We start from the raw sequence: 72,089 nt of genomic DNA, 5'->3' as shown, positions 1-72,089 counted from the left end.
CCTTGATTGAAAAAGAACATCAAAAGAGCATTCATGCAAAAGCATTGGAAATGAAAAATAGGGAAATGAAAGAAATTAAGGAGAGGGTAGCGAGGGAGCGTCATTTACAGGTAAAGGGCCAATACGCTGTTCGTAGACCTATTTATCCTATTCTTAATAAACCCCAAAATGACTCTCTCTTATTAGATCGTTGTCCACCTCCGTATACTCTTCCTACTGCTCCTTACGAGTCAGATGAGGAGTCTCCTACAGACCAGGACAAAGCTCAAGAAACTCGTTCAATGTTATCTGCTGGGCGTGGATCTGACATTAGATCTGCTGCGTGTAAAGCCGTTTGTAGTACTGCCACTGCTTCTGAACTTTTAAATAGTATAAAAGGTTGGCAGGAAAGGGAGCAAATATATTTTACCGATACATTTGCCGCAGAGGTTATTGAACGATTTAGGAAACATTCGGTAGAAATGGAGCCTGATGATGTAGCAGCTGATTGTAAACAATTACATGACGGTCTTTTTGTCTTCTCCCAGGTGGCTGACACGATCAGACGCTTGGTTAAACTGCGTGTTGAAGCAGCCCGTTTGTGAGAGGAGAAAAAGGCAGCAGACGCAGCTGCACCAACATCTCAGATCAGCATGGCACAAACTTCTACTCTTGAAACAGATAAGAATGTTGTAATTAATGTGAAACCCATGCGGGAAGCCGCGCCTTTATATGTTCCTCCTAAGGGAACAGGTACAAATGATGATAAGACTTCTGTAGATGCTAAAGGGTATTTTATTTATAATTGGGTTTACACTCCTTGGAATAGTGCAGATGTTATGGCCCTTAAAAATGCATTGCCTGATCCTCGAAAGAATCCAGCAGCCTTTTATTAGGAAGTTGAGGTGCAATTAGTTCTTGTACTATGATTTTGCCTGATATTGATTTGTTTTTTGGATTAATTTTACCGCCTGATATGTGGAGAACTGTGCATAAAGTTGATGACCGTGCGACATTTGATTCAGAAAAGGGGGGGGGGGGAGCATTATGGAAAGATTTAGAGCAGTTAGATGAAGATAGAGAACCTGCACAGAAACCGTGTCAGTAAATTTTAAATCTTCCGGCAGCTATATTAGTTAAGCTAAAGACGATTATTCCCCCTAAAAAGATAGATTGGACTGTATTAGCGTTGTGTAAGCAAAAGGCAGATGAATCAGTTTCAGATTTCTTTACACGCTTTCAAGAGGCATTCCACGATTTTAGTGGCCAGTCATTGACCGATGACACGGGTAGGCATCTGTTTATCGATAAATATGTCGCAAACCTTTTGCCAGGAATAGCTAGTCGCCTAAAGGTCAGGGAGAGTTCATTTACTACCTCTTCTCCGGTTTCTTTCCTAACCATGGCTCAGTATTATGAGTGACAAGAATTAGAAGCTAAAGGTAATGAGGATAAAAAGTCTAAAGAGTTGAAAACAAAGGTTATGTTAGCTCAAGCTTATGGACCACCTTCTAGAGGTAATGATAGAGGTGGACACGGATCTTATGGTTCGTCTTTTCCTCCCTATACTCGTTCGAATTTGTCTGTTGATCAGTGTGCGTACTGCAAGAAATTTGGATATTGGCTTTCTGACTGTCCAGTACTGCATGCTCAGCAGGGTTCACGTGGTCGGGGACAAATGAGAAATCGTTCAGGATATTCAGGGCTTAGAGGAAGCACAAATGATCATGAATTAGCTGTCAGCCCCTCCCACTTGTTGCCAGCACACTCTCTGTATGACCTTATATGTATTTTAGTACCAGCATTCTGTACTTTGTACTGCCTTCATTTCAGCCCCTGAGTGGGTATAAAAGGACCAAGCTAATTCCAGTCAGTGTGTTACCTCATACACTACCGAAGGGTGTTGTATGAATGTAGTTCCACCTCATTAGGTTTAATAAACTTTGGCTTTTCTATTCTATTGTGGGAGAGGTGTGGCGCCGCGGCCAGGGCGACTGACGCAGGAATCTGGGGACCACGGTTCGATCCCCGGCTCTGGCGGCAGGTTAGCCCAGCACCATGTGACTTTGGGCAATAGCTCGCTTAATCTTCCCGACGGCCCCCAGCGCCTAGAGACCCTTACGGGTGATTGTGCGCTTTACAAATGTGGACTTTTATTCCAGTTTCTGTGTCAACTTCTTCCTATTGGTCTGAGGACTCTGTGCCGTGAAGGGAGAAACCTTTAGCACTGGTAGGCCTTGCTGAGGCTCACCACCACAGTGTATCCTGCTGGGTGTGCGGCCTTAAGAACTTGCTGTGATAGACTCACCGCTTTCAAGTCAGCAAGTAGTGTGTTGGTGTCCTTGTCTTCATGGTTTTCTAGGTGAAAATTAAAATCACCTAGAATGGAGAAGATGTCTTCGGCTGCTATAGATTCCACCAGGTTACTTAAAGAGGAGAGAAACTCTGTCCTAGATCCTGGAGGGCGATATTGTAAGATTCCTTTAAAGGTTTGAGAGGGAGTGATCAGAATAGAGAAGTACATTGCTTCACAGGTTGGAGATGGAATAAGGTCTATTTTGGTTGTTAAGGTACTGCGGAAGATTATCGCCAGCCCACCCCCTTTTTTATTTGGTCTATCTTGTCTTAAGGCGGTGTAGCCGCTGCGAGATCAGGTCCAGATGCAGGTCCACGTCTCCGTAATATAAAGGACATCAAGATTATGGTCAGATGACAAAACCGTACTTAGCAAGTGTATCTAATGCCCCATATTTCAAGATATATTGTAGTGCAAAGTTGCAAATACACGCATATTACTGGCTGAAAAGCCCTCATGTGATCCCACACTTGTACATAGAGACAGACAAAGTGAGCCCTTTCCTTCTACTGAAATACCTGCTGAGCAAGCCACAATGACCATAGCACGTCATAGACCCTGTAGAGAATACAAGCTACCAATTACAAAAAGCGTCAGACATGCAAAAGATCACACTTCTTTACTCCCCAAAACTACACGTAGAGTGGTGCAGCTGGTTTCCTCTGCAAAAGGAGAATGCATCCACTAAATACAAGGAATATGGGAGACTATTTCATAGAATATGGAGTAGTCAAAACACAAATACCAGAGACATCATTTCTCATCACTGTGAAAGACAACCACTGTGTGCGCTGCTGAGGGATGAAATTATAGGACCGGAAACATTCACCTCACTCACATATTTATTGCAGGCCCACAACCCGCAGCACGTGATCTCAATATTATACACACTCACAAGTACAGGAAACAACTCTACATTGATGAAGTCATATCAGGAGTGACGTGATGAATTACGTATAGACATAACCGATCATCAATGGACATATTGCTGCTTGGGTATGAAAAGCTAACACACTTCAAATACCTACACAGAGTGTATTATACTCTGGCCAGACTAAATAATTACAGCCTGTGTGAAGATGACAAATGCACAAGATGCGGGGCTGTAGGGTTGTCTGGGGCTCCACAGGTAATGGGCTGCGGTGCTCACTACACTACAGGACATGGCTGATACACCTGTGCTCAAAACACCATTAGTAGCCCTACTGGGATACGTTAAATATTTTCCCAATGGAACCCATAAATTGATTGCGCTTGGAATATTATTGGAAAAAAGGAGAATTGCCATGCGCTGGTTGAAAAGCCCTTTACCCACTTTGTCAGAATGGTGCGCTGACTTGTCCAAGTGCAATAAACAATCGGATAATTACAATGACATTGTGTCGACACGCTGCAGCCCTAGGAATATTTGGGGACCATTACAGGCATATCTTACCCATAAAGCTGCTGAGAAAGAAAGGACAGAAAAGCAAAATGAAACGGAGGCCAGGACAGAAGACATAGACTCTACATGTTATATGACACCACATGCGGAATAGGTGCACCCCAAAGAACAGAGCCTAAAGGTGCCACATTGCTGATATTAACTCATTGTCCATCAAATTGCCTTACCCTGCATAGCACATTGTAAGATTGAATGTACCTTACCGTGCCTTACCAATCTGTTCAATAGAATATGTCTCTTTACAACGGGTGGTGTTACCACGCGGTAGGTAACAATGCAGTTGTTACAATGACCGCGTTGTCACCACGCATGGCTTTACATCGCAAGTCGTTTCTACGACTTGCAATAGATGGCGTGCTGGATTTAGGAATAGTATAAACAACTATTCCTACTCAAGTTAGCGCAACAGCAGGGAATGTGTTGGATTTAAAATCCAACACATTCCTTGGTGTTGCACGCCACCTAGAGCCACCTAGCGCAAGTCGTAGAAACGACTTGCGATGTAAAGCTACGCGTGGTAACAACGTGGTCATTGCAATAACGGTGTTGTTACCTACTTGTGTGGTAACATCCGCGTTGAAACTGCTGTTTCCCGTTCAATGTAGTTGGCATTTTTTCATTCTACGATGCTCACTCCTACTCTTGTAAAAATGGCTATTGTAATGTTTATATGCATATTAAAGGAATAATAAAGTTTAATCCTATTACAAATGTAGTTTGTCACTTTGACTTTTACTGAAAAAAGTCAAACATGTTGAGGAGCACATGTAAGGTTTTACTCCCCACAAGAGAGGCCAAGAATAGATTCCATATACCTAGAGGTTGGCAGTGTTGCTTTCCTATGCTTCCCATTACCAGCTTGTGCACAGGAGCTAGTAAGTCTCAATGACATGCTCTTGTCCTGCAATTTCTCTCAGATTTGCCCCCTAAGCTCACTATGGCCTCATTATTAGTTGATGCTTCACATAGTATAAGCTCAAATTTTTTGATCTGTGTTAGAATATGTAAGGATTATTAGCCAAAGAGTCAACACACTGAAAGAACATCACATGAAATCCAGCACAGAGACAGAACAGCACCCAGAGATCAGACTGAACAAATACATTTAGTTATTTATGTTATTTTTATTTTTATGATATATGTAGACATTTTCCTTTGTAGGCAAGATGAAGGGAGATATGTGTACACCCAGGGTAGAGTGAGAGCTTTTATTGTAGGGCTGAATTTCAATGATGCCTTGTAGGCAGATTCTGCAAAACAAACTCAACATTTTGTGTTCCATATTTTTATTATTGCAGTACACAAATATGCCTCAGGTTGTGCACAGAAGTGCCTTTTTTCTTCATGCAGTCCACAAACAATGGTAGACAATGCTTTCAAATATTTAAATGAAAATAGGTCAGAAATGGCCAGTTGTTCTTCTGGCCCGAAGACATATAGCCCAAGGAATGCACAGCAGAAGTCTCCATGGATTAAAGGGATACAAATATACCTTACACAGTGATAGGATTGAGGCTTGCAGGCAAACTATATAGCTAGCTCCCAAGATTGTCTGGATTTCTGCTCAAAACATAAAGTAAGATGGAACCCACTGCATCATCAGTAAGGAAGACATCCGATAGCAGGGAGATAAAAGCAACAAACAGATAATACTGGCAAACCATAGAAACAGTGAGGAGTAAGGGCTTGAGAGCCCAAGCAGAGGAACTGATTTGCATGATTCCAATAAGTGGTGGCCCTTAACATGAGTTTCTGTATGTTTCATTGGCCTGCTCGGCATCTTTAACAAGTGTGCAGTCTTCATTCTCTTTTATGGTGGCCTGAGAGTACCGCCCTCAAATGGCCACCCTCCCTCTTTGGTTTCGGCTGGGAGGGATGCTGTGTATGGAAAGCAGGAACCAACTGAGTAGCAAGAACAAATGGCTGTCTCCTATGAGTCATCTGTCTTGCTATACCCTGTCCATGCAATCAAACATTACAACTGGTTCTTTCTTCACCAGGGGCCTAGGGAAGCCACTGTTTCATATTCCAATGTTTATTCTAATTCTTCTAATGTAGTATTTGATGCATTGGCTTCTTAGGACTGGAAATGTGAAATACACATTTTATTTTGAAATGGTCATGGTGAGGTACTGACCTCACTAGCTTTGTTATCGGAAAGTGACCCACATATTTAAAGGTGAACTTTGGATATATTTCAGGATTTGTAAGGCAGTCAGTGGAAATTAAGGTATTTTCTCTATATTGTCAAGTGGGCTAAGAGATATGTCTGTCTGGAAATGTTTTGTATCTGGCATTGGCAAGTCTTAGGATAAATGTAGATTTCTAAATGGCTGTCATCCCTTGAAGGACACTGTGGACAGAAGGAATGGTAGAAAGTGAAGATACTGGCTAATGTGAAGCTGGAACCCTGAGGTACAATACAAAGGTGAATATCCTAAAGAAGAGTGTAGGATTTAATTGTTGGAGAACTCTGTTAAGGTGATCTCCCGCACCCTATCATTAAAATGATTCATCGGAAACCACTACAAATATTATTCCCAGTTCTGTTGCGTCACTCAGTTTGTTCTTTTGTCAGTGTGTCAGAGAAGGCAGTGCTTGTCTACAAGCCTTTGCAACACAGCCCTCCTAATATTTGCAAAAAAAAAATAGCATCTTGTTAGAACTGGGGGTCTCTAGTTTGCAGAGGTAGGTACCACTGTCCAAATGGGGACCCTTGCTTCTAGTCAGGGTAAGGAGGAAACCCTATGAGATAACCCCTGCTCACCCACGTGGTAGCTTGGCACGAGCAGTCAAGGCTTATCAAAGGCAATGTGTAAAGTATTTGTACCAAAACTCACAATAACGCAGTGAAAATACCACAAACTGACCCCACAACAGTATAGAAAAATAAAGGTATTTAATCTAAACTACACAAGACCAAAACAACAAAAATCTAACATACACAGTTCAAGAATATGGTTGCAAAAGAGATCTTAATGCTAGGTTAAAATAATCCACAGTTGTGTGAAAAGTTCACAGTTGTGTCATGTTTAGCCAACAGTACCTTGAAATGCAACAAAGTTCCAAAACAGAAGCAGGTGCGGTGGAAAACAAGCAATGCATTACTCCTGTGACACTGGTGAGGCGTTAGCGACAATTCCACTGGATGTAGCGGCATGTAGCAACGAATCCGTTCTGTTTGGGGAGGAAGGCGATGACTTGTATGGATTCTGATGCTGACGTTCCATAGTGAAAAATGCTCACAAAGACACGATGCGATGCTTCTCAGGGGATGCAGAGATCTTCCTCTCGCAGCTTCTCGATGCGAAGGCTCTGCGACAATTCTCGCAGCGACGCATTGCATTGATCTCACCCAGCGGCGACAGGCTCTGCGACGATGTTCACAGTCGTGGAAATCTTCCCGTTAACGAAGGGTGCAACGTCTTTGGGCAGCGTCGACAGGTGCTGTGATGATCTCGGTCTTCGTAACGGCGGGAAGGTTCTCGCTCTCCGGGTTTGCATTACATTTTCTGTAGCAAAGTCTCTCAAATCTTGGTTTCCAGCTTCCCAACACAGGTACAACTTCCAGAGGCACCACACATGGGCCAAGCACTCCAGGAAGGACAGAACTCTCTCAATAGAGTTCAGGAAAGCTGGGGGTGAAGTCCTTTTGTTCCTGGGACTTCATAACAGGGAGCCAGCTCTTCTCAGGCCCTTGGAGATTCCTTTAAGCAAGGAGACACAGCACAATGCAAAGTCCTTCCCCTCTCCTTGGCAGCAAAGCAACAGCAGGTCAGTCCAGCAGAGCAATAGCAGGACAGTCGTCCTTCTCCTGTTTCAGCTTTCTCCTTGGCATAGGTTCCTTCTTGATTCCAGGATGATCTCATTTTCTGTTGTCATGAATCCTGTACTTATACCCCTAAAAGTCTTTGTTCCCTTTGTGCAGAAGGGCTCTGAGCCCGGTCTGAACCAGTTATGTGTGTTCCTGGAGCACTTTGTTTTTCTGGCTTCTCCTTTCCTTTCAGAGTGAGGGGCAGGGTCATCAGCCGCCCAGCAGGAGGTAGAGCCAGCATTGTGGAAGCAGGCACAGCCATATTCAGGCCCAGGTGCTATCCCCTCCCACCACCCAAGATGCAGATGCTGTCATTCAGCCTAGGGTTGACCCAGCCAGTCTCCTGGGGGATCCCCAGCCCCTGTCACTCTCAAACCAGACAGTCAATTCACAAACAGGCCACGTCACACAGAAAGGCCAGACAAGAGAATAGCAACTTTCTAAAAGTGCTGTTCTCAAACACAGGATTTAAAAACAACCTTTCCTAAAAGATGTGTTATTAAATTCTGAGGGATACCAGACGTTTATGTCCTATCTAGTTTGTATGGGAAGATATGCTGGTAGCCACTTTAGCCAGCATCCCCATGATATCCTATGGAGCAAGATAGCCTTGCAGCAGTGAAAAACGAAAATGCCTGTAATTCACTACCAGAGCATGTCACCTGCACAAGTACATGCTCTACCTTTCACATACTCTGCACCCTGCACAAGGCGGTACCTTGGGCCTTCCATAGGGGTGACCAATGTGCACAGAAAGGGAAGGGTTAGGCCTGGTCAGTGGAGACACAGGCGAGGAGGACATGGTAGTTCACAGACTGCAGACAGGCACTGCGGTGGCAGGCCTGAGACACCATGTTGGGGCTACTTATGTGGGTGACACAATCAGTGCTGCAGGCCGACTAGTAGCATTTGTCATCATCAGCCCTGGCACACCCAGTGCACTTTACTAGGGACTTCTTGGTGATACCTATATGCCAATCATGTATATCCAATCACAATAACAATTTATACAGGGAGCATTTACATTCTGACACTGATCAGCAGTGGCGGAGTGTCCAAAGCATCTAAACCAGCAAAAACGAAATCCAGCATCACAAATACAGGTGGTAGAGGCAAAAATATAGGGGGAAACCACACCAAGGATGCCAGGTCTAACACATCTGTTGCATTTTAATTATGTACTGTAGCCCCTGGCGCCTAAGTACTGTATCCAATTTCTCAAGAGGAAAGTGGTATGTACTTTTTGTCCAGATTTACAAAGGGCGTGGTGTGCCAGGGCAAAGTCACACAAAGTCGTGCAAAGTGACACCACTCTTGGGCAAAAGTTATTTCAAACTGGAATGCAGGCCTTTACTCAGAGCCAAACATTGGTGGATCAGCAAACCCCCCATATTTGTTAATGCAAACCCTGACATATTAACTGAACCACCAGACAGATCATGACATAAAATATAATGCTTCATAAGGTGGGAGCTAAACAGGAAACATGCTTTCATCTCTCCAAAAATTCTGCACACTACATTTTTGCTGCACTGAACAGCACATTTACAATGTGTGGGATGTGTAAGAATTTGTCAAGGGGATGCTTCTAGCACGAGTCCTATGCTAGACGACATGGACACACCTTGGCATCATGGTACAAAAGTTGCATCTAGCTCTCGGCAACCTTTTTGCATGCCAATGTAGGGTTTGTTAGCACCAGTAGGCCATTTTGTATAAACATGACTCTGCGCTGCTTTTCCCCCTTGCGCGATAAAGCCCAAAAACTTTGAGTCAATCATTGGCGTAGTCTTGCATGAAATCTTTTCACCTTTTACTGATGCAAATGTGTCACTTTATTAGAAATCTATAATCACAGGATTATCACTTCACTACTTCAAAAATGCTTTTTTCCTGTTATGCAATCAAATGTTCTCACAGTCATCTTCCCTTGTTAACTCAAATTCTGGAGAATCTGATCTGATTCGTTAATGCCTATACCTGGAGAGTGGGAGACAGAAAGTTGTTTTAATTTCTGCGACCAATTAAAGCAACTACATGTAGCAGGATCTGAACAGCATTACCAATGTCTCCCACCCAGCATAATACATCACTTCACGTTTCTGCCAATGATAGTGAATACAAGGAATTTCAACTTGGATTGGAAATGAAAAGGCACTCTTTTGTGTTTGAAATGATGTGTTCACTTTCTGTCCCTTGTGGGTTTTCACTGAGCAACATAATGTTCTTTTTCAGACATTACATATAGTTAGGCATTTGTGACAAGAAGCTTTTGCACTTTACCTATTGAATTACATATATTAGTGTAATGTATCATGCTGGGAGTGAGACATGGATAAGGCAGGCTTTAATAAATAGATGTTTAGATGAGGTGCATTATGAAAAGTACAGATTCCCAGAGAATGCACATAACATTCGTGGTGTTCTTATTTTAATGCATTCTTGTCCCAAACATTTACAGAAGGATTTATGTTTGTGCTAAAATACAGTACAAAATGACAAACTTACACTACTCATGCCCCTACTCTGCACAAAAGTCTCATATTTATGGGATCAGCAAAATGAAAAAGAGAGAAGAGTTGAAGAGCTGCACATAGCAGACCCATGAGCAGCAGGGTGATGCAAGAAGAAGGGGAGGGCCACCCATAGAAGACCCATGAGCAGCAGGGTGATGCAAGAAGACTTAGAGGGCCACCCATAGCAGACCCATGAGCAGCAGGGTGATGCAAGAAGAAGGGGAGGGCCACCCATAGCAGACCCATGAGCAGCAGGGTGAAGCAAGAAGAAGGGGAGGGCCACCCATAGCAGACCCATGAGCAGCAGGGTGATGCAAGAAGAAGGGGAGGGCCACCCATAGCAGACCCATGAGCAGCAGGGTGATGCAAGAAGAAGGGGAGGGCCACCCATAGCAGACCCATGAGCATCAGGGTGAAGCAAGAAGAAGGGGAGGGCCACCCATAGCAGACCCATGAGCAGCAGGGTGATGCAAGAAGAAGGGGAGGGCCACCCATAGCTGACCCATGAGCAGCAGGGTGATGCAAGAAGAAGGGGAGGGCCACCCATAGAAGACCCATGAGCAGCAGGGTGATGCAAGAAGACTTAGAGGGCCACCCATAGCAGACCCATGAGCAGCAGGGTGATGCAAGAAGAAGGGGAGCGCCGCCCATAGCAGACCCATGAGCATCAGGGTGATGCAAGAAGAAGGGGAGGGCCACCCATAGCAGACCCATGAGCAGCAGGGTGATGCAAGAAGAAGGGGAGGGCCACCCATAGCAGACCCATGAGCAGCAGGGTGATGCAAGAAGAAGGGGAGGGCCACCCATAGCAGACCCATGAGCATCAGGGTGAAGCAAGAAGAAGGGGAGGGCCACCCATAGCAGACCCATGAGCAGCAGGGTGATGCAAGAAGAAGGGGAGGGCCACCCATAGCTGACCCATGAGCAGCAGGGTGATGCAAGAAGAAGGGGAGGGCCACCCATAGCAGACCCATGAGCAGCAGGGTGATGCAAGAAGAAGGGGAGCGCCACCCATAGCAGACCCATGAGCAGCAGGGTGATGCAAGAAGAAGGGGAGCGCCACCCATAGAAGACTCATGAGCAGCAGGGTGATGCAAGAAGAAGGGGAGGGCCACCCATAGCAGACCCATGAGCATCAGGGTGATGCAAGAAGAAGGGGAGGGCCACCCATAGCAGACCCATGAGCAGCAGGGTGATGCAAGAAGAAGGGGAGGGCCACCCATAGCAGACCCATGAGCATCAGGGTGATGCAAGAAGAAGGGGAGGGCCACCCATAGCAGACCCATGAGCAGCAGGGTGATGCAAGAAGAAGGGGAGGGCCACCCATAGCTGACCCATGAGCAGCAGGGTGATGCAAGAAGAAGGGGAGGGCCACCCATAGCAGACCCATGAGCAGCAGGGTGATGCAAGAAGAAGGGGAGGGCCACCCATAGCAGACCCATGAGCATCAGGGTGATGCAAGAAGAAGGGGAGGGCCACCCATAGCAGACCCATGAGCAGCAGGGTGATGCAAGAAGAAGGGGAGGGCCACCCATAGCTGACCCATGAGCAGCAGGGTGATGCAAGAAGAAGGGGAGGGCCACCCATAGCAGACCCATGAGCAGCAGGGTGATGCAAGAAGAAGGGGAGGGCCACCCATAGCTGACCCATGAGCAGCAGGGTGATGCAAGAAGAAGGGGAGGGCCACCCATAGCAGACCCATGAGCAGCAGGGTGATGCAAGAAGAAGGGGAGGGCCATCCATCACAGACTCATGAGCAGCAGGGTGATGCAAGAAGAAGGGGAGGGCCACCCATAGCTGACCCATGAGCAGCCGGGTGATGCAAGAAGAAGGGGAGGGCCACCCATAGCAGACCCATGAGCATCAGGGTGAAGCAAGAAGAAGGGGAGGGCCACCCATAGCAGACCCATGAGCAGCAGGGTGATGCAAGAAGAAGGGGAGGGCCACCCATAGCAGACCCATGAGCAGCAGGGTGATGCAAGAAGAAGGGGAGGGCCACCCATAGCAGACCCATGAGCAGCAGGGTGATGCAAGAAGAGTTAGAGGACCACTCATCTCAGACCCATGAGCAGCAGGGTGATGCAAGAAGAAGGGGAGGGCCATCCATCACAGACTCATGAGCAGCAGGGTGAAGCAAGAAGAAGGGGAGGGCCACCCATAGAATACACATGAGCATCAGGGTGAAGCAAGAAGAAGGGGAGGGCCACCCATCACAGACTCATGAGCATAAGGGTGAAGCAAGAAGAGTTAGAGGGCCACCCATAGCAGACCCATGAGCATCAGGGTGAAGCAAGAAGAAGGGGAGGACTTAACTTAAACTGCTACTTATCTACTCCCGCCCACGTATTAGGCTTAGGTCAGGTACATTGGGGTAGGCGTGGTTAGAAGCACCAGTTGAGTACGATTAGTCCAATGTATATATGTATGTATCTATTTTATCGATTTTAAATATCATATGGCTTAAAAACCATATCAATGCTTCTGCAGTATTATTTTATACTCCTGCTTTTATTGTATGCACTTTACTTAACCATAAGTATCGCAATACTATCGATTCATTTCTCTTGTATGAGAAAAGAGACTGATCAATAAATAACATCTTTTATTGAACACGCCCGTCTCTTCCTTTTCTCTACAATCTGGTGAAACTAAGAATGCACTGAACAACATGGGTAAAATAAGTTGTCTTTTGTTTTCACACGACTCTAGAGATACACTCTTGATTAGGGGAGAGCAAAGTTGTCATGTTCTATGGTTGTCAGAAACTAAATCCCTTCTTGTCTATCCAGGGAGGTTAAACTCCTCCTTGCCTACTCGAGAAAGTTTCTAGTGAACTCTGAGCTAGCTGGCAAACCCAAAACTTTAAGTCTAATATCGTCAGTAGAAGACCTAGTTAACCTCCGTCCTGGGTCTATACTATTGAAGGTATTATTCCAATGCGCAGAGCCTATTGGGATAATAGGAACTACACTACACCAAAAATGAATGTGTGTATGTCCCGTAACTGGTGCTATGTAAAGCGCTCTGATACCTGATTCGGTTCGGGTCTAGCAGCGCTATATAAAACTCTGCAAAAAAATAAAAAATTAGAACAAAGAAATATAAGAGTCAGAGTATATTAGAGCAGGAGGACGGAACTTATAATATTTGTATGTGTTTAGTTTTCTTAGGAATCTTCAGTAAGCTGAATGACAAGCGTACGGAAGAACCAGGCGGAAACCAGAGGGTCCAGGACCAGTCTCTTCTTGTTCTTTATTATTTTATCCAATTCCCCTTTTTCCCCCCTTGAATTAATTAGAGTTAGATTTCATTCTGGCTCTGAGGAATTTGGAGGTGGGAGTTGGGACTTAGCATCTTCTGCTCCTGTGCAAGACATCGAAGACAACAATTGGTAAGAATCGTGGACTCTGACACTGAGTGATTCAGTGAACCACGGAACTGACAGAGAGCTCTGATTTTTAGGAACCAACAGGTTAAATGCATTATGTAACCAATTTGTGTATTTGGATCTGAAGAGACATCAGGATGGGTGGAGGATAGATGTGTCTTGATAAGATGATTATCTATGTTTTTCCAGGCTTTAATTACAACTGTACTATTTATGGTGATACTGAGAGGAGACTTATTGTCGGTAAGAATGTTAAATTTAATTGCATGATGGTCGGTCCAGCCTAAAGGGAGGATTTCTTTTAAAGAGATATTTTGAGAATTAAAGAAGAGGCCATTCAAGGTGTTGTTGTAATTTAGCAGCGATTAGGTTAAGCATTAGCAGAAGACATTTTTATTTAGAGGCACTTCGTAGGATGTGTTGCTTTTGTAGTGGGACCAATTTGACACTCGACGAAGCACAACCAGCCCCCCCGGAGAGGACGCCTAATAGGGACATGTATATTAAGTATGGTATTTCGTCCGTAATGTACAGCACGTTATGGAATAAATATACTTGTAAAGATCCTGAGTTGCGTTGACCTACGCATGGGTCATTTGATTTGTGAAAGATTCAGTATGTGGAGCAACGGATGTTTAAGTGAAAGGCTAGGCAAGGCATGTTTGACTGTGTGCGAATGTGGGAGAAAGAAGTGCATGAACGAATGAAGCGTGAACAAGCCTTGATTGAAAAAGAACATCAAAAGAGCATTCATGCGAAAGCATTGGAAATGAAAAATAGGGAAATGAAAGAAATTAAGGAGAGGGTAGCGAGGGAGCGTCATTTACAGGTAAAGGGCCAATACGCTGTTCGTAGACCTCTTTATCCTATTCTTAATAAACCCCAAAATGACTCTCTCTTATTAGATCGTTGTCCACCTCCGTATACTCTTCCTACTGCTCCTTACGAGTCAGATGAGGAGTCTCCTACAGACCAGGACAAAGCTCAAGAAACTCGTTCAATGTTATCTGCTGGGCGTGGATCTGACATTAGATATGCTGCGCGTAAAGCCGTTTGTAGTACTGCCACTGCTTCTGAACTTTTAGATAGTATAAAAGGTTGTCAGGAAAGGGAGCAAATATATTTTACCGATACATTTGCCGCAGAGGTTATTGAACGATTTAGGAAACATTCGGTAGAAATGGAGCCTGATGATGTAGCAGCTGATTGTAAACAATTACATGACGGTCTTTTTGTCTTCTCCCAGGTGGCTGACACGATCAGACGCTTGGTTAAACTGCGTGTTGAAGCAGCCCGTTTGTGAGAGAAGAAAAAGGCAGCAGACGCAGCTGCACCAATATCTCAGATCAGCATGGCACAAACTTCTACTCTTGAAACAGATAAGAATGTTCTAATTAATGTGAAACCCATGCGGGAAGCCGCGCCTTTATATGTTCCTCCTAAGGGAACAGGTACAAATGATGATAAGACTTCTGTAGATTGTGGAAAAGTAAATGTTGCCATGTTGTATGTGCCTACGTGTTCCCCATCTTATGCTATATGTGCATGATCGATATGCATGTATTTCCCCTCTGATCGATTAAAGACGCAATTACAGTTGTGTCCATCTCTAGTATGCCAGTTTCCAGTCTTCGTGAAAGCAACGAATATCAGGCCTATGTAAAGTTACGTTGCCACGTTTTACAGTGTGCACATTAATTCATTGAATTGTCCCCGTTTCTAGGCCTCAAAAGGGCCCGGACTCAGATTCAGCTCCTGTCTCCTGAACCCTCTCCGAGGAGCGATACAGCCCCCACCTGCATCCCTGACCCTTCACTTACTTCATGCCTCGCAGTGCCTGGCTCGGCCTGGCTCTGCCTCCCAGTCTGCCAAGAGTATGTTATGATTCTAGTTATCAGTCCAACCCTCCTTCTCTGCATTCCTAAGCTACTGAATCGCATCAATAGTTTCCGTCATGGTCTAGCCTTTATGTCTCCATGTAAGAGAAATACTGTATTAATATTCATAGAATATTCCTCGCACAAGCACTACATGTAGAATAACGCATGCACCAGTCTTAATGTCTGTTAGCCTTTGCCCTGATAACTTTTGGATTCTATCAACATGTACTATAAACACCAGATACTAGATAGGCTTTAGGTACATGTCGCTCTGACACTCCAGACTTTAGTCTCCTCTTCCAGCGCAGAAGTCATAGCCCCCAGTTCTCCCTAGTAACACGTCATTGTCAGTTTGCACGCACCACTAGGTTAGAGGTCCCAGCTGCTCAGGTAGCCCCCTCCATGTTTCCGCCCCTTTTATGACATATTCTGTTACGTTTGCATCACATGTCTATGTATACGCCCTGTACACACCTCTTGTTACACCCACTTTATGCCTTATCTTTCGCGACTGCTACAAACTCCGCCTACTGCTACGCCTACTGTATTGAATGCAATGTATTCTGTTTAACTATAAATATTGTGGACTGTTATTAAAAGTTACCCCATATGCGCATCATTCCCAGATCCTGCCCCCGGCAGCTGCCGGGCCCTGCCATCCCATTCCCGTACAGGCTGTCCTGTTCCTGTCCTTTTATGCTTAATTAAAGCCTGTCAACTCCAGCTACCTCGAATCTTGACTCTTATTTATTGAGCTACCTGTTTATTGATTATAGTCAAAAATAGAACCGGTAATTAATTATTTATTTACCACATAATGGCGCCCGAATAGGGATTAGCCCTTTCCCCACGCGCCGGAGAAGCTACGCAGGCCCCCTGATCCTCTGCAGCCGTGACGGAACCATACCGTGCACGTGCAGATATTTCTGCTTCAAGTATCCCTCAGGCCCACGGAGGAGACGGAGGTTGCGGTCCAGCGTCCAGACGAGGCGGTGGAGGAACGCGGCGAGTCCCGACCAGAGCCCAAGCCGAGAGTCCAAGGTCCGAGGTATCCGGAGGCCCACCTGTAACTGAAGTCCGAAGTTCGTCCGTCCGTCGTCGTAGCAGTCCAGTCCAGTCCGAGGCCTTCCGTTCTTGCTGCCCGGTGAGTACCGTTGCTGGGGTAGTATCTAGACAGGGTCAATTAATTTGTCTCTGGTCCGTGGGTTTGGGTACACAGATCCAACACAAAGTGTCCACCTAGGTGGATGCGGGTCCTGACGTGTCTCTTTATGAGACCGGTAAAGTTTCGTACTGTTTTAGCAGTACATCTAGTCATTCTAGTAAGTTTCTGTTCCAGTAAGTTCTGTTCTCGAGAAATTCATGTGTTCTGTTCTCAGTATTCCAGGTAGTATTTTGTCCGAACTGTTATTTTAAATGTTATTTCATGTGTTTTCAATGTCGTGGTATGAGTGATTTGTTTCAGTTATTATTATTGTGTTTATCGTGTATTGTATTGTGTCTAGACTCCAGTCTAAGTTATGCCTCTGTTCACAAAGTTACGTCAGTTAAGAACTAGAAAAGGTCTGCTCGAGGAAGCAGTTCCTGTCCCGCCTAGGGACAGTCCAGGTCATTTTATGTTTCATAAGCATGGTATAAGTGCCATATTATATCTAGATTTATGGGTGGAGTACACCAAGGAATTAGAAGAGAAATATAGATGGCCCGTATCAGGTACGTGGGATGCCGAGTGCATCATGCGAGTAGAAGAAGTATTATGGAAGAAGAAAGCCAGACAGTCCCAGAAAGATGCCATCGAGTTATGGCGCAAGGAATCTCATAAAAGAACCGAAAAAGAAATCAGAAAGTCAGAATTAAGTAGAGAATCCTCAGAAAGAGCCCAAGAAAGGGAATTAATCGAAGTAGGTGAACGAGTTAAAGCCGAACAGTCAGACAGACAGAGAAATGCCCTCATTAAGGGTATGTATCCTCTTCTTGCCGAGGGCTTGCCAAAAGCAACCCCGGAAGCACCATGTAATTTTCCGCCGCCATTAGTTCCGATTAAGCTACGTCACAAACCGACCGCCGCTGATATTTTTCTCTCGTCCTATTTGGACGACACGGTCCCAGAATATGCAAATCCTGCTCCGCCCGCCCCTGTAAATAATGTAATTCCTGTTCCTCCAGCCACCGGGGCACCTGTTACAGCACCTGTTACGGTACCCCCGGTCCAGCCCACAGTACAAGTACCCGCTACATCAGTCACTCTGCCCGCCCGTACAGTACCCGTCGACGATTCCAGTTTAGGGGCCGCGGGGGGAGGTCCTCCTGGTACCCCGCCGCCACACAAACGTGTAACGTTAGTCGAGTTACATGAACGTGCGTTACAGCGTACGCCCAAACATCAGTCCGTTGCAGATATCAAGCGAGCTCTTACCGAATGCCGTTATGATCCAGTCCCAGGCGATGATGATATGGTCATATATTCATTGCGTGTAAGGCGGGTGACCGAGTATTTGGACACCCTACCGAATATGAAAGAAGATCTAGACAGAATATATCGTTTCATCCGTACAGGAACAGACCCAGAAAGTATTGGCGAAATCATGTCTCTAAGGAAAGCCGAGACTCAGCTCATGCTATTAAAGTTTCTAATTAATTGTTTAATAAGGGAACAAGATTACCCGACTAAAGATCCGACCGAAATGAAAGTCCTGACATGGTGGAGTGATAATATAGCCGAGGGAAGACACAGGACACTAAGTTGTATAGAGAGTATGTACAAGAAAATTCGTAAGGAAATAATAAGGTTACACGAGAAACGCAAAGCAGCACAAGTAAGCGAGAAAGAAAACGACTCTTCTACTGAAGAGGTGGATGACGAGAATCCCACCAGAATAGCGTATGTAGGTAGAACTAGACTTCCCGACCTACATTCACGTCTAGAACACAAGAAAGTTTTCTCTCTTCCAGCACCAGAACAAGAGAATCTAGAGCAAGTATTTCAAGTTACCCATCACATTCTGAAATCACGAATCGGTTATATTGAACTTAGTACCATGCATGAACAAGAACTAGCCCGATCAGCGGTCCGATGGACTACTGATTCTACCACTTTTCCAGACGAAATAGTGGCACAAATGTTTCTGAAACTGCCCCCAGCCGAGCAGCGACTGGTGGGTATGTATATGATCCAGCACCTCATTACACTGTATGAGGGACAACATTCTGATCCAGGTCCGTTACATGATGTTCTGAACGAGTTACTCCAGTATAGATGGAGAGGTATAGGTACAGATTTAATTAGTGTCATTCTAGAACAGCGCCACAAATATCGAACGTTTCTGAATCCGCATTTTGTTCATGTCTCACCCCCAGAAAGTAAACCATTTTACATAGATAGACAGCATCCGTTACGAGAAGTACATCCAGTTAGGACAACGGGTGGTGAAATGCAACGAGTATTTGTTTACACCCCTATCACAAAGATGGAACTCTTAGAGATGAAGAAATTAATTCCCTGTCACGACAAGGATCCAGCAGGATTCCATCGAGAATTAAAAGACATGCTCCGTATGGGAGAATACACATATCCAGATATCATTAAAATGCTAAAAGTCCTGTTGCCCGCAGGGGTATATGAAAAACTCAAGGAAAAAGAATGGGAGGTGGGAGAGAAAAAGATTGATTGGACAGCTCTAGAAGCTGAAGATAAAATACGAGTACCAGGTACCGGTCTTGGGGACAAATGTAAAGAATTGCCCGAGTTATTGATACAGGTCTTGCCAAGGTTACTAGTCACGAGAAAGGAAGATTGGGATGCAATCTCAGCATGTAAACAGAAACAGGATGAAGACATTAGTGATTTTTATTCTAGATTTGAAAAATGTTTTATTATTAACAGTGGTTTGAAGACAGGTAGCGAGTCATACCCTCATCTTTTTGTTACTAAACTAGTCGAGAATTCAAGTCCACAAGTTAAAAATCGAGTTTTGAAAGTCGAAAGTACCTGGCAAGCTAGTACCCCGTCACAAATGCTTCAGATGCTCCAGTACCACCAGAACAGAATTAGGGAAGAGCAAGAACACGAAAGGAGACGTATGAAAGACACGAAAATGAAAGTATTAGTTGCACAATCTGTTCCACAAGACAGTCAGAAGAGGGGTCCGAATCAAGCCAGTCATCCTGCAGCTCCCGTTAAAGGGACATGCAATTACTGTAAACAGCCAGGTCATTTTATAAACGAGTGTGCAGTTCTGAAACACAACATAGCTACTGGTAAAACTAAAGAAAGACCACGTCCGCCTAGACAAGAACAAGTTTCACAGACTTCTCAGTCACCACAGAATGCACAACAGACAGGTCCAGCACCGCAGCCTATCGCTGCAACACAGCATGTTACACAGCAGATGTACCAGTATGCCCAGTCAGAGTATCCAGAGTATCAACAGTATTCATGAAACAGCCTAGAGAGGGAGGTAGGCTTGCCTCTCATCGAGATACCTGTAGATCAAGAGGGTCCCTATGTACACAGTCAAGTATTAGGGAAAGACAGAAAGTTTTTGATTGATACAGGGGCAAGTAGGACTACTATCAGTCATGACGAGGTTCCAGGGGCTCCGCTCTCAGGCTCTAGAAATGTTTCCCTTGGATTTTCAGGAAAGCCTATTGTGAACGAGATTTCAAAACCAGTTTCTCTAGAAGTTGGTCCATTGTCCCGAACTACTGATTTGTTACTTACGAAATCATGTCCAGAAAATGTATTAGGCATTAAAACATTGAAGGAATTAGGTGCAGTTATTTGCTGTTCCCCAGAAGGAATCCGATTGTTCTTAAGGGACTTTAAAGGTCACTATGTATTACGTGATTTTGATCCAAGATTGTCAAATGTACCACAGCATTTATGGCCGCAAGGTCCGACTGATGTAGGTTTTATGCAAATCACACCCCATCGTGTGACTCTCAAGCAAGGTATAGTCCTGCCACGAATCAGACAGTACAGATTGCCACCTGAGGCTGTAGCAGCCTTATCCAAAATTATTGATGAGCTCATTGCTCAAGGAGTGGTTGTAGAAACTGACTCCAATGTATGTAATTCTCCTATCATTCCAGTCATGAAACGTACTGATCCAAATGCACCTCCAGTATATCGATTAGTGATTGACCTTCGAGAACTTAATAAATGTATTATACCCCAGTACCCAGTAGTCCCAGATATTTCATCCCTCTTGACAGCCATTGATTCTGAAGCTACGTTTTTTACTGTCATAGACCTCAAGAATGCATTTTTCAGTGTCCCCATTCATCCAGACAGCCAGTACCTTTTCGGTTTTTGTTTAAATGGAAGGAGCTATAAATTCACACGAGCTCCTCAAGGTTTCACAGAAAGTCCTAGTATTTACAGTCAAGCACTTAAGAGACAACTAGACAATATTCACATGCCAACTGACACTGCCCTGCTCCAGTATGTCGATGATCTACTGATCACAGCCCGTTCTGAACGTGATTGCGAGCGTGCGTCACTTACAGTCCTGTATTTTCTGGCCGAGCAGGGGCACAAGGTGTCCCCTTCCAAATTACAATTCTGTGTCCAGCAAGTGATCTACTTAGGCCACTTACTGTCCAAGTGGGGTAGGCAGTTGACACCAGACCGTATCCAGTTAATAGCGAGTCTTCCACAGCCCAAGACACAGAAGGAGGTACGTGCTTTTATTGGCCTCACTTCTTACTGCAGACAATGGATTCCTCAGTATGCATTTCTAGCCAAGCCACTGATACAGTTAACGACACAGGAGGCAGCCGTATCGACTGTCCTCCCTTGGACCCAGGAACATACACTTGTTTTTAATGAATTAAAGAAAGCCTTATGCCAAGCACCTGTTCTAGCTACACCGAACTACAGTAAGCCTTTTACACTTTTTGTCACAGAACGTGATGGTACAGCATTAACTGTTCTCACACAAGATCAAGCAGGACAGTACAAGCCTTGTGATTATTTTTCGAGCACATTAGATCCAGTAGCCCAGGCTCTGCCTGCGTGCCTCAAGTCAGTTGCAGCCACAGCTCTAGCCATCAGACAAAGTGATTCCATAGTGTTAGGACACTCCCTGACAGTACAAGTTCCACACTCCGTGGAAGTTCTTTTAAACCGAACACAGACTCAGCACTTGACAATTGCACGTTTAACAGGTTATGAACTGACACTGTTCCAGCCACACATAGAAATCAGACGCTGCAACATTCTAAATCCTGCTACACTGTTACCGTCAGTTACTTCAAATCCTGCCACACATAACTGTGTGGAAGCTGTTAACACTATGACAAAGCCAAGACAAGACCTGATAGACATTGCATTACCTAATCCCGACCTGACACTTTATGTGGATGGTTCATGTATGAGAACTAGTACAGGAGAACTAGTAGCCGCGTATGCAGTGACTACTGAAACTGAAGTTATTGAAACACACCGTATTGACACCCTGTCTGCTCAAGCAGCAGAGCTAGTTGCTCCGACCCAAGCCTGCATACGTGCCAAGAACCTGAAAGTAAATATATATACAGATTCACGTTACGCATTCGGAGTCGTACACGACTTCGGAGTGCTCTGGCAGGAGAGAGGTTTCATGACTTCTCATGGAACCAAGATTCAGCATGGTCTCCTCATTCAAGCTCTGTTAGATGCAATACATTTACCGACATCTATCGCTAGCATGAAGTGCAAAGCACATACGAAAGTTACTGACATCATTTCCCAAGGTAACGATCTAGCAGATCGAACAGCCAAGCTTACAGCTCAGACCCAAGACATTCCAGTTAACACGACACAGACACTCACTCTAGATCCGACTACTTGTATGACAGTTAAGGACCCTACACAAGATGTCATAGACATACAGTTACATGCCACTCCCGAAGAAATCAAGAAATGGTCTGAACAAGGAGGGGTCCAGACAGATCAGTGATGGGTAACGAAGGGAAAAGCCACATGGTTTCTCCCCGACTCTATGGTTCAAGTCATTATCAATACCGCACATAGTCCAGCACATCTAGGAGAAAAAGCTATGTTAGACAGTATCCAGAACCTTTGGTTCAACAAGCATTTACGAGCTGCAGCCAAGCAGAAAGTCCGTACTTGTATGATATGTTGCCAGTTCAATCCAGGTAAAAGTGTCCCGGTGGAACAAGGTGGATTCCAGCCTCCTGACCACCCTTTTGAAGTCCTCCAGATGGATTACATTCAGATGGAGCGATGTCGAGGTTTCAAGTATGTCCTCGTAGTTGTATGTGCTTCGTCCAGGTGGACAGAAGCATATCCAGTCCCAGATTACACAGCCGCGACCACTGCCAAGCAGCTGGTTCGTGAATTCTTTCCCCGTTATGGACTCCCTAGGGTTGTGTATTCTGATAACGGCCAGCCATTCTCATCTGAGTTGATGAAACATGTTTCCCTTCTGTTAGGGTACCAATGGAAGTTCCATTGTGCACGCCATCCTGAAGCAGCCGGTCTCGTAGAGAGACATAATCAAACTCTGAAAGTCCGTATTGCCAAGACATGTAAAGAGAAAGGTGTAGACTGGCTAGTTGCCCTGCCAGTTGCTTTATTCTTCATGAGGATGGTTGCACATTCCAGATCAGGTCTGTCCCCTTATGAGGTCGTATTCGGCCGCCCCCCAAACATGTGGGGTACACCTAGACCCCGCAGCATTACAGATGTTTCCAGTAATATGCTGACAGATTACCTAGCTTCCTTGATGTCTGCCCTACACTCTTGTCGTTCACAGGTTGCCGCTGCATTTCCAGACAATACTGAAGTGAAACCACATGAGGTCATTCCAGGCGACCTCGTGTTGGTCCGGAATTTTGATCGTTCGAGTCCGCTGGAGCCCCGTTGGAAGGAGCCACGACTTGTCCTCCTGACCACCCGCACGGCCGTGAAGTTGGAGGGCCGCAAGGGGTGGGTCCATCTGTCCCACATCAAGAAATTCCATGGATTGCGTATAAAAACATTTGCCAAGAACATTTCTAAAGACTGCCTGAAACCAGACTCTAAACCAGACATTGATCTGAATCCTGAACTGAAAGTTCCTCTGTTAGAGGCAACTCCGCAGCAGGAGTATAAGTTAAAGCTCCGGTCTAGTAAAATAAGTCAGCCAGTTTAATTGTCTAAGTCCCTCTCGGGTGAAACGGTTAGACAGGTATCTGACATGTATGAGATAGACCCCCATAGTGAGAGAGTTAGTCAAAACTCTATACGATGTATCATCATTCTAAGTTTTTTATTATATGTAAGTCTTATGGTTACCTGCACAAGTTATGCATTACATTTATGTTTTCCAAGTTCACATGTAAATAAGTTTTCTAACGCTACAGTAGAGCACACATTTAGTGATCTGCCTCCTCACGAGCTATCCTATCGTCTTGCTATGAGAAATAATACATTCATCAGAATGTTACACTATTCACACCAGACCAGCAATGTCACTAATTGTTGGGTGTGTGGTCGACTCCCCCCTTTCCAGACACCGAAGGGAGTTCTGCCACTCTTTCCTTATCCGTTTTCACATAATGGTTCGTGTGGAGCATGGTCCACGTTAACGTCATCTTCAAATGATATGTCCCTTCTGAATAGAACATGTTTTCCAGACAAGCAAGGTCTCTCCCATAGAACAGGGTTAGATCTAGAAAATGAAGTATATGATTTAGGTAATTATTCTTCGAATTTTATGGTCCTGGATGTTCAGTCTGATACTACTCCAGATTTGCCTGCTATTTCAGTACTACCAGTCAAAGGCGAATTATGTGTCAGAAAGAATGGTTCCGCACATGTAGGACATAGTGATTGTACTACTACTGTCGAGTATAATGACAGTAGGAAATCTATTTTCAAAGCCTCACGTCATTCTTATTTTGTTTGTGGTCAGACCGCATATATTCGTCTGCCCCTCGATTGGGATGGAACATGTTACATTGCCTTCCTACTGCCACCAGTTTTTCTAGCCCCATCTGATTATCACAGAAACACACATCTAGTACACGTCAGACATAGAAGGGAGATCGAGTCCCCAATTGTCGATCAAACTGAAACTGCTCTAGAACAGTATACAGATTTCAATAAAGGTTTCTTCTTCTTTATAGGACCTGTCCAGAATAGTAAGCTAATCCGTAGGTTAACCAGAACCCTTGAAGCAGTAGTGAATGAGACTACTTCTGCTCTAGGTAACTTAACCGAAGAGCAATCTGCTATGAGATTTGTCGTGCTCCAAAATCGTCTCGTTCTTGACGTCATACTGGCCGATAGAGGAGGAGCATGTAGAGTCATCGGATCTAGTTGCTGCATTTTCATTCCTAATAACGCGCCGTCTGTTTATTCAGCTATAACCAGACTTCACAAAATTGCCCATCAGTTACACCAGAATCCAGGCACCTGGACATGGTCCGGTTGGCTCTGGAGTATTATCTCTGCCTGGGGATGGAAAGTATTGTCATTTCTAGGTATTGCAGTAATGATCATATTCAGTTGCTGCCTCTGTATACAATGTGGCCCTGCGATTTGCTGCATTTGTGCTACCTCTTGTATTCCTAGTCCTAAATCCCGTTCCAAGACAATTCGAGACGAACAAATGATGCTATATGAAATGATAGATGGTATCATGAATATTGATGTTTCCTGATGGAAACGTAGGGCACAAGGAGGGAATGTGGAAAAGTAAATTTTGCCATGTTGTATGTGCCTACGTGTTCCCCATCTTATGCTATATGTGCATGATCGATATGCATGTATTTCCCCTCTGATCGATTAAAGACGCAATTACAGTTGTGTCCATCTCTAGTATGCCAGTTTCCAGTCTTCGTGAAAGCAACGAATATCAGGCCTATGTAAAGTTACGTTGCCACGTTTTACAGTGTGCACGTTAATTCATTGAATTGTCCCCGTTTCTAGGCCTCAAAAGGGCCCGGACTCAGATTCAGCTCCTGTCTCCTGAACCCTCTCCGAGGAGCGATACAGCCCCCACCTGCATCCCTGACCCTTCACTTACTTCATGCCTCGCAGTGCCCGGCTCGGCCTGGCTCTGCCTCCCAGTCTGCCAAGAGTATGTTATGATTCTAGTTATCAGTCCAGCCCTCCTTCTCTGCATTCCTAAGCTACTGAATCGCATCAATAGTTTCCGTCATGGTCTAGCCTTTATGTCTCCATGTAAGAGAAATACTGTATTAATATTCATAGAATATTCCTCGCACAAGCACTACATGTAGAATAACGCATGCACCAGTCTTAATGTCTGTTAGCCTTTGCCCTGATAACTTTTGGATTCTATCAACATGTACTATAAACACCAGATACTAGATAGGCTTTAGGTACATGTCGCTCTGACACTCCAGACTTTAGTCTCCTCTTCCAGCGCAGAAGTCATAGCCCCCAGTTCTCCCTAGTAACACGTCATTGTCAGTTTGCGCGCACCACTAGGTTAGAGGTCCCAGCTGCTCAGGTAGCCCCCTCCATGTTTCCGCCCCTTTTATGACATATTCTGTTACGTTTGCATCACATGTCTATGTATACGCCCTGTACACACCTCTTGTTACACCCACTTTATGCCTTATCTTTCGCGACTGCTACAAACTCCGCCTACTGCTACGCCTACTGTATTGAATGCAATGTATTCTGTTTAACTATAAATATTGTGGACTGTTATTAAAAGTTACCCCATATGCGCATCATTCCCAGATCCTGCCCCCGGCAGCTGCCGGGCCCTGCCATCCCATTCCCGTACAGGCTGTCCTGTTCCTGTCCTTTTATGCTTAATTAAAGCCTGTCAACTCCAGCTACCTCGAATCTTGACTCTTATTTATTGAGCTACCTGTTTATTGATTATAGGCAAAAATAGAACCGGTAATTAATTATTTATTTACCACAAGATGCTAAAGGGTATTTTATTTATAATTGGGTTTCACTCCTTGGAATAGAGCAGATGTTATGGCCCTTAAAAATGCATTGCCTGATCCTCGAAAGAATCCAGCAGCCTTTTATTAGGAAGTTGAGGTGCAATTAGTTCTTGTACTATGATTTTGCCTGATATTGATTTGTTTTTTGGAATAATTTTACCGCCTGATATGTGGAGAACTGTGCATAAAGTTGATGACCGTGCGACATTTGATTCAGAAAAGGGGGGGGGGAGCATTATGGAAAGATTTAGAGCAGTTAGATGAAGATAGAGAACCTGCACAGAAACCGTGTCAGTAAATTTTAAATCTTCCGGCAGCTATATTAGTTAAGCTAAAGACGATTATTCCCCCTAAAAAGATAGATTGGACTGTATTAGCGTTGTGTAAGCAAAAGGCAGATGAATCAGTTTCAGATTTCTTTACACGCTTTCAAGAGGCATTCCACGATTTTAGTGGCCAGTCATTGACCGATGACACGGGTAGGCATCTGTTTATCGATAAATATGTCGCAAACCTTTTGCCAGGAATAGCTAGTCGCCTAAAGGCCAGGGAGAGTTCATTTACTACCTCTTCTCCGGTTTCTTTCCTAACCATGGCTCAGTATTATGAGTGACAAGAAATAGAAGCTAAAGGTAATGAGGATAAAAAGTCTAAAGAGTTGAAAACAAAGGTTATGTTAGCTCAAGCTTATGGACCACCTTCTAGAGGTAATGATAGAGGTGGACACGGATCTTATGGTTCGTCTTTTCCTCCCTATACTCGTTCGAATTTGTCTGTTGATCAGTGTGCGTACTGCAAGAAATTTGGATATTGGCTTTCTGACTGTCCAGTACTACATGCTCAGCAGGGTTCACGTGGTCGGGGACAAATGAGAAATCGTTCAGGATATTCAGGGCTTAGAGGAAGCACAAATGATCATGAATTAGCTGTCAGCCCCTCCCACTTGTTGCCAGCACACTCTCTGTATGACCTTATATGTATTTAAAACCAGCATTCTGTACTTTGTACTGCCTTCATTTCAGCCCCTGAGTGGGTATAAAAGGACCAAGCTAATTCCAGTCAGTGTGTTACCTCATACACTACCGAAGGGTGTTGTATGAATGTAGTTCCACCTCATTAGGTTTAATAAACTTTGGCTTTTCTATTCCAGTTTCTGGGTCAACTTCTTCCTATTGGTCTGAGGACTCTGTGCCGTGAAGGGAGAAACCTTTAGCACTGGTAGGCCTTGCTGAGGCTCACCACCACAGTGTATCCTGCTGGGTGTGCGGCCTTAAGAACTTGCTGTGATAGACTCACCGCTTTCAAGTCAGCAAGTAGTGTGTTGGTGTCCTTGTCTTCATGGTTTTCTAGGTGAAAATTAAAATCACCTAGAATGGAGAAAATGTATTCGGCTGCTATAGATTCCACCAAGTTACTTAAAGAGAAGAGAAACTCTGTCCTAGATCCTGGAGGGCGATATTGTAAGATTCCTTTAAAGGTTTGAGAGGGAGTGATCAGAATAGAGAAGTACATTGCTTCACAGGTTGGAGATGGAATAAGGTCTATTTTGGTTGTTAAGGTACTGCGGAAGATTATCGCCAGCCCGCCCCCTTTTTTATTTGGTCTATCTTGTCTTAAGGCGGTGTAGCCCTCGGGCGTAGCCGTTGCGGGATCAGGTCCAGATGCAGGTCCACGTCTCCGTAATATAAAGGACATCAAGATTATGGTCAGATGACAAAACCGTACTTAGCAAGTGTACCTAATGCCCCATATTTCAAGATATATTGTAGTGCAAAGATGCAAATACATGCACATTACTGGCTGAAAATCCCTCATGTGATCCCACACTTGTACATAGAGACAGACAAAGTGAGCCCTTTCCTTCTACTGCAATACCTGCTGAGCAAGCCACAATGACCATAGCACGTCATAGACCCTGTAGAGAATACAAGCTACCAATTACAAAAAGCTTCAGACATGCAAAAGATCACACTTCTTTACTCCCCAAAACTACCCGTAGAGTGGTGCAGCTGGTTTCCTCTGCAAAAGGAGAATGCATCCACTAAATACAAGGAATATGGGAGACTATTTCATAGAATATGGAGTAGTCAAAACACAAATACCAGAGACATAATTTCTCAGCACTGTGAAAGACAACCACTGTGTGTGCTGCTGAGGGATGAAATTATAGGACCGGAAACATTCACCTCACTCACATATTTATTGCAGGCCCACAACCCGCAGCACGTGATCTCAATATTATACACACTCACAAGTACAGGAAACAACTCTACATTGATGAAGTCATATCAGGAGTGACGTGATGAATTACGTATAGACATAACCGATCATCAATGGACATATTGCTGCTTGGGTATGAAAAGCTAACACACTTCAAATACCTACACAGAGTGTATTATACTCTGGCCAGACTAAATAATTACAGCCTGTGTGAAGATGACAAATGCACAAGATGCGGGGCTGTAGGGGTGTCCGGGGCTCCACAGGTAATGGGCTGCAGTGCTCACTACAGTACAGGACATGGCTGAGACACCATTAGTAGCCCTACTGGGATATGTTAAATATTTTCCCAATGGAACCCATACATTGATTGCGCTTGGAATATTATTGGAAAAAAGGAGAGTAGCCATGCGCTGGTTGAAAGGCCCTTTACCCACTTTGTCAGAATGGTGCGCTGACTTGTCCAAGTGCAATAAACAATCGGATAATTACAATGACATTGTGTCGACACGCTGCAGCCCTAGGAATATTTGGGGACCATTACAGGCATATCTTACCCATAAAGCAGCGGAGAAAGAAAGAATGGAAAAGCAAAATGAAACGGAGGCCAGGACAGAACACATAGACTCTACATGTTATATGACACCACATGCGGAATAGGTGCACCCCAAAGAACAGAGCCTAAAGGTGCCACATTGCTGATATTAACTCATTGTCCATCAAATTGCCTTACCCTGCATAGCACATTGTAAAATTGAATGTACCTTACCGTGCCTTACCAATCTGTTCAATAGAATATGTCTCTTTACAACGCGTGGTGTTACCACGCGGTAGGTAACAATGCGGTTGTTACAATGACCGCGTTGTCACCACGCATGGCTTTACATCGCAAGTCTTTTCTACGACTTGCAATAGATGGCGTGCTGGATTTAGGAATAGTATAAATAACTATTCCTACTCAAGTTAGCGCAACGGCAGGGAATGTGTTGGATTTAAAATCCAACACATTCCTTGGTGTTGCACGCCACCTAGCGCCACCTAGCGCAAGTCGTAGAAACGACTTGCGATGTAAAGCTACGCGTGGTAACAACGTGGTCATTGCAATAACGGTGTTTTTACCTACCTGTGTGGTAACATCCGCGTTGAAACTGCTCTTTCCCGTTCAATGTAGTTGGCATTTTTTCATTCTACGATGCTCACTCCTACTCTTGTAAAAATGGCTATTGTAATGTTTATATGCATATTAAAGGAATAATAAAGTTTAATCCTAATACAAATGTAGTTTGTCACTTTGACTTTTACTGAAAAAAAGTCAAACATGTTGAGGAGCACAAGTAAGGTTTTACTCCCCACAAGAGAGGCCAAGAATAGATTCCATATACCTAGAGGTTGGCAGTGTTGCTGTCCTATGCTTCCCATTACCAGCTTGTGCACAGGAGCTAGTAAGTCTCAATGGCATGCTCTTGTCCTGCAATTTCTCTCAGATTTGCCCCCTAAGCTCACTATGGCCCCAATATTAGTTGATGCTTCACATAGTATAAGCTCAAATTTTTTGATCTGTGTTAGAATATGTAAGGATTATTAGCCAAAGAGTCTACACACTGAAAGAACATCACATGAAATCCAGCACAGAGACAGAACAGCACCCAGAGATCAGACTGAACAAATACATTTAGTTATTTATGTTATTTTTATTTTTATGATATATGTAGACATTTTCCTTTGTAGGCAAGATGAAGGGAGATATGTGTACACCCAGGGTAGAGTGAGAGCTTTTATTGTAGGGCTGAATTTCAATGATGCCTTGTAGGCAGATTCTGCAAAACAAACTCAACATTTTGTGTTCCATATTTTTATTATTGCAGTACACAAATATGCCTCAGGTTGTGCACAAAAGTGCCTTTTTTCTTCATGCAGTCCACAAACAATGGTAGACAATGCTTTCAAATATTTAAATGAAAATAGGTCAGAAATGGCCAGTTGTTCTTCTGGCCCGAAGACATATAGCCCAAGGAATGCACAGCAGAAGTCTCCATGGATTAAAGGGATACAAATATACCTTACACAGTGATAGGATTGAGGCTTGCAGGCAAACTATATAGCTAGCTCCCAAGATTGTCTGGATTTCTGCTCAAAACATAAAGTAAGATGGAACCCACTGCATCATCAGTAAGGAAGACATCCGATAGCAGGGAGATAAAAGCAACAAACAGATAATACTGGCAAACCATAGAAACAGTGAGGAGTAAGGGCTTGAGAGCCCAGGCAGAGGAACTGATTTGCATGATTCCAATAAGTGGTGGCCCTTAACATGAGTTTCTGTATGTTTCATTGGCCTGCTCGGCATCTTTAAAAAGTGTGCAGTCTTCATTCTCTTTTATGGTGGCCTGAGAGTACCGCCCTCAAATGGCCACCCTCCCTCTTTGGTTTGGGCTGGGAGGGATGCTGTGTATGGAAAGCAGGAACCAACTGAGTAGCAAGAACAAATGGCTGTCTCCTATGAGTCATCTGTCTTGCTATACCCTGTCCATGCAATCAAACATTACAACTGGTTCTTTCTTCACCAGGGGCCTAGGGAAGCCACAGTTTCATATTCCAATGTTTATTCTAATTCTTCTAATGTAGTATTTGATGCATTGGCTTCTTAGGACTGGAAATGTGAAATACACATTTTATTTTGAAATGGTCATGGTGAGGTACTGACCTCACTAGCTTTGTTATCGGAAAGTGACACACATATTTAAAGGTGAACTTTGGATATATTTCAGGATTTGTAAGGTAGTCAGTGGAAATTAAGGTATTTTCTCTATATTGTCAAGTGGGCTAAGAGATATGTCTGTCTGGAAATGTTTAGTATCTGGCATTGGCAAGTCTTAGGATAAATGTAGATTCCTCAATGGCTGTCATCCCTTGAAGGACACTGTGGACAGAAGGAATGGTAGAAAGTGAAGCTGGAACCCTGAGGTACAATGCAAAGGTGAATATCCTAAAGAAGAGTGTAGGATTTAATTGTTGGAGAACTCTGTTAAGGTGATCTCCTGCACCCTATCATTAAAATGATTCATCGGAAACCACTACAAATATTATTCCCAGTTCTGTTGCGTCACTCAGTTTGTTCTTTTGTCAGTGTGTCAGAGAAGGCAGTGCTTGTCTACAAGCCTTTGCAACACAGCCCTCCTAATATTTGCAAAAAAAAATAGCATCTTGTTAGAACTGGGGGTCTCTAGTTTGCAGAGGTAGGTACCACTGTCCAAATGGGGACCCTTGCTTCTAGTCAGGGTAAGGAGGAAACCCTATGAGATAACCCCTGCTCACCCACGTGGTAGCTTGGCACGAGCAGTCAAGGCTTATCAAAGGCAATGTGTAAAGTATTTGTACCAAAACTCACAATAACGCAGTGAAAATACCACAAACTGACTCCACAACAGTATAGAAAAATAAAGGTATTTAATCTAAACTACACAAGACCAAAACAACAAAAATCCAACATACACAGTTCAAGAATATGGTTGCAAAAGAGTTCTTAATGCTAGGTTAAAATAATCCACAGTTGTGTGAAAAGTTCACAGTTGTGTCACGTTTAGCCAACAGTACCTTGAAATGCAACAAAGTTCCAAAACAGAAGCAGGTGCGGTGGAAAACAAGCAATGCATTACTCCTGTGACACTGGTGAGGCGTTAGCGACAATTCCACTGGATGTAGCGGCATGTAGCAACGAATCCGTTCTGTTTGGGGAGGAAGGCGATGACTTGTATGGATTCTGATGCTGACGTTCCATAGTGAAAAATGCTCACAAAGGCACGATGCGATGCTTCTCAGGGGCTGCAGAGATCTTCCTCTCGCAGCTTCTCGATGCGAAGGCTCTGCGACAATTCTCGCAGCGACGCATTGCATTGATCTCACCCAGCGGCAACAGGCTCTGCGACGATGTTCACAGTCGTGGAAATCTTCCCGCTAACGAAGGGTGCAACGTCTTTGGGCAGCGTCGACAGGTGCTGTGATGATCTCGGTCTTCGTAACGGCGGGAATGTTCTCGCTCTCCGGGTTTGCATTACATTTTCTGTAGCAAAGTCTCTCAAATCTTGGTTTCCAGCTTCCCAACACAGGTACAACTTCCAGAGGCACCACACATGGGCCAAGCACTCCAGGAAGGACAGAACTCTCTCAATAGAGTTCAGGAAAGCTGGGGGTGAAGTCCTTTTGTTCCTCGGACTTCATAACAGGGAGCCAGCTCTTCTCAGGCCCTTGGAGATTCCTTTAAGCAAGGAGACACAGCACAATGCAAAGTCCTTCCCCTCTCCTTGGCAGCAAAGCAACAGCAGGTCAGTCCAGCAGAGCAATAGCAGGACAGTCGTCCTTCTCCTGTTTCAGCTGTCTCCTTGGCATAGGTTCCTTCTTGATTCCAGGATGATCTCATTTTCTGTTGTCAGGAATCCTGTACTTATACCCCTAAAAGTCTTTGTTCCCTTTGTGCAGGAGGGCTCTGAGCCCGGTCTGAACCAGTTATGGGTGTTCCTGGAGCACTTTGTTTTTCTGGCTTCTCCTTTCCTTTCAGAGTGAGGGGCAGGGTCATCAGCCGCCCAGCAGGAGGTAGAGCCAGCATTGTGGAAGCAGGCACAGCCATATTCAGGCCCAGGTGCTATCCCCTCCCACCACCCAAGATGCAGATGCTGTCATTCAGCCTAGGGTTGACCCAGCCAGTCTCCTGGGGGATCCCCAGCCCCTGTCACTCTCAAACCAGACAGTCAATTCACAAACAGGCCACGTCACACAGAAAGGCCAGACAAGAGAATAGCAACTTTCTAAAAGTGCTGTTCTCAAACACAGGATTTAAAAACAACCTTTCCTAAAAGATGTGTTATTAAATTCTGAGGGATACCAGACGTTTATGTGCTATCTAGTTTGTATGGGAAGATATGCTGGTAGCCACTTTAGCCAGCATCCCCATGATATCCTATGGAGCAAGATAGCCTTGCAGCAGTGAAAAACGAAAATGGCTGTAATTCACTACCAGAGCATGTCACCTGCACAAGTACATGCTCTACCTTTCACATACACTGCACCCTGCACAAGGGGGTACCTTGGGCCTTCCATAGGGGTGACCAATGTGCACAGAAAGGGAAGGGTTAGGCCTGGTCAGTGGAGACACAGGCCAGGAGGACATGGTAGTTCACAGACTGCAGACAGGCACTGCGGTGGCAGGCCTGAGACACCATGTTGGGGCTACTTATGTGGGTGACACAATCAGTGCTGCAGGCCGACTAGTAGCATTTGTCATCATCAGCCCTGGCACACCCAGCGCACTTTACTAGGGACTTCTTGGTGATACCTATATGCCAATCATGTATATCCAATCACAATAACAATTTATACAGGGAGCATTTACATTCTGACACTGATCAGCAGTGGCGGAGTGTCCAAAGCATCTAAACCAGCAAAAACGAAATCCAGCATCACAAATACAGGTGGTAGAGGCAAAAATATAGGGGGAAACCACACCAAGGATGCCAGGTCTAACACATCTGTTGCATTTTAATTATGTACTGTAGCCCCTGGCGCCTAAGTACTGTATCCAATTTCTCAAGAGGAAAGTGGTATGTACTTTTTGTCCAGATTTACAAAGGGCGTGGTGTGCCAGGGCAAAGTCACACAAAGTCGTGCAAAGTGACACCACTCTTGGGCAAAAGTTATTTCAAACTGGAATGCAGGCCTTTACTCAGAGCCAAACATTGGTGGATCAGCAAACCCCCCATATTTGTTGATGCAAACCCTGACATATTAACTGAACCACCAGACAGATCATGACATAAAATATAATGCTTCATAAGGTGGGAGCTAAACAGGAAACATGCTTTCATCTCTCCAAAAATTCTGCACACTACATTTTTGCTGCACTGAACAGCACATTTACAATGTGTGGGATGTGTAAGAATTTGTCAAGGGGATGCTTCTAGCACGAATCCTATGCTAGACGACATGGACACACCTTGGCATCATGGTACAAAAGTTGCATCTAGCTCTCGGCAACCTTTTTGCATGCCAATGTAGGGTTTGTTAGCACCAGTAGGCCATTTTGTATAAACATGACTCTGCGCTGCTTTTCCCCCTTGCGCGATAAAGCCCAAAAACTTTGAGTCAATCATTGGCGTAGTCTTGCATGAAATCTTTTCACCTTTTACTGATGCAAATGTGTCACTTTATTAGAAATCTATAATCACAGGATTATCACTTCACTACTTCAAAAATGCTTTTTTCCTGTTATGCAATCAAATGTTCTCACAGTCATCTTCCCTTGTTAACTCAAATTCTGGAGAATCTGATCTGATTCGTTAATGCCTATACCTGGAGAGTGGGAGACAGAAAGTTGTTTTAATTTCTGCGACCAATTAAAGCAACTACATGTAGCAGGATCTGAACAGCATTACCAATGTCTCCCACCCAGCATAATACATCACTTCACGTTTCTGCCAATGATAGTGAATACAAGGAATTTCAACTTGGATTGGAAATGAAAAGGCACTCTTTTGTGTTTGAAATGATGTGTTCACTTTCTGTCCCTTGTGGGTTTTCACTGAGCAACATAATGTTCTTTTTCAGACATTACATATAGTTAGGCATTTGTGACAAGAAGCTTTTGCACTTTACCTATTGAATTACATATATTAGTGTAATGTATCATGCTGGGAGTGAGACATGGATAAGGCAGGCTTTAATAAATAGATGTTTAGATGAGGTGCATTATGAAAAGTACAGATTCCCAGAGAATGCACATAACATTCGTGGTGTTCTTATTTTAATGCATTCTTGTCCCAAACATTTACAGAAGGATTTATGTTTGTGCTAAAATACAGTACAAAATGACAAACTTACACTACTCATGCCCCTACTCTGCACAAAAGTCTCATATTTATGGGATCAGCAAAATGAAAAAGAGAGAAGAGTTGAAGAGCTGCACATAGCAGACCCATGAGCAGCAGGGTGATGCAAGAAGAAGGGGAGGGCCACCCATAGAAGACCCATGAGCAGCAGGGTGATGCAAGAAGACTTAGAGGGCCACCCATAGCAGACCCATGAGCAGCAGGGTGATGCAAGAAGAAGGGGAGCGCCGCCCATAGCAGACCCATGAGCATCAGGGTGATGCAAGAAGAAGGGGAGGGCCACCCATAGCAGACCCATGAGCAGCAGGGTGATGCAAGAAGAAGGGGAGGGCCACCCATAGCAGACCCATGAGCAGCAGGGTGATGCAAGAAGAAGGGGAGGGCCACCCATAGCAGACCCATGAGCATCAGGGTGAAGCAAGAAGAAGGGGAGGGCCACCCATAGCAGACCCATGAGCAGCAGGGTGATGCAAGAAGAAGGGGAGGGCCACCCATAGCTGACCCATGAGCAGCAGGGTGATGCAAGAAGAAGGGGAGGGCCACCCATAGCAGACCCATGAGCAGCAGGGTGATGCAAGAAGAAGGGGAGCGCCACCCATAGCAGACCCATGAGCAGCAGGGTGATGCAAGAAGAAGGGGAGCGCCACCCATAGAAGACTCATGAGCAGCAGGGTGATGCAAGAAGAAGGGGAGGGATGGGTGCAGCAGGGTGATGCAAGAAGAAGGGGAGGGCCACCCATAGCTGACCCATGAGCAGCAGGGTGATGCAAGAAGAAGGGGAGGGCCACCCATAGCAGACCCATGAGCAGCAGGGTGATGCAAGAAGAAGGGGAGGGCCATCCATCACAGACTCATGAGCAGCAGGGTGATGCAAGAAGAAGGGGAGGGCCACCCATAGCTGACCCATGAGCAGCCGGGTGATGCAAGAAGAAGGGGAGGGCCACCCATAGCAGACCCATGAGCATCAGGGTGAAGCAAGAAGAAGGGGAGGGCCACCCATAGCAGACCCATGAGCAGCAGGGTGATGCAAGAAGAAGGGGAGGGCCACCCATAGCAGACCCATGAGCAGCAGGGTGATGCAAGAAGAGTTAGAGGACCACTCATCTCAGACCCATGAGCAGCAGGGTGATGCAAGAAGAAGGGGAGGGCCATCCATCACAGACTCATGAGCAGCAGGGTGAAGCAAGAAGAAGGGGAGGGCCACCCATAGAATACACATGAGCATCAGGGTGAAGCAAGAAGAAGGGGAGGGCCACCCATCACAGACTCATGAGCATAAGGGTGAAGCAAGAAGAGTTAGAGGGCCACCCATAGCAGACCCATGAGCATCAGGGTGAAGCAAGAAGAAGGGGAGGACTTAACTTAAACTGCTACTTATCTACTCCCGCCCACGTATTAGGCTTAGGTCAGGTACATTGGGGTAGGCGTGGTTAGAAGCACCAGTTGAGTACGATTAGTCCAATGTATATATGTATGTATCTATTTTATCGATTTTAAATATCATATGGCTTAAAAACCATATCAATGCTTCTGCAGTATTATTTTATACTCCTGCTTTTATTGTATGCACTTTACTTAACCATAAGTATCGCAATACTATCGATTCATTTCTCTTGTATGAGAAAAGAGACTGATCAATAAATAACATCTTTTATTGAACACGCCCGTCTCTTCCTTTTCTCTACAATCTGGTGAAACTAAGAATGCACTGAACAACATGGGTAAAATAAGTTGTCTTTTGTTTTCACACGACTCTAGAGATACACTCTTGATTAGGGGAGAGCAAAGTTGTCATGTTCTATGGTTGTCAGAAACTAAATCCCTTCTTGTCTATCCAGGGAGGTTAAACTCCTCCTTGCCTACTAAAGAAAGTTTCTAGTGAACTCTGAGCTAGCTGGCAAACCCAAAACTTTAAGTCTAATATCGTCAGTAGAAGACCTAGTTAACCTCCGTCCTGGGTCTATACTATTGAAGGTATTATTCCAATGCGCAGAGCCTATTGGGATAATAGGAACTACACTACACCAAAAATGAATGTGTGTATGTCCCGTAACTGGTGCTATGTAAAGCGCTCTGATACCTGATTAGGTTCGGGTCTAGCAGCGCTATATACAACTCGGCAAAAAAAAAAAAAATTAGAACAAAGAAATATAAGAGTCAGAGTATATTAGAGCAGGAGGAGGGAACTTATAATATTTGTATGTGTTTAGTTTTCTTAGGAATCTTCAGTAAGCTGAATGACAAGCTGACGGAAGAACCAGGCGGAAACCAGAGGGTCCAGGACCAGTCTCTTCTTGTTCTTTATTATTTTATCCAATTCCCCTTTTTCCCCCCTTGAATTAATTAGAGTTAGATTTCATTCTGGCTCTGAGGAATTTGGAGGTGGGAGTTGGGACTTAGCATCTTCTGCTCCTGTGCAAGACATCGAAGACAACAATTGGTAAGAATCGTGGACTCTGACACTGAGTGATTCAGTGAACCACGGAACTGACAGAGAGCTCTGATTTTTAGGAACCAACAGGTTAAATGCATTATGTAACCAATTTGTGTATTTGGATCTGAAGAGACATCAGGATGGGTGGAGGATAGATGTGTCTTGATAAGATGATTATCTATGTTTTTCCAGGCTTTAATTACAACTGTACTATTTATGGTGATACTGAGAGGAGACTTATTGTCGGTAAGAATGTTAAATTTAATTGCATGATGGTCGGTCCAGCCTAAAGGGAGGATTTCTTTTAAAGAGATATTTTGAGAATTAAAGAAGAGGCCATTCAAGGTGTTGTTGTAATTTAGCAGCGATTAGGTTAAGCATTAGCAGAAGACATTTTTATTTAGAGGCACTTCGTAGGATGTGTTGCTTTTGTAGTGGGACCAATTTGACACTCGACGAAGCACAACCAGCCCCCCCGGAGAGGACGCCTAATAGGGACATGTATATTAAGTATGGTATTTCGTCCGTAATGTACAGCACGTTATGGAATAAATATACTTGTAAAGATCCTGAGTTGCGTTGACCTACGCATGGGTCATTTGATTTGTGAAAGATTCAGTATGTGGAGCAACGGATGTTTAAGTGAAAGGCTAGGCAAGGCATGTTTGACTGTGTGCGAATGTGGGAGAAAGAAGTGCATGAACGAATGAAGCGTGAACAAGCCTTGATTGAAAAAGAACATCAAAAGAGCATTCATGCGAAAGCATTGGAAATGAAAAATAGGGAAATGAAAGAAATTAAGGAGAGGGTAGCGAGGGAGCGTCATTTACAGGTAAAGGGGCAATACGCTGTTCGTAGACCTCTTTATCCTATTCTTAATAAACCCCAAAATGACTCTCTCTTATTAGATCGTTGTCCACCTCCGTATACTCTTCCTACTGCTCCTTACGAGTCAGATGAGGAGTCTCCTACAGACCAGGACAAAGCTCAAGAAACTCGTTCAATGTTATCTGCTGGGCGTGGATCTGACATTAGATATGCTGCGCGTAAAGCCGTTTGTAGTACTGCCACTGCTTCTGAACTTTTAGATAGTATAAAAGGTTGTCAGGAAAGGGAGCAAATATATTTTACCGATACATTTGCCGCAGAGGTTATTGAACGATTTAGGAAACATTCGGTAGAAATGGAGCCTGATGATGTAGCAGCTGATTGTAAACAATTACATGACGGTCTTTTTGTCTTCTCCCAGGTGGCTGACACGATCAGACGCTTGGTTAAACTGCGTGTTGAAGCAGCCCGTTTGTGAGAGGAGAAAAAGGCAGCGGACGCAGCTGCACCAATATCTCAGATCAGCATGGCACAAACTTCTACTCTTGAAACAGATAAGAATGTTCTAATTAATGTGAAACCCATGCGGGAAGCCGCGCCTTTATATGTTCCTCCTAAGGGAACAGGTACAAATGATGATAAGACTTCTGTAGATTGTGGAAAAGTAAATTTTGCCATGTTGTATGTGCCTACGTGTTCCCCATCTTATGCTATATGTGCATGATCGATATGCATGTATTTCCCCTCTGATCGATTAAAGACGCAATTACAGTTGTGTCCATCTCTAGTATGCCAGTTTCCAGTCTTCGTGAAAGCAACGAATATCAGGCCTATGTAAAGTTACGTTGCCACGTTTTACAGTGTGCACATTAATTCATTGAATTGTCCCCGTTTCTAGGCCTCAAAAGGGCCCGGACTCAGATTCAGCTCCTGTCTCCTGAACCCTCTCCGAGGAGCGATACAGCCCCCACCTGCATCCCTGACCCTTCACTTACTTCATGCCTCGCAGTGCCTGGCTCGGCCTGGCTCTGCCTCCCAGTCTGCCAAGAGTATGTTATGATTCTAGTTATCAGTCCAACCCTCCTTCTCTGCATTCCTAAGCTACTGAATCGCATCAATAGTTTCCGTCATGGTCTAGCCTTTATGTCTCCATGTAAGAGAAATACTGTATTAATATTCATAGAATATTCCTCGCACAAGCACTACATGTAGAATAACGCATGCACCAGTCTTAATGTCTGTTAGCCTTTGCCCTGATAACTTTTGGATTCTATCAACATGTACTATAAACACCAGATACTAGATAGGCTTTAGGTACATGTCGCTCTGACACTCCAGACTTTAGTCTCCTCTTCCAGCGCAGAAGTCATAGCCCCCAGTTCTCCCTAGTAACACGTCATTGTCAGTTTGCACGCACCACTAGGTTAGAGGTCCTAGCTGCTCAGGTAGCCCCCTCCATGTTTCCGCCCCTTTTATGACATATTCTGTTACGTTTGCATCACATGTCTATGTATACGCCCTGTACACACCTCTTGTTACACCCACTTTATGCCTTATCTTTCGCGACTGCTACAAACTCCGCCTACTGCTACGCCTACTGTATTGAATGCAATGTATTCTGTTTAACTATAAATATTGTGGACTGTTATTAAAAGTTACCCCATATGCGCATCATTCCCAGATCCTGCCCCCGGCAGCTGCCGGGCCCTGCCATCCCATTCCCGTACAGGCTGTCCTGTTCCTGTCCTTTTATGCTTAATTAAAGCCTGTCAACTCCAGCTACCTCGAATCTTGACTCTTATTTATTGAGCTACCTGTTTATTGATTATAGTCAAAAATAGAACCGGTAATTAATTATTTATTTACCACATAATGGCGCCCGAATAGGGATTAGCCCTTTCCCCACGCGCCGGAGAAGCTACGCAGGCCCCCTGATCCTCTGCAGCCGTGACGGAACCATACCGTGCACGTGCAGATATTTCTGCTTCAAGTATCCCTCAGGCCCACGGAGGAGACGGAGGTTGCGGTCCAGCGTCCAGACGAGGCGGTGGAGGAACGCGGCGAGTCCCGACCAGAGCCCAAGCCGAGAGTCCAAGGTCCGAGGTATCCGGAGGCCCACCTGTAACTGAAGTCCGAAGTTCGTCCGTCCGTCGTCGTAGCAGTCCAGTCCAGTCCGAGGCCTTCCGTTCTTGCTGCCCGGTGAGTACCGTTGCTGGGGTAGTATCTAGACAGGGTCAATTAATTTGTCTCTGGTCCGTGGGTTTGGGTACACAGATCCAACACAAAGTGTCCACCTAGGTGGATGCGGGTCCTGACGTGTCTCTTTATGAGACCGGTAAAGTTTCGTACTGTTTTAGCAGTACATCTAGTCATTCTAGTAAGTTTCTGTTCCAGTAAGTTCTGTTCTCGAGAAATTCATGTGTTCTGTTCTCAGTATTCCAGGTAGTATTTTGTCCGAACTGTTATTTTAAATGTTATTTCATGTGTTTTCAATGTCGTGGTATGAGTGATTTGTTTCAGTTATTATTATTGTGTTTATCGTGTATTGTATTGTGTCTAGACTCCAGTCTAAGTTATGCCTCTGTTCACAAAGTTACGTCAGTTAAGAACTAGAAAAGGTCTGCTCGAGGAAGCAGTTCCTGTCCCGCCTAGGGACAGTCCAGGTCATTTTATGTTTCATAAGCATGGTATAAGTGCCATATTATATCTAGATTTATGGGTGGAGTACACCAAGGAATTAGAAGAGAAATATAGATGGCCCGTATCAGGTACGTGGGATGCCGAGTGCATCATGCGAGTAGAAGAAGTATTATGGAAGAAGAAAGCCAGACAGTCCCAGAAAGATGCCATCGAGTTATGGCGCAAGGAATCTCATAAAAGAACCGAAAAAGAAATCAGAAAGTCAGAATTAAGTAGAGAATCCTCAGAAAGAGCCCAAGAAAGGGAATTAATCGAAGTAGGTGAACGAGTTAAAGCCGAACAGTCAGACAGACAGAGAAATGCCCTCATTAAGGGTATGTATCCTCTTCTTGCCGAGGGCTTGCCAAAAGCAACCCCGGAAGCACCATGTAATTTTCCGCCGCCATTAGTTCCGATTAAGCTACGTCACAAACCGACCGCCGCTGATATTTTTCTCTCGTCCTATTTGGACGACACGGTCCCAGAATATGCAAATCCTGCTCCGCCCGCCCCTGTAAATAATGTAATTCCTGTTCCTCCAGCCACCGGGGCACCTGTTACAGCACCTGTTACGGTACCCCCGGTCCAGCCCACAGTACAAGTACCCGCTACATCAGTCACTCTGCCCGCCCGTACAGTACCCGTCGACGATTCCAGTTTAGGGGCCGCGGGGGGAGGTCCTCCTGGTACCCCGCCGCCACACAAACGTGTAACGTTAGTCGAGTTACATGAACGTGCGTTACAGCGTACGCCCAAACATCAGTCCGTTGCAGATATCAAGCGAGCTCTTACCGAATGCCGTTATGATCCAGTCCCAGGCGATGATGATATGGTCATATATTCATTGCGTGTAAGGCGGGTGACCGAGTATTTGGACACCCTACCGAATATGAAAGAAGATCTAGACAGAATATATCGTTTCATCCTTACAGGAACAGACCCAGAAAGTATTGGCGAAATCATGTCTCTAAGGAAAGCCGAGACTCAGCTCATGCTATTAAAGTTTCTAATTAATTGTTTAATAAGGGAACAAGATTACCCGACTTAAGATCCGACCGAAATGAAAGTCCTGACATGGTGGAGTGATAATATAGCCGAGGGAAGACACAGGACACTAAGTTGTATAGAGAGTATGTACAAGAAAATTCGTAAGGAAATAATAAGGTTACACGAGAAACGCAAAGCAGCACAAGTAAGCGAGAAAGAAAACGACTCTTCTACTGAAGAGGTAGATGACGAGAATCCCACCAGAATAGCGTATGTAGGTAGAACTAGACTTCCCGACCTACATTCACGTCTAGAACACAAGAAAGTTTTCTCTCTTCCAGCACCAGAACAAGAGAATCTAGAGCAAGTATTTCAAGTTACCCATCACATTCTGAAATCACGAATCGGTTATATTGAACTTAGTACCATGCATGAACAAGAACTAGCCCGATCAGCGGTCCGATGGACTACTGATTCTACCACTTTTCCAGACGAAATAGTGGCACAAATGTTTCTGAAACTGCCCCCAGCCGAGCAGCGACTGGTGGGTATGTATATGATCCAGCACCTCATTACACTGTATGAGGGACAACATTCTGATCCAGGTCCGTTACATGATGTTCTGAACGAGTTACTCCAGTATAGATGGAGAGGTATAGGTACAGATTTAATTAGTGTCATTCTAGAACAGCGCCACAAATATCGAACGTTTCTGAATCCGCATTTTGTTCATGTCTCACCCCCAGAAAGTAAACCATTTTACATAGATAGACAGCATCCGTTACGAGAAGTACATCCAGTTAGGACAACGGGTGGTGAAATGCAACGAGTATTTGTTTACACCCCTATCACAAAGATGGAACTCTTAGAGATGAAGAAATTAATTCCCTGTCACGACAAGGATCCAGCAGGATTCCATCGAGAATTAAAAGACATGCTCCGTATGGGAGAATACACATATCCAGATATCATTAAAATGCTAAAAGTCCTGTTGCCCGCAGGGGTATATGAAAAACTCAAGGAAAAAGAATGGGAGGTGGGAGAGAAAAAGATTGATTGGACAGCTCTAGAAGCTGAAGATAAAATGCGAGTACCAGGTACCGGTCTTGGGGACAAATGTAAAGAATTGCCCGAGTTATTGATACAGGGCTTGCCAAGGTTACTAGTCACGAGAAAGGAAGATTGGGATGCAATCTCAGCATGTAAACAGAAACAGGATGAAGACATTAGTGATTTTTATTCTAGATTTGAAAAATGTTTTATTATTAACAGTGGTTTGAAGACAGGTAGCGAGTCATACCCTCATCTTTTTGTTACTAAACTAGTCGAGAATTCAAGTCCACAAGTTAAAAATCGAGTTTTGAAAGTCGAAAGTACCTGGCAAGCTAGTACCCCGTCACAAATGCTTCAGATGCTCCAGTACCACCAGAACAGAATTAGGGAAGAGCAAGAACACGAAAGGAGACGTATGAAAGACACGAAAATGAAAGTATTAGTTGCACAATCTGTTCCACAAGACAGTCAGAAGAGGGGTCCGAATCAAGCCAGTCATCCTGCAGCTCCCGTTAAAGGGACATGCAATTACTGTAAACAGCCAGGTCATTTTATAAACGAGTGTGCAGTTCTGAAACACAACATAGCTACTGGTAAAACTAAAGAAAGACCACGTCCGCCTAGACAAGAACAAGTTTCACAGACTTCTCAGTCACCACAGAATGCACAACAGACAGGTCCAGCACCGCAGCCTATCGCTGCAACACAGCATGTTACACAGCAGATGTACCAGTATGCCCAGTCAGAGTATCCAGAGTATCAACAGTATTCATGAAACAGCCTAGAGAGGGAGGTAGGCTTGCCTCTCATCGAGATACCTGTAGATCAAGAGGGTCCCTATGTACACAGTCAAGTATTAGGGAAAGACAGAAAGTTTTTGATTGATACAGGGGCAAGTAGGACTACTATCAGTCATGACGAGGTTCCAGGGGCTCCGCTCTCAGGCTCTAGAAATGTTTCCCTTGGATTTTCAGGAAAGCCTATTGTGAACGAGATTTCAAAACCAGTTTCTCTAGAAGTTGGTCCATTGTCCCGAACTACTGATTTGTTACTTACGAAATCATGTCCAGAAAATGTATTAGGCATTAAAACATTGAAGGAATTAGGTGCAGTTATTTGCTGTTCCCCAGAAGGAATCCGATTGTTCTTAAGGGACTTTAAAGGTCACTATGTATTACGTGATTTTGATCCAAGATTGTCAAATGTACCACAGCATTTATGGCCGCAAGGTCCGACTGATGTAGGTTTTATGCAAATCACACCCCATCGTGTGACTCTCAAGCAAGGTATAGTCCTGCCACGAATCAGACAGTACAGATTGCCACCTGAGGCTGTAGCAGCCTTATCCAAAATTATTGATGAGCTCATTGCTCAAGGAGTGGTTGTAGAAACTGACTCCAATGTATGTAATTCTCCTATCATTCCAGTCATGAAACGTACTGATCCAAATGCACCTCCAGTATATCGATTAGTGATTGACCTTCGAGAACTTAATAAATGTATTATACCCCAGTACCCAGTAGTCCCAGATATTTCATCCCTCTTGACAGCCATTGATTCTGAAGCTACGTTTTTTACTGTCATAGACCTCAAGAATGCATTTTTCAGTGTCCCCATTCATCCAGACAGCCAGTACCTTTTCGGTTTTTGTTTAAATGGAAGGAGCTATAAATTCACACGAGCTCCTCAAGGTTTCACAGAAAGTCCTAGTATTTACAGTCAAGCACTTAAGAGACAACTAGACAATATTCACATGCCAACTGACACTGCCCTGCTCCAGTATGTCGATGATCTACTGATCACAGCCCGTTCTGAACGTGATTGCGAGCGTGCGTCACTTACAGTCCTGTATTTTCTGGCCGAGCAGGGGCACAAGGTGTCCCCTTCCAAATTACAATTCTGTGTCCAGCAAGTGATCTACTTAGGCCACTTACTGTCCAAGTGGGGTAGGCAGTTGACACCAGACCGTATCCAGTTAATAGCGAGTCTTCCACAGCCCAAGACACAGAAGGAGGTACGTGCTTTTATTGGCCTCACTTCTTACTGCAGACAATGGATTCCTCAGTATGCATTTCTAGCCAAGCCACTGATACAGTTAACGACACAGGAGGCAGCCGTATCGACTGTCCTCCCTTGGACCCAGGAACATACACTTGTTTTTAATGAATTAAAGAAAGCCTTATGCCAAGCACCTGTTCTAGCTACACCGAACTACAGTAAGCCTTTTACACTTTTTGTCACAGAACGTGATGGTACAGCATTAACTGTTCTCACACAAGATCAAGCAGGACAGTACAAGCCTTGTGATTATTTTTCGAGCACATTAGATCCAGTAGCCCAGGCTCTGCCTGCGTGCCTCAAGTCAGTTGCAGCCACAGCTCTAGCCATCAGACAAAGTGATTCCATAGTGTTAGGACACTCCCTGACAGTACAAGTTCCACACTCCGTGGAAGTTCTTTTAAACCGAACACAGACTCAGCACTTGACAATTGCACGTTTAACAGGTTATGAACTGACACTGTTCCAGCCACACATAGAAATCAGACGCTGCAACATTCTAAATCCTGCTACACTGTTACCGTCAGTTACTTCAAATCCTGCCACACATAACTGTGTGGAAGTTGTTAACACTATGACAAAGCCAAGACAAGACCTGATAGACATTGCATTACCTAATCCCGACCTGACACTTTATGTGGATGGTTCATGTATGAGAACTAGTACAGGAGAACTAGTAGCCGCGTATGCAGTGACTACTGAAACTGAAGTTATTGAAACACACCGTATTGACACCCTGTCTGCTCAAGCAGCAGAGCTAGTTGCTCCGACCCAAGCCTGCATACGTGCCAAGAACCTGAAAGTAAATATATATACAGATTCACGTTACGCATTCGGAGTCGTACACGACTTCGGAGTGCTCTGGCAGGAGAGAGGTTTCATGACTTCTCATGGAACCAAGATTCAGCATGGTCTCCTCATTCAAGCTCTGTTAGATGCAATACATTTACCGACATCTAGCGCTAGCATGAAGTGCAAAGCACATACGAAAGTTACTGACATCATTTCCCAAGGTAACAATCTAGCAGATCGAACAGCCAAGCTTACAGCTCAGACCCAAGACATTCCAGTTAACACGACACAGACACTCACTCTAGATCCGACTACTTGTATGACAGTTAAGGACCCTACACAAGATGTCATAGACATACAGTTACATGCCACTCCCGAAGAAATCAAGAAATGGTCTGAACAAGGAGGGGTCCAGACAGATCAGTGATGGGTAACGAAGGGAAAAGCCACATGGTTTCTCCCCGACTCTATGGTTCAAGTCATTATCAATACCGCACATAGTCCAGCACATCTAGGAGAAAAAGCTATGTTAGACAGTATCCAGAACATTTGGTTCAACAAGCATTTACGAGCTGCAGCCAAGCAGAAAGTCCGTACTTGTATGATATGTTGCCAGTTCAATCCAGGTAAAAGTGTCCCGGTGGAACAAGGTGGATTCCAGCCTCCTGACCACCCTTTTGAAGTCCTCCAGATGGATTACATTCAGATGGAGCGATGTCGAGGTTTCAAGTATGTCCTCGTAGTTGTATGTGCTTCGTCCAGGTGGACAGAAGCATATCCAGTCCCAGATTACACAGCCGCGACCACTGCCAAGCAGCTGGTTCGTGAATTCTTTCCCCGTTATGGACTCCCTAGGGTTGTGTATTCTGATAACGGCCAGCCATTCTCATCTGAGTTGATGAAACATGTTTCCCTTCTGTTAGGGTACCAATGGAAGTTCCATTGTGCACGCCATCCTGAAGCAGCCGGTCTCGTAGAGAGACATAATCAAACTCTGAAAGTCCGTATTGCCAAGACATGTAAAGAGAAAGGTGTAGACTGGCTAGTTGCCCTGCCAGTTGCTTTATTCTTCATGAGGATGGTTGCACATTCCAGATCAGGTCTGTCCCCTTATGAGGTCGTATTCGGCCGCCCCCCAAACATGTGGGGTACACCTAGACCCCGCAGCATTACAGATGTTTCCAGTAATATGCTGACAGATTACCTAGCTTCCTTGATGTCTGCCCTACACTCTTGTCGTTCACAGGTTGCCGCTGCATTTCCAGACAATACTGAAGTGAAACCACATGAGGTCATTCCAGGCGACCTCGTGTTGGTCCGGAATTTTGATCGTTCGAGTCCGCTGGAGCCCCGTTGGAAGGAGCCACGACTTGTCCTCCTGACCACCCGCACGGCCGTGAAGTTGGAGGGCCGCAAGGGGTGGGTCCATCTGTCCCACATCAAGAAATTCCATGGATTGCGTATAAAAACATTTGCCAAGAACATTTCTAAAGACTGCCTGAAACCAGACTCTAAACCAGACATTGATCTGAATCCTGAACTGAAAGTTCCTCTGTTAGAGGCAACTCCGCAGCAGGAGTATAAGTTAAAGCTCCGGTCTAGTAAAATAAGTCAGCCAGTTTAATTGTCTAAGTCCCTCTCGGGTGAAACGGTTAGACAGGTATCTGACATGTATGAGATAGACCCCCATAGTGAGAGAGTTAGTCAAAACTCTATACGATGTATCATCATTCTAAGTTTTTTATTATATGTAAGTCTTATGGTTACCTGCACAAGTTATGCATTACATTTATGTTTTCCAAGTTCACATGTAAATAAGTTTTCTAACGCTACAGTAGAGCACACATTTAGTGATCTGCCTCCTCACGAGCTATCCTATCGTCTTGCTATGAGAAATAATACATTCATCAGAATGTTACACTATTCACACCAGACCAGCAATGTCACTAATTGTTGGGTGTGTGGTCGACTCCCCCCTTTCCAGACACCGAAGGGAGTTCTGCCACTCTTTCCTTATCCGTTTTCACATAATGGTTCGTGTGGAGCATGGTCCACGTTAACGTCATCTTCAAATGATATGTCCCTTCTGAATAGAACATGTTTTCCAGACAAGCAAGGTCTCTCCCATAGAACAGGGTTAGATCTAGAAAATGAAGTATATGATTTAGGTAATTATTCTTCGAATTTTATGGTCCTGAATGTTCAGTCTGATACTACTCCAGATTTGCCTGCTATTTCAGTACTACCAGTCAAAGGCGAATTATGTGTCAGAAAGAATGGTTCCGCACATGTAGGACATAGTGATTGTACTACTACTGTCGAGTATAATGACAGTAGGAAATCTATTTTCAAAGCCTCACGTCATTCTTATTTTGTTTGTGGTCAGACCGCATATATTCGTCTGCCCCTCGATTGGGATGGAACATGTTACATTGCCTTCCTACTGCCACCAGTTTTTCTAGCCCCATCTGATTATCACAGAAACACACATCTAGTACACGTCAGACATAGAAGGGAGATCGAGTCCCCAATTGTCGATCAAACTGAAACTGCTCTAGAACAGTATACAGATTTCAATAAAGGTTTCTTCTTCTTTATAGGACCTGTCCAGAATAGTAAGCTAATCCGTAGGTTAACCAGAACCCTTGAAGCAGTAGTGAATGAGACTACTTCTGCTCTAGGTAACTTAACCGAAGAGCAATCTGCTATGAGATTTGTCGTGCTCCAAAATCGTCTCGTTCTTGACGTCATACTGGCCGATAGAGGAGGAGCATGTAGAGTCATCGGATCTAGTTGCTGCATTTTCATTCCTAATAACGCGCCGTCTGTTTATTCAGCTATAACCAGACTTCACAAAATTGCCCATCAGTTACACCAGAATCCAGGCACCTGGACATGGTCCGGTTGGCTCTGGAGTATTATCTCTGCCTGGGGATGGAAAGTATTGTCATTTCTAGGTATTGCAGTAATGATCATATTCAGTTGCTGCCTCTGTATACAATGTGGCCCTGCGATTTGCTGCATTTGTGCTACCTCTTGTATTCCTAGTCCTAAATCCCGTTCCAAGACAATTCGAGACGAACAAATGATGCTATATGAAATGATAGATGGTATCATGAATATTGATGTTTCCTGATGGAAACGTAGGGCACAAGGAGGGAATGTGGAAAAGTAAATTTTGCCATGTTGTATGTGCCTACGTGTTCCCCATCTTATGCTATATGTGCATGATCGATATGCATGTATTTCCCCTCTGATCGATTAAAGACGCAATTACAGTTGTGTCCATCTCTAGTATGCCAGTTTCCAGTCTTCGTGAAAGCAACGAATATCAGGCCTATGTAAAGTTACGTTGCCACGTTTTACAGTGTGCACGTTAATTCATTGAATTGTCCCCGTTTCTAGGCCTCAAAAGGGCCCGGACTCAGATTCAGCTCCTGTCTCCTGAACCCTCTCCGAGGAGCGATACAGCCCCCACCTGCATCCCTGACCCTTCACTTACTTCATGCCTCGCAGTGCCCGGCTCGGCCTGGCTCTGCCTCCCAGTCTGCCAAGAGTATGTTATGATTCTAGTTATCAGTCCAGCCCTCCTTCTCTGCATTCCTAAGCTACTGAATCGCATCAATAGTTTCCGTCATGGTCTAGCCTTTATGTCTCCATGTAAGAGAAATACTGTATTAATATTCATAGAATATTCCTCGCACAAGCACTACATGTAGAATAACGCATGCACCAGTCTTAATGTCTGTTAGCCTTTGCCCTGATAACTTTTGGATTCTATCAACATGTACTATAAACACCAGATACTAGATAGGCTTTAGGTACATGTCGCTCTGACACTCCAGACTTTAGTCTCCTCTTCCAGCGCAGAAGTCATAGCCCCCAGTTCTCCCTAGTAACACGTCATTGTCAGTTTGCGCGCACCACTAGGTTAGAGGTCCCAGCTGCTCAGGTAGCCCCCTCCATGTTTCCGCCCCTTTTATGACATATTCTGTTACGTTTGCATCACATGTCTATGTATACGCCCTGTACACACCTCTTGTTACACCCACTTTATGCCTTATCTTTCGCGACTGCTACAAACTCCGCCTACTGCTACGCCTACTGTATTGAATGCAATGTATTCTGTTTAACTATAAATATTGTGGACTGTTATTAAAAGTTACCCCATATGCGCATCATTCCCAGATCCTGCCCCCGGCAGCTGCCGGGCCCTGCCATCCCATTCCCGTACAGGCTGTCCTGTTCCTGTCCTTTTATGCTTAATTAAAGCCTGTCAACTCCAGCTACCTCGAATCTTGACTCTTATTTATTGAGCTACCTGTTTATTGATTATAGGCAAAAATAGAACCGGTAATTAATTATTTATTTACCACAAGATGCTAAAGGGTATTTTATTTATAATTGGGTTTCACTCCTTGGAATAGAGCAGATGTTATGGCCCTTAAAAATGCATTGCCTGATCCTCGAAAGAATCCAGCAGCCTTTTATTAGGAAGTTGAGGTGCAATTAGTTCTTGTACTATGATTTTGCCTGATATTGATTTGTTTTTTGGAATAATTTTACCGCCTGATATGTGGAGAACTGTGCATAAAGTTGATGACCGTGCGACATTTGATTCAGAAAAGGGGGGGGGGAGCATTATGGAAAGATTTAGAGCAGTTAGATGAAGATAGAGAACCTGCACAGAAACCGTGTCAGTAAATTTTAAATCTTCCGGCAGCTATATTAGTTAAGCTAAAGACGATTATTCCCCCTAAAAAGATAGATTGGACTGTATTAGCGTTGTGTAAGCAAAAGGCAGATGAATCAGTTTCAGATTTCTTTACACGCTTTCAAGAGGCATTCCACGATTTTAGTGGCCAGTCATTGACCGATGACACGGGTAGGCATCTGTTTATCGATAAATATGTCGCAAACCTTTTGCCAGGAATAGCTAGTCGCCTAAAGGCCAGGGAGAGTTCATTTACTACCTCTTCTCCGGTTTCTTTCCTAACCATGGCTCAGTATTATGAGTGACAAGAAATAGAAGCTAAAGGTAATGAGGATAAAAAGTCTAAAGAGTTGAAAACAAAGGTTATGTTAGCTCAAGCTTATGGACCACCTTCTAGAGGTAATGATAGAGGTGGACACGGATCTTATGGTTCGTCTTTTCCTCCCTATACTCGTTCGAATTTGTCTGTTGATCAGTGTGCGTACTGCAAGAAATTTGGATATTGGCTTTCTGACTGTCCAGTACTACATGCTCAGCAGGGTTCACGTGGTCGGGGACAAATGAGAAATCGTTCAGGATATTCAGGGCTTAGAGGAAGCACAAATGATCATGAATTAGCTGTCAGCCCCTCCCACTTGTTGCCAGCACACTCTCTGTATGACCTTATATGTATTTAAAACCAGCATTCTGTACTTTGTACTGCCTTCATTTCAGCCCCTGAGTGGGTATAAAAGGACCAAGCTAATTCCAGTCAGTGTGTTACCTCATACACTACCGAAGGGTGTTGTATGAATGTAGTTCCACCTCATTAGGTTTAATAAACTTTGGCTTTTCTATTCCAGTTTCTGGGTCAACTTCTTCCTATTGGTCTGAGGACTCTGTGCCGTGAAGGGAGAAACCTTTAGCACTGGTAGGCCTTGCTGAGGCTCACCACCACAGTGTATCCTGCTGGGTGTGCGGCCTTAAGAACTTGCTGTGATAGACTCACCGCTTTCAAGTCAGCAAGTAGTGTGTTGGTGTCCTTGTCTTCATGGTTTTCTAGGTGAAAATTAAAATCACCTAGAATGGAGAAAATGTCTTCGGCTGCTATAGATTCCACCAAGTTACTTAAAGAGAAGAGAAACTCTGTCCTAGATCCTGGAGGGCGATATTGTAAGATTCCTTTAAAGGTTTGAGAGGGAGTGATCAGAATAGAGAAGTACATTGCTTCACAGGTTGGAGATGGAATAAGGTCTATTTTGGTTGTTAAGGTACTGCGGAAGATTATCGCCAGCCCGCCCCCTTTTTTATTTGGTCTATCTTGTCTTAAGGTGGTGTAGCCCTCGGGCGTAGCCGTTGCGGGATCAGGTCCAGATGCAGGTCCACGTCTCCGTAATATAAAGGACATCAAGATTATGGTCAGATGACAAAACCGTACTTAGCAAGTGTACCTAATGCCCCATATTTCAAGATATATTGTAGTGCAAAGATGCAAATACATGCACATTACTGGCTGAAAATCCCTCATGTGATCCCACACTTGTACATAGAGACAGACAAAGTGAGCCCTTTCCTTCTACTGCAATACCTGCTGAGCAAGCCACAATGACCATAGCACGTCATAGACCCTGTAGAGAATACAAGCTACCAATTACAAAAAGCGTCAGACATGCAAAAGATCACACTTCTTTACTCCCCAAAACTACCCGTAGAGTGGTGCAGCTGGTTCCCACTGCAAAAGGAGAATGCATCCACTAAATACAAGGAATATGGGAGACTATTTCATAGAATATGGAGTAGTCAAAACACAAATACCAGAGACATCATTTCTCATCACTGTGAAAGACAACCACTGTGTGCGCTGCTGAGGGATGAAATTATAGGACCGGAAACATTCACCTCACTCACATATTTATTGCAGGCCCACAACCCGCAGCATGTGATCTCAATATTATACACACTCACAAGTACAGGAAACAACTCTACATTGATGAAGTCATATCAGGAGTGACGTGATGAATTACGTATAGACATAACCGATCATCAATGGACATATTGCTGCTTGGGTATGAAAAGCTAACACACTTCAGAAACCTACACAGAGTGTATTATACTCTGGCCAGACTAAATAATTACAGCCTGTGTGAAGATGACAAATGCACAAGATGCGGGGCTGTAGGGTTGTCTGGGGCTCCACAGGTAATGGGCTGCGGTGCTCACTACACTACAGGACATGGCTGAGACACCATTAGTAGCCCTACTGGGATACGTTAAATATTTTCCCAATGGAACCCATACATTGATTGCGCTTGGAATATTATTGGAAAAAAGGAGAGTAGCCATGCGCTGGTTGAAAGGCCCTTTACCCACTTTGTCAGAATGGTGCGCTGACTTGTCCAAGTGCAATAAACAATCGGATAATTACAATGACATTGTGTCGACACGCTGCAGCACTAGGAATATTTGGGGCCCATTACAGGCATATCTTACCCATAAAGCAGCGGAGAAAGAAAGAATGGAAAAGCAAAATGAAACGGAGGCCAGGACAGAACACATAGACTCTACATGTTATATGACACCACATGCGGAATAGGTGCACCCCAAAGAACAGAGCCTAAAGGTGCCACATTGCTGATATTAACTCATTGTCCATCAAATTGCCTTACCCTGCATAGCACATTGTAAAATTGAATGTACCTTACCGTGCCTTACCAATCTGTTCAATAGAATATGTCTCTTTACAACGCGTGGTGTTACCACGCGGTAGGTAACAATGCGGTTGTTACAATGACCGCGTTGTCACCACGCATGGCTTTACATCGCAAGTCTTTTCTACGACTTGCAATAGATGGCGTGCTGGATTTAGGAATAGTATAAATAACTATTCCTACTCAAGTTAGCGCAACGGCAGGGAATGTGTTGGATTTAAAATCCAACACATTCCTTGGTGTTGCACGCCACCTAGCGCCACCTAGCGCAAGTCGTAGAAACGACTTGCGATGTAAAGCTACGCGTGGTAACAACGTGGTCATTGCAATAACGGTGTTTTTACCTACCTGTGTGGTAACATCCGCGTTGAAACTGCTCTTTCCCGTTCAATGTAGTTGGCATTTTTTCATTCTACGATGCTCACTCCTACTCTTGTAAAAATGGCTATTGTAATGTTTATATGCATATTAAAGGAATAATAAAGTTTAATCCTAATACAAATGTAGTTTGTCACTTTGACTTTTACTGAAAAAAAGTCAAACATGTTGAGGAGCACAAGTAAGGTTTTACTCCCCACAAGAGAGGCCAAGAATAGATTCCATATACCTAGAGGTTGGCAGTGTTGCTGTCCTATGCTTCCCATTACCAGCTTGTGCACAGGAGCTAGTAAGTCTCAATGGCATGCTCTTGTCCTGCAATTTCTCTCAGATTTGCCCCCTAAGCTCACTATGGCCTCAATATTAGTTGATGCTTCACATAGTATAAGCTCAAATTTTTTGATCTGTGTTAGAATATGTAAGGATTATTAGCCAAAGAGTCTACACACTGAAAGAACATCACATGAAATCCAGCACAGAGACAGAACAGCACCCAGAGATCAGACTGAACAAATACATTTAGTTATTTATGTTATTTTTATTTTTATGATATATGTAGACATTTTCCTTTGTAGGCAAGATGAAGGGAGATATGTGTACACCCAGGGTAGAGTGAGAGCTTTTATTGTAGGGCTGAATTTCAATGATGCCTTGTAGGCAGATTCTGCAAAACAAACTCAACATTTTGTGTTCCATATTTTTATTATTGCAGTACACAAATATGCCTCAGGTTGTGCACAAAAGTGCCTTTTTTCTTCATGCAGTCCACAAACAATGGTAGACAATGCTTTCAAATATTTAAATGAAAATAGGTCAGAAATGGCCAGTTGTTCTTCTGGCCCGAAGACATATAGCCCAAGGAATGCACAGCAGAAGTCTCCATGGATTAAAGGGATACAAATATACCTTACACAGTGATAGGATTGAGGCTTGCAGGCAAACTATATAGCTAGCTCCCAAGATTGTCTGGATTTCTGCTCAAAACATAAAGTAAGATGGAACCCACTGCATCATCAGTAAGGAAGACATCCGATAGCAGGGAGATAAAAGCAACAAACAGATAATACTGGCAAACCATAGAAACAGTGAGGAGTAAGGGCTTGAGAGCCCAAGCAGAGGAACTGATTTGCATGATTCCAATAAGTGGTGGCCCTTAACATGAGTTTCTGTATGTTTCATTGGCCTGCTCGGCATCTTTAACAAGTGTGCAGTCTTCATTCTCTTTTATGGTGGCCTGAGAGTACCGCCCTCAAATGGCCACCCTCCCTCTTTGGTTTGGGCTGGGAGGGATGCTGTGTATGGAAAGCAGGAACCAACTGAGTAGCAAGAACAAATGGCTGTCTCCTATGAGTCATCTGTCTTGCTATACCCTGTCCATGCAATCAAACATTACAACTGGTTCTTTCTTCACCAGGGGCCTAGGGAAGCCACAGTTTCATATTCCAATGTTTATTCTAATTCTTCTAATGTAGTATTTGATGCATTGGCTTCTTAGGACTGGAAATGTGAAATACACATTTTATTTTGAAATGGTCATGGTGAGGTACTGACCTCACTAGCTTTGTTATCGGAAAGTGACACACATATTTAAAGGTGAACTTTGGATATATTTCAGGATTTGTAAGGTAGTCAGTGGAAATTAAGGTATTTTCTCTATATTGTCAAGTGGGCTAAGAGATATGTCTGTCTGGAAATGTTTAGTATCTGGCATTGGCAAGTCTTAGGATAAATGTAGATTCCTCAATGGCTGTCATCCCTTGAAGGACACTGTGGACAGAAGGAATGGTAGAAAGTGAAGCTGGAACCCTGAGGTACAATGCAAAGGTGAATATCCTAAAGAAGAGTGTAGGATTTAATTGTTGGAGAACTCTGTTAAGGTGATCTCCTGCACCCTATCATTAAAATGATTCATCGGAAACCACTACAAATATTATTCCCAGTTCTGTTGCGTCACTCAGTTTGTTCTTTTGTCAGTGTGTCAGAGAAGGCAGTGCTTGTCTACAAGCCTTTGCAACACAGCCCTCCTAATATTTGCAAAAAAAAATAGCATCTTGTTAGAACTGGGGGTCTCTAGTTTGCAGAGGTAGGTACCACTGTCCAAATGGGGACCCTTGCTTCTAGTCAGGGTAAGGAGGAAACCCTATGAGATAACCCCTGCTCACCCACGTGGTAGCTTGGCACGAGCAGTCAAGGCTTATCAAAGGCAATGTGTAAAGTATTTGTACCAAAACTCACAATAACGCAGTGAAAATACCACAAACTGACTCCACAACAGTATAGAAAAATAAAGGTATTTAATCTAAACTACACAAGACCAAAACAACAAAAATCCAACATACACAGTTCAAGAATATGGTTGCAAAAGAGTTCTTAATGCTAGGTTAAAATAATCCACAGTTGTGTGAAAAGTTCACAGTTGTGTCACGTTTAGCCAACAGTACCTTGAAATGCAACAAAGTTCCAAAACAGAAGCAGGTGCGGTGGAAAACAAGCAATGCATTACTCCTGTGACACTGGTGAGGCGTTAGCGACAATTCCACTGGATGTAGCGGCATGTAGCAACGAATCCGTTCTGTTTGGGGAGGAAGGCGATGACTTGTATGGATTCTGATGCTGACGTTCCATAGTGAAAAATGCTCACAAAGGCACGATGCGATGCTTCTCAGGGGCTGCAGAGATCTTCCTCTCGCAGCTTCTCGATGCGAAGGCTCTGCGACAATTCTCGCAGCGACGCATTGCATTGATCTCACCCAGCGGCAACAGGCTCTGCGACGATGTTCACAGTCGTGGAAATCTTCCCGCTAACGAAGGGTGCAACGTCTTTGGGCAGCGTCGACAGGTGCTGTGATGATCTCGGTCTTCGTAACGGCGGGAATGTTCTCGCTCTCCGGGTTTGCATTACATTTTCTGTAGCAAAGTCTCTCAAATCTTGGTTTCCAGCTTCCCAACACAGGTACAACTTCCAGAGGCACCACACATGGGCCAAGCACTCCAGGAAGGACAGAACTCTCTCAATAGAGTTCAGGAAAGCTGGGGGTGAAGTCCTTTTGTTCCTCGGACTTCATAACAGGGAGCCAGCTCTTCTCAGGCCCTTGGAGATTCCTTTAAGCAAGGAGACACAGCACAATGCAAAGTCCTTCCCCTCTCCTTGGCAGCAAAGCAACAGCAGGTCAGTCCAGCAGAGCAATAGCAGGACAGTCGTCCTTCTCCTGTTTCAGCTGTCTCCTTGGCATAGGTTCCTTCTTGATTCCAGGATGATCTCATTTTCTGTTGTCAGGAATCCTGTACTTATACCCCTAAAAGTCTTTGTTCCCTTTGTGCAGGAGGGCTCTGAGCCCGGTCTGAACCAGTTATGGGTGTTCCTGGAGCACTTTGTTTTTCTGGCTTCTCCTTTCCTTTCAGAGTGAGGGGCAGGGTCATCAGCCGCCCAGCAGGAGGTAGAGCCAGCATTGTGGAAGCAGGCACAGCCATATTCAGGCCCAGGTGCTATCCCCTCCCACCACCCAAGATGCAGATGCTGTCATTCAGCCTAGGGTTGACCCAGCCAGTCTCCTGGGGGATCCCCAGCCCCTGTAACTCTCAAACCAGACAGTCAATTCACAAACAGGCCACGTCACACAGAAAGGCCAGACAAGAGAATAGCAACTTTCTAAAAGTGCTGTTCTCAAACACAGGATTTAAAAACAACCTTTCCTAAAAGATGTGTTATTAAATTCTGAGGGATACCAGACGTTTATGTGCTATCTAGTTTGTATGGGAAGATATGCTGGTAGCCACTTTAGCCAGCATCCCCATGATATCCTATGGAGCAAGATAGCCTTGCAGCAGTGAAAAACGAAAATGGCTGTAATTCACTACCAGAGCATGTCACCTGCACAAGTACATGCTCTACCTTTCACATACACTGCACCCTGCACAAGGGGGTACCTTGGGCCTTCCATAGGGGTGACCAATGTGCACAGAAAGGGAAGGGTTAGGCCTGGTCAGTGGAGACACAGGCCAGGAGGACATGGTAGTTCACAGACTGCAGACAGGCACTGCGGTGGCAGGCCTGAGACACCATGTTGGGGCTACTTATGTGGGTGACACAATCAGTGCTGCAGGCCGACTAGTAGCATTTGTCATCATCAGCCCTGGCACACCCAGCGCACTTTACTAGGGACTTCTTGGTGATACCTATATGCCAATCATGTATATCCAATCACAATAACAATTTATACAGGGAGCATTTACATTCTGACACTGATCAGCAGTGGCGGAGTGTCCAAAGCATCTAAACCAGCAAAAACGAAATCCAGCATCACAAATACAGGTGGTAGAGGCAAAAATATAGGGGGAAACCACACCAAGGATGCCAGGTCTAACACATCTGTTGCATTTTAATTATGTACTGTAGCCCCTGGCGCCTAAGTACTGTATCCAATTTCTCAAGAGGAAAGTGGTATGTACTTTTTGTCCAGATTTACAAAGGGCGTGGTGTGCCAGGGCAAAGTCACACAAAGTCGTGCAAAGTGACACCACTCTTGGGCAAAAGTTATTTCAAACTGGAATGCAGGCCTTTACTCAGAGCCAAACATTGGTGGATCAGCAAACCCCCCATATTTGTTGATGCAAACCCTGACATATTAACTGAACCACCAGACAGATCATGACATAAAATATAATGCTTCATAAGGTGGGAGCTAAACAGGAAACATGCTTTCATCTCTCCAAAAATTCCGCACACTACATTTTTGCTGCACTGAACAGCACATTTACAATGTGTGGGATGTGTAAGAATTTGTCAAGGGGATGCTTCTAGCACGAATCCTATGCTAGACGACATGGACACACCTTGGCATCATGGTACAAAAGTTGCATCTAGCTCTCGGCAACCTTTTTGCATGCCAATGTAGGGTTTGTTAGCACCAGTAGGCCATTTTGTATAAACATGACTCTGCGCTGCTTTTCCCCCTTGCGCGATAAAGCCCAAAAACTTTGAGTCAATCATTGGCGTAGTCTTGCATGAAATCTTTTCACCTTTTACTGATGCAAATGTGTCACTTTATTAGAAATCTATAATCACAGGATTATCACTTCACTACTTCAAAAATGCTTTTTTCCTGTTATGCAATCAAATGTTCTCACAGTCATCTTCCCTTGTTAACTCAAATTCTGGAGAATCTGATCTGATTCGTTAATGCCTATACCTGGAGAGTGGGAGACAGAAAGTTGTTTTAATTTCTGCGACCAATTAAAGCAACTACATGTAGCAGGATCTGAACAGCATTACCAATGTCTCCCACCCAGCATAATACATCACTTCACGTTTCTGCCAATGATAGTGAATACAAGGAATTTCAACTTGGATTGGAAATGAAAAGGCACTCTTTTGTGTTTGAAATGATGTGTTCACTTTCTGTCCCTTGTGGGTTTTCACTGAGCAACATAATGTTCTTTTTCAGACATTACATATAGTTAGGCATTTGTGACAAGAAGCTTTTGCACTTTACCTATTGAATTACATATATTAGTGTAATGTATCATGCTGGGAGTGAGACATGGATAAGGCAGGCTTTAATAAATAGATGTTTAGATGAGGTGCATTATGAAAAGTACAGATTCCCAGAGAATGCACATAACATTCGTGGTGTTCTTATTTTAATGCATTCTTGTCCCAAACATTTACAGAAGGATTTATGTTTGTGCTAAAATACAGTACAAAATGACAAACTTACACTACTCATGCCCCTACTCTGCACAAAAGTCTCATATTTATGGGATCAGCAAAATGAAAAAGAGAGAAGAGTTGAAGAGCTGCACATAGCAGACCCATGAGCAGCAGGGTGATGCAAGAAGAAGGGGAGGGCCACCCATAGCAGACCCATGAGCAGCAGGGTGAAGCAAGAAGAAGGGGAGGGCCACCCATAGCAGACCCATGAGCAGCAGGGTGATGCAAGAAGAAGGGGAGGGCCACCCATAGCAGACCCATGAGCAGCAGGGTGATGCAAGAAGAAGGGGAGGGCCACCCATAGCTGACCCATGAGCAGCAGGGTGATGCAAGAAGAAGGGGAGGGCCACCCATAGCAGACCCATGAGCAGCAGGGTGATGCAAGAAGAAGGGGAGGGCCACCCATAGCAGACCCATGAGCATCAGGGTGAAGCAAGAAGAAGGGGAGGGCCACCCATAGCAGACCCATGAGCAGCAGGGTGATGCAAGAAGAAGGGGAGGGCCACCCATAGCAGACCCATGAGCAGCAGGGTGATGCAAGAAGAAGGGGAGGGCCACCCATAGCAGACCCATGAGCAGCAGGGTGATGCAAGAAGAAGGGGAGGGCCACCCATAGCAGACCCATGAGCATCAGGGTGAAGCAAGAAGAAGGGGAGGGCCACCCATAGCAGACCCATGAGCAGCCGGGTGATGCAAGAAGAAGGGGAGGGCCACCCATAGCAGACCCATGAGCAGCCGGGTGATGCAAGAAGAAGGGGAGGGCCACCCATAGCTGACCCATGAGCAGCCGGGTGATGCAAGAAAAAGGGGAGGGCCACCCATAGCAGACCCATGAGCAGCAGGGTGATGCAAGAAGAAGGGGAGGGCCACCCATAGCTGACCCATGAGCAGCCGGGTGATGCAAGAAGAAGGGGAGGGCCACCCATAGCAGACCCATGAGCAGCAGGGTGATGCAAGAAGAAGGGGAGGGCCACCCATAGCAGACCCATGAGCAGCATGGTGATGCAAGAAGAGTTAGAGGGCCACCCATAGCAGACCCATGAGCAGCAGGGTGATGCAAGAAGAAGGGGAGGGCCACCCATAGCAGACCCATGAGCAGCAGGGTGATGCAAGAAGAAGGGGAGGGCCACCCATAGAAGACCCATGAGCATCAGGGTGATGCAAGAAGAAGGGGAGGGCCACCCATAGCTGACCCATGAGCAGCAGGGTGATGCAAGAAGAAGGGGAGGGCCACCCATAGCTGACCCATGAGCAGCCGGGTGATGCAAGAAGAAGGGGAGGGCCACCCATAGCAGACCCATGAGCAGCAGGGTGATGCAAGAAGAAGGGGAGGGCCACCCATAGCAGACCCATGAGCATCAGGGTGATGCAAGAAGAAGGGGAGGGCCACCCATAGCAGACCCATGAGCAGCAGGGTGATGCAAGAAGAAGGGGAGGGCCACCCATAGCAGACCCATGAGCAGCAGGGTGATGCAAGAAGACTTAGAGGGCCACCCATAGAAGACCCATGAGCAGCAGGGTGATGCAAGAAGAAGGGGAGGGCCACCCATAGCAGACCCATGAGCAGCAGGGTGATGCAAGAAGAAGGGGAGGGCCACCCATAGCAGACCCATGAGCAGCATGGTGATGCAAGAAGAGTTAGAGGGCCACCCATAGCAGACCCATGAGCAGCAGGGTGATGCAAGAAGAAGGGGAGGGCCATCCATCACAGACTCATGAGCAGCAGGGTGATGCAAGAAGAAGGGGAGGGCCACCCATAGAAGACCCATGAGCATCAGGGTGATGCAAGAAGAAGGGGAGGGCCACCCATAGCAGACCCATGAGCAGCAGGGTGATGCAAGAAGAAGGGGAGGGCCACCCATAGCAGATCCATGAGCAGCAGGGTGATGCAAGAAGACTTAGAGGGCCACCCATAGCAGACCCATGAGCAGCAGGGTGATGCAAGAAGAAGGGGAGGGCCACCCATAGCAGACCCATGAGCAGCGGGGTGATGCAAGAAGAAGGGGAGGGCCACCCATAGCTGACCCATGAGCAGCCGGGTGAAGCAAGAAGAAGGGGAGGGCCACCCATAGCTGACCCATGAGCAGCCGGGTGATGCAAGAAGAAGGGGAGGGCCACCCATAGCTGACCCATGAGCAGCAGGGTGATGCAGGAAGACTTAGAGGGCCACCCATAGCAGACCCATGAGCAGCAGGGTGATGCAAGAAGAAGGGGAGGGCCACCCATAGCAGACCCATGAGCAGCCGGGTGATGCAAGAAGAAGGGGAGGGCTGCCCATAGCAGACCCATGAGCATCAGGGTGATGCAAGAAGAGTCAGAGGGTCATTCATAGCAGACACATGTACAGCAGGGTGATGCAAGAAGAAGGGGAGGGCCACCCATAGCAGACCCATGAGCAGCAGGGTGATGCAAGAAGAAGGGGAGGGCCACCCATAGCAGACCCATGAGCAGCAGGGTGATGCAAGAAGAAGGGGAGGGCCACCCATAGAAGACCCATGAGCAGCAGGGTGATGCAAGAAGAAGGGGAGGGCCACCCATAGCAGACCCACGAGCATCAGGGTGAAGCAAGAAGAAGGGGAGGGCCACCCATAGCAGACCCATGAGCAGCAGGGTGATGCAAGAAGAAGGGGAGGGCCACCCATAGCAGACCCATGAGCAGCAGGGTGATGCAAGAAGAAGGGGAGGGCCACCCATAGCAGACCCATGAGCAGCAGGGTGATGCAAGAAGAAGGGGAGGGCCACCCATAGCAGACCCATGAGCATCAGGGTGAAGCAAGAAGAAGGGGAGGGCCACCCATAGCAGACCCATGAGCAGCAGGGTGATGCAAGAAGAAGGGGAGGGCCACCCATAGCTGACCCATGAGCAGCCGGGTGATGCAAGAAGAAGGGGAGGGCCACCCATAGCTGACCCATGAGCAGCCGGGTGATGCAAGAAGAAGGGGAGGGCCACCCATAGCAGACCCATGAGCAGCAGGGTGATGCAAGAAGAAGGGGAGGGCCACCCATAGCAGACCCATGAGCAGCATGGTGATGCAAGAAGAGTTAGAGGGCCACCCATAGCAGACCCATGAGCAGCAGGGTGATGAAAGAAGAAGGGGAGGGCCACCCATAGCAGACCCATGAGCAGCAGGGTGATGCAAGAAGAAGGGGAGGGCCACCCATAGCAGACCCATGAGCAGCAGGGTGATGCAAGAAGAAGGGGAGGGCCACCCATAGAAGACCCATGAGCATCAGGGTGATGCAAGAAGAAGGGGAGGGCCACCCATAGCTGACCCATGAGCAGCAGGGTGATGCAAGAAGAAGGGGAGGGCCACCCATAGCAGACCCATGAGCATCAGGGTGATGCAAGAAGAAGGGGAGGGCCACCCATAGCAGACCCATGAGCAGCAGGGTGATGCAAGAAGAAGGGGAGGGCCACCCATAGCAGACCCATGAGCAGCAGGGTGATGCAAGAAGACTTAGAGGGCCACCCATAGAAGACCCATGAGCAGCAGGGTGATGCAAGAAGAAGGGGAGGGCCACCCATAGCAGACCCATGAGCAGCAGGGTGATGCAAGAAGAAGGGGAGGGCCACCCATAGCAGACCCATGAGCAGCATGGTGATGCAAGAAGAGTTAGAGGGCCACCCATAGCAGACCCATGAGCAGCAGGGTGATGCATGAAGAAGGGGAGGGCCACCCATAGCAGACCCATGAGCAGCAGGGTGATGCAAGAAGAAGGGGAGGGCCACCCATAGCAGACCCATGAGCAGCAGGGTGATGCAAGAAGACTTAGAGGGCCACCCATAGAAGACCCATGAGCAGCATGGTGATGCAAGAAGAAGGGGAGGGCCACCCATAGCAGACCCATGAGCATCAGGGTGATGCAAGAAGAAGGGGAGGGCCACCCATAGCAGACCCATGAGCAGCAGGGTGATGGAAGAAGAAGGGGAGGGCCACCCATAGCAGACCCATGAGCAGCAGGGTGATGCAAGAAGACTTAGAGGGCCACCCATAGAAGACCCATGAGCAGCAGGGTGATGCAAGAAGAAGGGGAGGGCCACCCATAGCAGACCCATGAGCAGCAGGGTGATGCAAGAAGAAGGGGAGGGCCACCCATAGCAGACCCATGAGCAGCATGGTGATGCAAGAAGAGTTAGAGGGCCACCCATAGCAGACCCATGAGCAGCAGGGTGATGCAAGAAGAAGGGGAGGGCCACCCATAGCAGACCCATGAGCAGCAGGGTGATGCAAGAAGAAGGGGAGGGCCACCCATAGCAGACCCATGAGCAGCAGGGTGATGCAAGAAGACTTAGAGGGCCACCCATAGAAGACCCATGAGGAGCATGGTGATGCAAGAAGAAGGGGAGGGCCACCCATCACAGACCCATGAGCAGCAGGGTGATGCAAGAAGAAGGGGAGGGCCACCCATAGCAGACCCATGAGCAGCAGGGTGATGCAAGAAGAAGGGGAGGGCCACCCATAGAAGACCCATGAGCATCAGGGTGATACAAGAAGAAGGGGAGGGCCACCCATAGCAGACCCATGAGCAGCAGGGTGATGCAAGAAGAAGGGGAGGGCCACCCATAGCAGACCCATGAGCAGCAGGGTGATGCAAGAAGAAGGGGAGGGCCACCCATAGCAGACCCATGAGCAGCAGGGTGATGTAAGAAGAAGGGGAGGGCCACCCATAGAAGACCCATGAGCATCAGGGTGATACAAGAAGAAGGGGAGGGCCACCCATAGCAGACCCATGAGCAGCAGGGTGATGCAAGAATAAGGGGAGGGCCACCCATAGCAGACCCATGAGCAGCAGGGTGATGCAAGAAGAAGGGGAGGGCCACCCATAGCAGACCCATGAGCAGCAGGGTGATGCAAGAAGAAGGGGAGGGCCACCCATAGCAGACCCATGAGCAGCAGGGTGATGCAAGAAGAAGGGGAGGGCCACCCATAGCAGACCCATGAGCAGCAGGGTGATGCAAGAAGAAGGGGAGGGCCACCCATAGCAGACCCATGAGCAGCAGGGTGATGCAAGAAGAAGGGGAGGGCCACCCATAGCAGACCCATGAGCAGCAGGGTGATGCAAGAAGAGTTAGAGGACCACTCATATCAGACCCATGAGCAGCAGGGTGATGCAAGAAGACTTAGAGGGCCACCCATAGCAGACCCATGAGCAGCAGGGTGATGCAAGAAGAAGGGGAGGGCCATCCATCACAGACTCATGAGCAGCAGGGTGAAGCAAGAAGAGTGGGAGGGAGACCCGTAGCAGACCCATGAGCAGCAGGGTGATGCAAGAAGAGTCAGAGGGCCACCCGTAGCAGATCAATGAGCAGCAGGGTAATTCAAGAAGAAGGGGCGGGCCGCCCATAGCAGACCCATGAGCATCAGGGTGAAGCAAGAAGAAGGGTAGGGCCACCCATATCAAACCAATGAGCAGCTGGGTGATGCAAGAAGAGTTAGAGGGCCACCCATAGCAGACCCATGAGCAGCAGGGTGATGCAAGAAGAAGGGGAGGGCCACCCATAGCTGACCCATGAGCAGCATGGTGATGCAAGAAGAAGGGGAGGGCCACCCATAGCAGACCCATGAGCAGCAGGGTGATGCAAGAAGAGTTAGAGGGCCACCCATAGCAGACCCATGAGCAGCAGGGTGATGCAAGAAGAAGGGGAGGGCCACCCATAGCAGACCCATGAGCAGTAGGGTGATGCAAGAAGAAGGGGAGGGCCACCCATAGCAGACCCATGAGCAGCAGGGTGATGCAAGAAGAAGGGGAGGGCCACCCATAGCAGACCCATGAGCAGCAGGGTGATGCAAGAAGAAGGGGAGGGCCACCCATAGCAGACCCATGAGCAGCAGGGTGATGCAAGAAGAAGGGGAGGGCCACCCATAGCAGACCCATGAGCAGCAGGGTGATGCAAGAAGAAGGGGAGGGCCACCCATAGCAGACCCATGAGCAGCAGGGTGATGCAAGAAGAAGGGGAGGGCCACCCATAGCAGACCCATGAGCAGCAGGGTGATGCAAGAAGAAGGGGAGGGCCATCCATCACAGACTCATGAGCAGCAGGGTGAAGCAAGAAGAAGGGGAGGGCCACCCATAGCAGACCCATGAGCATCAGGGGGAAGCAAGAAGAAGGGGAGGGCCGCCCATAGCAGACCCATGAGCAGCAGGGTGAAGCAATTAGAGTCAGAGGGTCATCCATAGTAGACACATAAACAGCAGGGTGAAGCAAGAAGAGTGGGAGGGAGACCCGTAGCAGACCCATGAGCAGCAGGGTGATGCAAGAAGAGTCAGAGGGCCACCCATAGCAGATCAATGAGCAGCAGGGTAATTCAAGAAGAAGGGGCGGGCCGCCCATAGCAGACCCATGAGCAGCATGGTGATGCAAGAAGAAGGGGAGGGCCACCCATAGCAGACCCATGAGCAGCAGGGTGATGCAAGAAGAGTTAGAGGACCACTCATATCAGACCCATGAGCAGCAGGGTGATGCAAGAAGAGTCAGAGGGCCACCCATAGCAGATCAATGAGCAGCAGGGTAATTCAAGAAGAAGGGGCGGGCCACCCATAGCTGACCCATGAGCAGCCGGGTGATGCAAGAAGAAGGGGAGGGCCACCCATAGCAGACCCATGAGCATCAGGGTGAAGCAAGAAGAAGGGGAGGGCCACCCATATCAAACCAATGAGCAGCTGGGTGATGCAAGAAGAGTTAGAGGGCCACCCATAGCAGACCCATGAGCAGCAGGGTGATGCAAGAAGAAGGGGAGGGCCACCCATAGCAGACCCATGAGCAGCAGGGTGATGCAAGAAGAAGGGGAGGGCCACCCATAGCAGACCCATGAGCAGCAGGGTGATGCAAGAAGAAGGGGAGGGCCACCCATAGCAGACCCATGAGCAGCAGGGTGATGCAAGAAGAGTTAGAGGACCACTCATATCAGACCCAGGAGCAGCAGGGTGATGCAAGAAGACTTAGAGGGCCACCCATAGCAGACCCATGAGCAGCAGGGTGATGCAAGAAGAAGGGGAGGGCCATCCATCACAGACTCATGAGCAGCAGGGTGAAGCAAGAAGAAGGGGAGGGCCACCCATAGCAGACCCATGAGCATAAGGGTGAAGCAAGAAGAGTTAGAGGGCCACCCATAGCAGACCCATGAGCATCAGGGGGAAGCAAGAAGAAGGGGAGGGCCACCCATAGAATACACATGAGCATCAGGGTGAAGCAAGAAGAAGGGGAGGGTCGCCCATAGCAGACCCATGAGCAGCAGGGTGAAGCAATTAGAGTCAGTGGGTCATCCATAGTAGACACATAAACAGCAGGGTGAAGCAAGAAGAGTGGGAGGGAGACCCGTAGCAGACCCATGAGCAGCAGGGTGATGCAAGAAGAGTCAGAGGGCCACCCATAGCAGATCAATGAGCAGCAGGGTAATTCAAGAAGAAGGGGCGGGCCGCCCATAGCAGACCCATGAGCATCAGGGTGAAGCAAGAAGAAGGGGAGGGCCACCCATATCAAACCAATGAGCAGCATGGTGATGCAAGAAGAGTTAGAGGGCCACCCATAGCAGACCCATGAGCAGAAGGGTGATGCAAGAAGAGTGGGGGGGGGCACTCATAGCAGACCCATGAGCAGCAGGGTGATGCAAGAAGATGCAGAGAGGCATCCATAGCCGACCCATGAGCAGCAGGGTGATGCAAGAAGAAATAGAGAACCACCCATAGCAGACCCATGAGCAGCAGGGTGATGCAAGAAGAAATAGAGAACCACCCATAGCAGACCCATGAGCAGCAGGGTGATGCAAGAAGAGTTAGAGGGCCACCCACAGCAGACCCATGAGCAGCAGGGTGATGAAAGAAGAAGGGGAGGGCCAACCCTAGAATACCCATGAGAAGCAGGGTGATGCAAGAAGAAGGGGAGGGCCGCCCAGAGAATACCCACGAGCCGCAGGGTAATGCAAGAAGAGTTAGAGGGCCACCCATAGCAGACCCATGAGCAGCAGAGTGATGGATGAAGAGTTAAAGGGCCACCCATAGCAGACCCATGAGCAGCAGGGTGAAGCAAGAAGAAGGGGAGGGCCACCCATAGAATATACATGAGAATCAGGGTGAAGCAAGAAGAAGGGGAGGGCCACCCATAGCAGACCCATGAGCAGCAGGGTGATGTAAGGAGAGGTAGAAGGCCACCCATAGCAGACCCATGAGCAGCAGGGTGATGCAAGAAGAGTTAGAGGGCCACCCATAGCAGACCCATGAGCAGCAGGGTGATGCAAGAAGAAGGGGAGGGCCACCCATAGCAGACCCATGAGCATCAGGGTGAAGCAAGAAGAAGGGGAGGGCTGCCCATAGCAGACCAATGAGCATCAGGGTGAAGCAAGAAGAAGGGGAGGGCTGCCCATAGCAGACCAATGAGCATCAGGGTGAAGCAAGAAGAAGGAGAGGGCCACCCATAGCAGACCCATGAGCATCAGGGTGAAGCAAGAAGAAGGGGAAGGCTGCCCATAGCAGACCCATGAGCAGCAGGGTGAAGCAAGAAGAGTTAGAGGGCCACCCAAAGAATACACATGAGCATCAGGGTGATGGACGAAGAGTTAAAGGGCCACCCATAGCAGACCCATGAGCATCAGGGTGAAGCAAGAAGAGTTAGAGGGCCACCCATAGCAGACCCATGAGCAGCAGGGTGATGGACGAAGAGTCAAAGGGCCACCCATAGCAGACCCATGAGCATCAGGGTGATGGACGAAGAGTTAAAGGGCCATCCATTGCAGAACCATGAGCATCAGGGTGATGGACGAAGAGTTAAAGGGCCACCCATAGCAGACCCATGAACATCAGGGTGAAGCAAGAAGAAGGGGAGGGCCACCCATATCAAACCCATGAGCAGGAGGGTGATGCAAGAAGAGTTAGAGGGCAACCCATAGCAGACCCATGAGCATCAGGGTGATGGACGAAGAGTTTAAGGGCCATCCATAGCAGACCCATGAGCATCAGGGTGAAGCAAGAAGAGCTAAAGGGCCACCCATAGCAGACCCATGAGCAGCAGGGTGATGGACGAAGAGTTAAAGGGCCACCCATAGCAGACCCATGAACATCAGGGTGAAGCAAGAAGAAGGGGAGGGCCACCCATATCAAACCAATGAGCAGGAGGGTGATGCAAGAAGAGTTAGAGGGCCACCCATAGAATACCCAGGAGCAGCAGGGTGATGCAAGACGAAGGGGAGGGCCACCCATAGCAGACGCATGAGCATAAGGGTGAAGCAAGAAGAGTTAGAGGGCCACCCATAGCAGACCCATGAGCAGCAGGGTGATGCAAGAAGAAGGGATTAGCCACCCATAGCAAACCCAGGAGCAACAGGGTGAAGCAATTAGAGTCAGAGGGTCATCCATAGCAGACACATAAACAGCAGAGTGAAGCAGGAAAAGTGGGAGGGAGACCCGTAGCAGACCCATGAGCAGCAGGGTGATGCAAGAAGAGTCAGAGGGCCACCCATAGCAGATCAATGAGCAGCAGGGTAATGCAAGAAGAGTTAGAGGGCCACCCATAGCAGACCCATGAGCATCAGGGTGATGCAAGAAGAGTTAGAGGGCCAGCCATAGCAGGGCCATGAGCAGAAGGGTGATGCAAGAAGAGTGGGGGGGCACTCATAGCAGACCCATGAGCAGCAGGGTGATGCAAGAAGATGCAGAGGGGCATCCATAGCCGACCCATGAGCAGCAGGGTGATGCAAGAAGAGTTAGAGGGCCACCCATAGCAGACCCCTGAGCAGCAGGGTGATGCAAGAAGAAGGGGAGGGCTGCCCATAGAATACCCATGAGCAGCAGGGTAATGCAAGAAGACGGGGAGGGCCACCCATAGCAGACCCATGAGCAGCAGGGTGATGCAAGAAGAAATAGAGAACCACCCATAGCAGACCCATGAGCAGCAGGGTGATGCAAGAAGAGTTAGAGGGCCACCCACAGCAGACCCATGAGCAGCAGGGTGATGAAAGAAGAAGGGGAGGGCCACCCATAGAATACCCATGAGCAGCAAGGTGATGCAAGAATAAGGGGTGCGCCGCCCAGAGAATACCCACGAGCAGCAGGGTAATGCAAGAAGAGTTAGAGGGCCACCCATAGCAGACCCATGAGCAGCAGAGTGATGGATGAAGAGTTAAAGGGCCACCCATAGCTGACCCATGAGCATCAGGGTGAAGCAAGAAGAGTTGGAGGGCCAGCCATAGCAGGCCCATGAGCATCAGGGTGTAGCAAGAAGAGTTAGAGGGCCGCCCATAGCAGACCCATGAGCAGCAGGGTGAAACAAGAAGAAGGGGAGGGCCACCCATAGAATACACATGAGCATCAGGGTGAAGCAAGAAGAAGGGGAGGGCCACCCATAGCAGATACATGAGCATAAGGGTGAAGCAAGAAGAAGGGGAGGGCCACCCATAGCAGATACATGAGCATAAGGGTGAAGCAAGAAGAAGGGGAGGGCCACCCACATCATATCCATGAGCAACAGGGTGATGCAATAAGAGTTATAGGGCCACCCATAGCAGACCCATGAGCAGCATGGTGATGTAAGGAGAGGTAGAAGGCCACCCATAGCAGACCCATGAGCAGCAGGGGAATGCAAGAAGAGTTAGATGGCCACCCATAGCTGACCCATGAGCAGCAGGGTGATGTAAGGAGAGGTAGAGGGCCACCCATAGCAGACCCATGAGCAGCAGGGTGATGCAAGAAGAGTTAGATGGCCAATCATAGCAGACCCAAGAACAAAAGGGTGATGTGAGGAAAGTGCTTGGGCTTCCCATGCGCAGCAGGGTGATGCAAAAAGAGAGAGCCACACATAGCAGGCCCGGGAGCAACGGGTGAAGCAAGAAAAATGGAAGGGAGACCGATAGCAGGCCCATGAGCAACAGGGTAAGGTGAGAAGAGTGGGAGGGCCACCAGTAGCAGACCTATGAACAGCATGGTGATGCAAGAAGAATTCGAGGGCCACCCTTCACAGACCCATGAGCAGCAGGATTATGTGAGAAGATTGGGAGGGCATACCATAGCAGACCCATGAGCAGGAGGTTGATACGAGAAGAGAGGGAGGGCCATCGTGGCAGACTCATGAGCAACAGAGTGATGCAAGAAGAATGGGAGGGTCAGCTGTAGCAGATCCATGAGCAGCAGGGTGCTGCAAGGAGAATGTGAGGTCTGCCATTGCAGACCCATGAGCAACAGGGTGATACAAAACTAGAGGGAGGACTGCCCATAGCAGGCCGGTTCCATGAGCAGCCAGGTGATGTGAGAAGAGTGGCAGGGCTGCCATGGCAGAACCATGAGCTGCAGACTGATGTCAGAAGAGTAGGATGGCAGCTCATAGCAGATCCATGAGCAGCAGGTTGATCCTGCTCAGAGCAAAATGAGACTGAAGTCACCCGATGCAGGTGCAAAGGACGAGCACAGGAATTCAAATCAAGGGGAAGGGTCCTGTACCCCGCACCCGGTACCCATGCGGGCGATTGAGGGGGGACCAAGTGGTGGCCAGGGAGATTTTCACCGCAGTGGAGGTGGCCACCCTTATATTGTTTGTTCTGCACCACCTCCCTAAGACCATGGCAGCAGGGGGCAGGCCCGGACAAGGGTATGGCCACCAGGAGCGTCGCCAGCAGTGGGATGAGGTGTGACGGGCCATGCGGAGGGAGTCGGGGGTCCAGCGCACCTATGACAAAGCGATGGGCCGACATCCTCGACCGGGAACAGGACCTGCTCCACCTGCTAGGCGTGGAGATCCCATGCCTTGGTGTGTAGCTATTTAATAACTACTTTGTATTCTTCTGCTCTGTGTTATATTGCTAATATATGTTTTTCGCGAAGAGCAAGAATGCTGCCTATTCGATTACATTGCAGGCAAAATAGTGTTTAAATATCTTCTGTGATTGCAGGTGCTCGCCTCCTCAGTGGCGTTGCTACTATGCTTACTTGTTTGCAACTTTGTGCTCATTTGGCATGAATATGTATGAGTGTAGTACTTTACAGAACTGCGTAATGCTAGAGAGACTAGAGACTCAAGTCTAGTCCTTCCTTTGTACTCCTGCTGCCACTAAGAAGAAGAGATAGTGATGGATTGATAGGTTGAGTATATTATGACTTGTTATTAGTAGTAGGACATTTTTTAGTGCTCTGCAATCATGATGACGGACTGTGTCTGTCATGTCGCGTGCTGCTGAGTGCTGGAAGTGGTAGTAGAACCTTTTTGTTGTTGGTTTAGTTAGTGATTTACATAACTTTCCAAGTAGACGGTCTGCGAATCCAGAAATACTGTACTAGTATCCTCCTAGTTGACAAGATTAGATAGGTCAACACATGTAGTGCAATTGTTGCTAATTTGTTTCCCCTAGATAATTTTAGATTGTGGTCAAAGAAATCAAATATTTCCAAAA

Source organism: Lissotriton helveticus, chromosome 4_2 (assembly GCF_964261635.1).
Source record: "Lissotriton helveticus chromosome 4_2, aLisHel1.1, whole genome shotgun sequence".
Lineage (NCBI taxonomy): Eukaryota > Metazoa > Chordata > Amphibia > Caudata > Salamandridae > Lissotriton > Lissotriton helveticus.
Note: the sequence above shows the minus strand (reverse complement) of the source record.